We start from the raw sequence: 60,948 nt of genomic DNA on the forward strand, positions 1-60,948 counted from the left end.
AAAGTGCTGTCATACTTGAAAAATTAATTTAGTATTAATTTATATAAGTGAAGATTTCCAACACCTAGATCTTTGAAATTTTGTATTTATATTCGTTGATCCTCAAACTTACAGGAAAAATAAGTGCCATACTGTTACAAATCGTTTGACTTTCGCTATTTTCCGACGAGTTCGACTAACGCCCACGCGACTAAGACGCCGGTACCAGCGTTCACACCATCGTTTTTCTTTTTGTCATTGCGTACTAAGAACCCTGTAGAACCGCCATCCTGTTACAAATGACTCGAAATTTTGTGTCAGTATCTCCCGGTCTATCAGAATGTCAGTCAGTAAGAATGTTACAGGTAAATAATAAATAGAGAATAAGCGGGTTCTGTATAAAGATTGAATCAATCAATATATCTGTTGAAATTGTTTTTGTACAGATCGACATGTTTTTGTGGGTTGTGGTTCGTCTTTCATTGTATTTTCGTAATTTGATACAATTATCAGTAATATTAATTGAAATACGTATATTAAATACGTTGTATAATGTACATAATATTATAAACAATAAATATCATTAATTACGTACCCGTTTATTGCCAATCTTCCATGAATGAATTTTGGTCAAACTTAGCAGTGTTGTATCTTATGTATAGTACGATTCAAACTTAATGGCGGCTTGGAACATCGTACTATCCGATGTGCAGAAAACAATTTTAGGTAGGTATTAGCGGGACGTTAATGGACCTGTGCCACAGATTAGATACTAGCCTGTGCGCACCCGCACTCGCAACTGCACCTAACTTCCGAACCGCCATTAAGTTTGAATCGAACTATACCAATGTAACAGTTAAGCCAGTGGTTTTGTACACGTGAATTTTGTACCACAAAACACAGCTAGTATGTGAAATAAATATAGGAGGAATATAACATTTAGGCAATTAAAGAACAATAAAGTCGAAATACTCAAAAATATCTTATAATAAAAGCCATCATAAATGCACAAATAGTTACAAAACGTGTTGATCAAAACAAAAACGTACTGAAACACGTAAATAAATTAGGGATTAATGTACGCCAAATATATCGTCGTAATGAATTATTTTAAGATGTTTAGTCTATTTTATGATAAATATCTGATCAACCGAATTCAAGTCTACGATAATAACTAAAAATAAAACTTTTAAATCTCTGATGATGCTGCGTTTACACTAGTGCATAACACGAAATTGTTATAAAAATTTTTTTCAATAAAATAAAATATAATAATTGGATCCACATCTAGACTTGGACAACTTTTTTTGACTAATTTACTTCACGTATTAGTAATCATTGAAGAATATTTAATCGAATCCATATAACACTACAGACAATTTTCAAGATACCTAACTACTTAATATGCATTAGGTACTTCAAACTTCTTCCCTTGCATAATTAGTTAAAAGACTTGTACCTACTTAATAAAAAAAATGTTGTGTGGTTTTATGAAACCACGGTAAAAGTGAAACTTAGGCACAAAATTATCGTATTTGTACGATAATTATCGTACGGTTCTGAACACTGCTTTATACCTACTCGGCAGCCGACCGTCACGAGACATGCGCTACACAGACCAAAAAGTTTGAGACGATGTAATAAAAGTTTCACTTTAAAATGGATGCTAAATGTTTTGAGTTCATCTTTTACAAACATTAAAAAATATAAATTCATCTTGCTTATAATCAGGAAAAGCATCGAGCTCTATAGTATATCAGAATCCATTTTATCGTACACTTTACTGAGAAACTATGGTTCTTATATGTTTAAAATCGTTAAAATTTTAAATTTACGTTTAAACGTATTCTGATAAGGCACACATAACTTACAAATACAATCTATAAAACGCAGCAAATTGAGTATATGATGACTTAACACATTCGTGTTCGTTATTCGCCACATGACTGCACGAAACATTCATAAAATATGAGTGTTGACACTAGTATATTAAACTAACCACTGTTCACACATTCGCATTCCACTTGATTACGTCTGAAAAACCGCTCTTAACTCAAACACCTGGATCTCAAATCGAAAAGCGAATCTTATGTTACGAATGCCTATTCGTTATTCGCTTCGCTAATCGGCTCGCTGTTCGCACGAATGTGTAAGTGCACCATAACCTAAATACAACAACGAAGTACGACTTCCCGTGTTCTTAGTGCGATCAAAGCATGGATTGATCGATAGGTTTAATTTTAGCCGCGCAAACAAGCTGAGGAATGCTAGTTTCACTTCCTTCCTCTTCTATTTGGCGGTCATTCAAATGGATTGTGATTTAAATATTGTTTTTGTGTTATTCCACATTATAATTGTTTGTGAATCGATTAACAATTCAATAGATATGAGACAACTAGCTTACCACCCGCGGCTTCGCCTGCGTTTTCAAAGAAAAACCCGCATAGTTCCTGTTCCCGTGGATTTCCGGGATAAAACCTATCCTTTGTGGTAATCCCAGTTACCCTCTATATGTGTGTTAAATTTCATTGTAATCGGTTCAGCAGTATATTTACGTGAGAGAGTAACAAACAAACATACACACACACATCCATCCTCACAAACTTTCGCATTTATAATATTAGTTAGTAGGAATAAACTAATTAAAAGTTCACATACCTGCCTACTTACATAAAAAATACGTTTGGCACTCGAGGACTGCTGCGGTAAAGCTATTGCATAGCATCGCATCCTGTGATCGCATGCCGGTTGGAGTGGAGGATGTTAGATTTTTCGTTACAGAATTTTTACATTCGGTCGCCGCGCTCAAGGCCCGCGATAGAAGCTATGCAATAGCTGAAAAATACCTAACATGCTTCATCGATGCCATGTATACCTTCATGGGCCCTCTTCAAAATGGGCAGCGTTGCAGCAAATCTGCCTCCATTACGGTGATTATGAATAAATATCTACAATGACGGCCGATCATAGACATTTAGGAATTAGGCCGTCTACACTATCGTGATTTCCTCTACTCGCCCAATGCTGCAAGGAATTTTACATGCTGATCAGTGGTGTTCTAGCAACTAGTGAAACCGCTTAAATTGTCTCTTCCTTGGATTGCCTTTAAAGTATAAACACAATAAATAAATAATCGAATATGAAGATTAATTATTAGAAGTTAGAACCTTATTGCACGCCTCATAAGCGAAGCGTTGAGGTGGGTACTACTGTCACTTCGCGCAAAACATCTGATTTTTCAAACTTAAAATGTCTTTATGTATCATACATTGCAATTGTAAGATAATACATACACACACATATTAAGAAAAAACACTATTTTTAACGTTCATGATATTTTTGATGTCATTTTTGTTATTTAAACTAGTTAAAAAACAGTTTAAAAAAGTTCTGTCTTGGACGTCCGTGTGTCTGTATGTGCGGATCCTTTTTCTTGTTAACACGATAGCGACCGAAATACTTTACTAATCGAGTCTTTTTTTTTCTCTTACGCTTGAGTATGCTCAGGAATAGAACCCTTTCATTTTTCAGGGTCTGATTCGATGTGGTTTAATTGTTATTAAATAAACAAAAATAATAATTAATAAATATTTATTAAAAAAAAATTATGAGGCGTGCACTTTTGGATTTTCCAAATTATTTGTAACTAGCTGCGCTCCACGGTTTCACCTGCATTACTCCACTCCTGTTGGTCTTAGGATGATGATATTATATAGCATATAACCTTCCTCAATAAATGGGCTATCTAACACTAAAAGATTTTTTTTAAATCGGACCAGTAGTTCCTGAGATTAGCGCGTTCAAAAAAACGAACTCTTCAGCTTTATAATATTAGTATAGTTATAGTATATAGTACCTACCTTATACAAGTCAATAACTGCGTTAAAAACAACCGACTTCAAACTTGCACTTGCAACATTTACAAATACAGACAAAAATGCTCATAAAATAAAAACTACTGGGCCTATCCGAATAAAATTTTTATGGGACCAATTCGACACCATCCCGCATCGAACAAAAAAAGAATCACGTAAATCGGTTCAGAAACCACGGAGTAATCGGTGTACATACATAAAAAAAAAAAAAAAAAAACATACCGGCCGAATTGATAACCTCCTCCTTTTTTTGAAGTCGGTTAAAAAATCAGCATTGAAAATGTTGTTTTTGCAATTATAAAAACAAACCTTTTCATATAACCACAATCATTGGATTATTCGTTACATTTCGACCTCGTCGTTGATAAAATTAACCTCGCATAAAATTGAAAAACGAAATATTTTCACACGTATACAATTCCCGCCCAGTTTGACCCGCGTAAATTTGATTATTCATTTATTATGCAGATTTATGGTCAGCTAATAACTTCGTAGCACGCAATTGTGTTACCTTTCACCTTTGTTCATATAAAAGACCATGTAAGGAGTGAGGCCTAATCAAGCGTACTAAAAAAGTGTTCAGGCTTAATTTACAATAATAAGTATTCTACTTTTATGAAATAGCTCTGTATAATTGGCGCATGCTGTGTTAACTTTGCTCTAATTATTTGTTACTTTATCGCAAGAACTATATGTAATATTTAGATTTAAGAATCATTGTAAACAAATGTTGGTTGAACAAATAAATAACTAAAAAAATTAATTACTTATGGTTATCAACACAACATTCGATCTTCAGAACGGCACACTAACGCACACACGATTCGACGTCAATGTAATCATATTATGGCATGATCACAGAATACATAAAAGTAGTGGCATGATTATATCGTAAACGAAAAAGGTAAAACTGAAATGAAATATTATAAGACTTATTATCTTTTTGCGTAGATATAATATCATTGACTAATGACTAAGTACATAGTATAAAACAAAGTCGCTTATAACTGCTGTCTGTGGGATTTCTTCGCGTAACACTGATTTCACGTATCACGATGATATCTACTAATTAACGTTGTTTTCTTATCCCAATACAAATTTTTAAAATATTTTCTTCTACACAAAGCTAGAGATATAATTACTAGTTCTACAAATACGTAGAATCAACGTAGAATGTAAAAACTAAAAAGGATCATGGTCATTCGAATTTCGAACCTCTCTTCATTATTGTTTTTTTTTTCTTCGTGGCCAGTCCAAATAGATTTTATATCGAACACAATACTCTTATAAATAAAAGCATATTTTCCCGCGCGAACTGACTTATACCATAAAAGTATTTCATATTGTCACATTACCGCCTACGTATAGCAATGAATACTTCAGTCTATGATAAATGCCCTGAATCTTTTATACGGTTAAATTTAATAATCCATTATTTTCCTGGCAACTTTTAACAGATAAATATTGCACATTCTATTTGGCAATTTTAAAATAATACTATTAAGATTTGAAAATTTAAGTACCTACAATAATCTAGAAATGTATGTAGGTTCGCATCTACATGTCAAACATCTTTAGTGCATTATTTACCCAATCCATTTATTCCTTAATTACTCTGTCCCGTTCAAAACTTTGTTTGTTCTTTACTTGTTCCAGAAAGAGGTAACATAATTTACCGTCAACATTCGAATTTCGAATCGTCTTGAAATCTTGTATTTTATTCAGCCAATGACAATCTTTTACAGTTTATGTAATTTTTTTATTAAAAATTAAACAAATTAAATACAGATTGCATTTTAATACGAAATGTTATTTTATTTTATACCTACCAATGTTTTAAAACCACTATAAAATTATTCTGGAGATTTCTAGACTGAGAGATGACATTTGACAGCATTCGCAGAACGCAAGGGAATTTAAAAATATCATGCGACCTGGATTTTAAGTGAAAATCCTGCATAAAGCCCGTTTTCTGTCACCTACAATAAGCCTACAATATGATAATTTTGATATTTTCACTATATTTTCGCTTTATTTCATGAATCAAACTTCAACGTAGTACCTACATAGTACCTCAATGGCAAATTAAGATAAAAATATTTTATTCTTTTTTATCATACATATTATCACTTAAATATTTAACAATCAATGTGAAAATTGAATTTCGGAAACCATCTATACACTCACTGCAAGCAGAGACTAGCTGAGACACAAAACATAATCAGGTATATATCTTGTATCAACGGACGGATAAATGTCTCCTGTAACACAGGACATTTCCTAGCATAGGAGACATTGTTCAAATATTGCAATTAATTGTACCTACAGCTACGGTTTTATGTTTTACTTATATGTAAGTTATCCTATAATTGCATGTACATGTATATTTTTTGTTGTCAAATAAAGAAAGAAAGAATTTATAATATAGAGAAATGCCACATGCTATCGAACCTCTAGTTTTGGGCATGCCGAGTTTCTTACGGTTCCTTATTCGGAGCAGTGTTGATATAGGTACCTACATGGTGAAATTTATTGAAATATCCATATATTTGTAAAATTGTCGTCTAGTCTCAAACCTTTGAATTTTTTACTATAGACAAAGCACCGTTGAGCCACCAATGTACCAGAACTCTATAAGAAATTAATTTCTAAGTACCTATGTATGTACTAAAATTTGCTTTGAGAAATAAGGCCGCAGTACAGAGTACTATTCCTTCTACATGCTATTTTGTTTATTAGCTTATAATCTTTTAGTGTTTTAGTGTCTATATTTAAAACAGAATAAATAAACTGTTATATTATTTACTCTATGGTCACATAAAATTATTTAATCTGTGGAACATTGCATTCCACGAGGCACTGTCTCATTAAGGGCTTCGTGTGACAGCATTAGTTGTAACTTGCAACGTCTGCTCGCAGCTAACATATAAGTTAACTAGACTGGTTTTTTTTAGTAAAGTGTATGTTTTAAAGTAATTTTAACGCACTAGCACACACTTAGCACTTAATATTTTGTGTGCCATTTTTCGTAATGATATTTTTATAAATGAAAATAAAATGTGATTCTACTTGTTTTTTGATATATTCGTAGCGGCTTGGTTAATTTTAAATTAATTTCATAGCTACTTCGTTAAATACCAATTGATAAATCGAATAGGTAATTAATTATTAGGCTTATTATAAGAGAGATTGTACCAAAAGTACTCCCAAAAAAACAATTTCACTAGACATGGTAACATCATTAAGGCAATCAATCATATATATAACCTGAATATAAGCAATCCATTCATGGTATGAACTGACATTTGGCAGAATGTTTTAACATTTATACACTGGCAATAAAAGAAATTGTTACAGGTAATTTATGCTTATAACCCGTTTTATATTCTACCATTTCGGTAATAAAATTTCAGATTCGGAAGTGGCAACACTGATTTACTTTTTTAATAATTTATGTTGAAAAGAGAACTTGTTTGTTTGTAATCTTATTGATTAAGCTTATTGATATACACGGTATTGATATTTTGGATGTATGGCGCATATTTACATGTTCGTGCGAATGGCGAGGCGAATGACAAATGCACATAATATTCAAAATGCACTCGCTATAATTCTTGAATATTCGTGTGAGCGATTCTTCGAATCAAATTGAAGAAAGTACGAATGTTCGATGACACTCGTATACGCATGTTAACATTTTGAATGAATTAAACCACTGAGCCATACCACTATCTTCACAAATTTTCATTTTACTAAGTTCAAAATCTATTAAACTCACTTATTCAATGCATACCTAATTTTCATTTTAATACATGGCTTAGTATGTATTGTATGGATGAAGGGTGCATTTACAGTGTCTTAGTTGCTATCTTTCGATAGTAGAATAGGCCACATGTTAGACGGGCTAACCTTTTCCAAAATATCTCTTCTATAATAACTGCTACTAACATTATATAAACCCATTTTTGTAGATGATCTGAAAGAAGAATCTATATAAATTATAGTTCCATAATTACAAAACTTTTAAAACGTAATGTTAACTCTCGCCAGCTCTACAATACTTTATATTTATTACAAATATTAGTTGAACCAACTAGATGCGTATATAATATTATGTGAGACGGAAAAAAAAGCAAAAACAAAATTGACGAATGAGTATGAAATGTTTTTCATTCCTCGTTCTGTTCTGGTTTAGCACAAAATCACAGAATACTTAATAGTAGCTAACGCTAACAAAATCTAACTTTTTGCTAAACTTTCACGAAACCACGAACTACTTATAAATAAATAATTAAATCAAAGCCAGTGACTAAACTCATTATACCAACGTTTAAAGCCAGTGACTAACGTAATGCAAACGTTCCATAAGAGATAATCGATTAACTAATTCAACATCTTACGGGATTTCAGGAAATCCCTATGGATTTGATGAAATCCCCATTTCTCACGAGAAAATATACAATGAAAACTGAATTAGATAGATGGAAAACAGATATAAAAAGACTTTTATTGCTGTATGGAAATTTTAAGATTAACACGTTTTTATTTGGTTGAGCTGATTTATTTCTAATTCATTTAAACTGAGTGATTTTAGAACTGATGATATGAATCTAACATTTTTTTTTTACATAAGAGGTAAGTGATAAGGGACTGCCATAAATTAAAATATTGCATTGAATAAAGACATAATTCCGGCAACATCAACATAGTTTGAGTAATTACTATTTTATCATCGGAAATGAATGGCTTAGTAATTAATATAGGTTAGAAATGATGATGAATCATAAAGTTCCTTTAAAATAATGAATAAAGAGCTAACTGTATTAGATTGAAAGTGCAGATAAATAAAAACAAATTACCATATCATTCCATTGTTTCACTAGAACACTCGTTAAAAATGAAAATAGTTAACTACCGTACAAAACCGGAAAAGCTATTTAAAATTGTTGACATTTGCATCATAAAAAATACTCAAAACATTGGCTTTGTTGCACCATATTTTAGTTATAGTTAAGGTTAATCTGTCAAATTTAAAAATAACAGTAACGTGGTAACTTTTACGGTGATAGCGAAATGGTTTGTACCAGCGTATTTTTTATCAAATGTCTCAAATCAAATGTCATTTCATTTTGTATTTGACGCCTCTGACAGTTATTTAACGTTAACAATAGCTTTAACCGGTGAAACACGAGCGGATATAGTTAGTGTTAAAATTATGACGTTATTGTCAAATGGTCCAATTCATATTTTAACTAAACGTTACTTAAACATGTTTGTTATTGCTAAATCAACATGATGCAACCCAGCCTAAAACTGTCACATAAGCTACATTTAATTCAGAATATTCTATACACATTACTTTACGTACATACGCAAAAATAATGTTTATCCTACTATTATAAATGCGAAAGTTTGTGAGGATGTGTATGTGTGTGTTTGTGAACCGATTACAATAAAATTTTGCACAAATATAGAGGGTAGCTTGGATTAACACATAGGATAGGTGTTATCCCTCGGGAACGGGAACTATGCGGGTTTTTCAATGAAAACGCGGGCGAAGCCGAGGGCGGAAAGCTAGTTGTTTATATTTAATAATATCAATATCTGAAGTACAAAATCTAGGATTAGAATAAGCCATCTTGTTATAATAATATTATCTGTGGATTGTGACGATGTTATTGTCCTTGTTTAACCGACTGCTGTCAAAACTTTGGCTAACCAAGTTGCCATCGAATACAGGTATGGATTCATATTTTGTATAACAGGGCCAGGTGTGCGCTTAAATAACAATTTAAGCGTAGTCACAGGGATTTACAAAATCAATTGTAAAATACATTGAGATACATGTACTACATATTAACTCAATGGTACAATATGGCTATCAATCAGTTTCAATTAAGTACAAGATTGGGAATAACAATTAATTGGTAAAAAAATTGGTAACAAAAAGTTTATCCTTACATTAATCACACTAACAATTAACACACTGATAGTAAGTACGAAATTTTACTAAAACCTTTCTCATTTAAAAAATTTCTTCGTAACGAAATCTGATAACATTATTGAGTCTACTTCAATTTTTGTTTTCTTGTATCAGAATGAAACTTTAAAATTTGTGGCAGTTTATTTTTTTAATAATTCGGGGCCCTAAAATATTAATGATTCAATCCGCCTCGGGCTGTCTAAAGTTAACTGTGGTGTTAGTGGAAATTGCCTAACTTTAGACGCTGTTTTAATCAATACGGTAGACATTCATGGGTTTTGTTCATGTCTGTTTAAATAGTTAAGTATTTAATAATAAACAGTGGTTTTAATAATATGGCCTCTTTGGTAAAATAGTTGCGTTATTAATATTGAGAGAACTTAGTTTAAATAACTTGTGAAGATAGAATAACAAAGATATTTTGGCCTATCAGGACACGACAACTTTTTTTATTGTAAAGAAAATTTGAAATTCATCAGCCTCCCACTAAAAGAAAAATACTTATAAATAAGGTATTATCAATTATGTATAAAAAGTAGTTGGTATTTAAACATGGTCTTATAGTTTTTAAATAAATATAACCTTATATTTTTTTGGAAATATTTTAATACTAGAGGTCCGCCCCGGCTTCGCCCGTGGTACATATTTTGCAACAAAAGGTAGCCTATGTCCTTTCTCGGGTATCAAAATATCTCCATACCAAATTTCATGCAAATTGGTTCAGTAGTTTAGGCGTGATTGAGTAACAGACAGACAGACAGAGTTACTTTCGCATTTATAATATTAGTATGGATTAACGTATGTATGTAATTACAACATATTTGTTTACCTTGAAATATAGTCCAATATAAACAGATATAAGATAACATCATGCTATCAACTAATATAGAGAATTGGGATTTATTTATTTGTTCAATATAATCATTTCGAACACTTTACATTCGGTTTTATGAATTGTTCGTATCAATTGATAAGCGAATTAATGAATTTATTGCAAAATGCAATTTTATCTAAGTATCTACTATATTAGCAATAGTAATGAAAAGTATACTAAGTAAGTAAAATAAAGGCTTATAATAAATTACTGATATGGATCGATGATTATAATTTATAAATATAGAAATTAATATATTATGTAGGTATGTAGTTTCACTAACACTAGAATATGTACCTACTAATAACAAGCTACTTAAGGGAACTGTTGCCTGAAATAAATAAGTTATTATTATTTATTATTAATACAAATTGGTGGTAAAAATTAAATTTTTGAAGTGAAACTTCTATAACGGGGTTGGAAAAAAATTTAGTGTAACATTTTTTCGTTACGCGTGACATTTTTCCGTTACGCGCCATCTTTGATTTGACGTTTTTGTATAAAGTTGCATATAGTAAATAATTTTTTGAAAAATAAGGTCATAAAGAAGTTTCACTTCTTACGTGTGTACACTAGTACACGCACACATTTTTTTTTTATTATGGTGGTAAACAAAGCCTTTATAAATTCCTTTAAACTCACAAAATTACTAGAAAAATTTAATATTTTTAGTTTTTACCCAGTGTGATTGACAAGAACTTTTAGCGTGAATGTATTTTAAAACTAGTAAAAAAAAGTCCAACGTAATGTTTTATAGTGTCTGTCAATCATTTTTCTAATAAATTAATGATATTCAGTCTGTATGTTTATGTAACGATTTATTAATTACCTATTGCTTTTCTATTAGAAGAAAAAAATGTTTATTCAACACCACGAAAACGCAGACCAATAAGAGAAAACGAAAGTATAAAACTATAAACAGTTGAAACTAGAATAGAAACACACTTGTAGAGTACTAACGTAATAAAACCGTCTGTTTGAAGAAAAGAAGGAAGATATCGAAATATTATTATAAAGGTTTTATTTCAAAATGAAGCCTGAAGTCGAGGTTTTTAAAATTTTAAGAGAAATTGCACATGGAATACACAGCATACCTAATAGATAAGAATCTACTAACGTACCAAAACATCATCTATGAAAATCATTGGAAATCTATCAATGGAAAATTCAAAATGCGCGGAAAATCCATCTTACCGTCTCCCACGCATAGATGTCGCAAGAGTATTTCTGTTTATTTGAAAATGTCCGTACTCACCTTTGTGTGTTTGTATCATCCAATAAACAAATCAAGATTGTTTTAACTACTTATGCTTCCTCTTGGTTAGTTTTACTAATTTTTGAATCTTCTTGTGTTGTTAGGTTAGCCAAGGTTTTATAATGATTTCCAGGTAACTTATGAAGTATAATTCCTGTTCATCAATAACCTTTAAAAGTCTTCTTCTTCTCTTAATATCTCCATGCTAGATCCACCCGATTAGGAGGGACTCCGCCAATATCCAGTAGGTTATTAGGTAGGTAAATTTCAGTCTTAGAAAGTCTTCCTTCACATTAGAAGGTTGGCAACAGATTCAAATAACTCCTACGAATGCTTGTCGGCGTGAGTTTTTTTGGCTACTCTCGGTTGGCCGGTTCATTACGAAAAGAAAACTCACTCATAGTTAATTCTCAAACAAAAAATTACCGCTAATCAACCAGTTACCAAAATATTACGAACTTTTTAATTTTAATTAATCAATGCTAAGATAAATTACAACTTTAAAGCAATTATATTATTTCTCATACTAACAGTATGAAACACGTGGTATCTTATATGTAGCCTCTCTGTGTACCTAGCCTCTGTTGTAACATGGCAACATTGAATTAAAATGGCCGACTGTTGTGGTTTGTGTCACTGATTTCTCTAATTAAACTTTCAACCTGATAAAGGAATGCTTCGTTAATTATCAGGTTTATATATATCTTGAATTAAGTTTTACGTAAAAATAAATATTGTTTAAACCAAGATGTTCTGGGTTTTTATTCGTCAAGAAATATCGATCAGTGAAACAGATAAATAATGCATCTCTGTGCATCTCCCATTTTATCCGTTATTTCCTATGAATAGTTTTTTTTTATATAATACGTCATTTAACTATTTTTATATCTACTTAATATTTCCTATATTTTCTCAAATAAGTGGACATAATTTTTGTAATAAAATAAAGTTGTAATATGCTACAAAAGTTAAACCATTTCTCATTTCACGAGCACCCCATATTCGCGCGTACCTACATTCCATACGTCATGTTGTAAATCATTTTATACAATTGCGATAATCCATTTTCAGAATTCAATATTAAAATAATCGTGTAAATACAGCGAAAAATTTAATCTCATTAGGTACAGTCACGTCGAAAAATCGTTCATAAATTAAACTATCGTTTTGTACGTGATTGTACTTATCTTACTTCGTTTTCTCGCAGTAATGTATAATTTAATAAATTTAAAAAATTTGCATTTTAATAAATAATGTACATAAGTACTAGATTCTCGCGGCCTTTTTCTAGATTTTTATCACAAACGTTTAAATCTTCTATCTTTTTAGAATTTCTAGGATGTCTACAAAGTCAAATCTACATATATATTATAGTAGTATTTCATTAAAATTGGTTCATAGGATTCAATGGAAAATAAGAATACAGAAAAAAAAGATCAATTTTATTAAACTATTTGTCTATTAGACATAATTTTATATTAAGCGGTTCAATTCCCGGATGTGGCAAGCATGTGCCGCGCAATTTGCGAAAATCTTTGAATGCAGTTTTCTTTTGTTTTTTCAACAATTTGAGCTTTCCCTCCAGGAGGCCTTGGGGCCTTCAAGAAAAGAGCTTATTTGTCCATAAAAGGCCGGCAAAGCACTTGTAACACTAGTAGTGTTACAAGTGTTTATGGGCGGTGGTGACCACTTAACATCAGGTGGCCCACCTGCTCCTTTGCTTGCTCAGACATAAAAAAGGAGGCATTATAAAGTTCATCTCTATATTACTAAACATAAAACACACTAAATCATAATTATAACAAGTCCATATGAAATCCACATTCCACTCAGCCAAGTGATCTTGCAATCTTGTAATCGAATAAAACGGTCGACCGGCCACTATGAGCGTTAATGTGTCGAAATTAAACGCTTTCAGGATTTTACTGTGTGAATTGGGAAGCATATTAACTAAAAATTAAGCCAATTAGAGCTACTCTTGAGCTACTAGATAAGGCTTTTGTGCTTAGTGATGGACGTGTAAAGTGTCTTTGTAAATTTTAATCACGGGAGAGATCAGATATGATATTCTTAGTGATCATAAATCATTGATTAATTTTTAAAATACAAAGTTTTGCCTGGTTCAACCTGAGAACGAATAGAAATAAGCCTGTCAACGATTACCAATATTTTCAATGTAGGTAAGTCTTTAAACGAAAACAAAGTAAGTATTGTAGGTACGATTTGTGATACCTTCAGGTAAATTGCAGTGGATCATAAAATATAATAAACTAGCAGTCCGCCCCGGCTTCGCCCGTGGTACGTAGTATTTACGTTTTCTCTACGTAAGAACCATCCTCGTACTTCAAGGAATATAATAAAAAAAGAATTAACGAAATCGGTTCAGCCGTTCTCAAGTTATGCGCTTACCAACACATTTTGGGATTCATTTTTATATTATAGATAATTTATAAAAAACTGTAGGTAAGTATTTTATTTATTTTACTTAAATAAACCTAAACTACAAAATATATTGAAGCCTGAAGGTATTATTATGTAGGAGAAAGGTACAATTTATTAAATATATTATGTTACGTATGGTCGGTCTATCACAATATTGCCTACCCAAAGTAAAATAACAAGCAAAGTGGACAATTTAATATCCTTCAAGGTACCCTTTCGATAAACAGGTCCCTCAAATCGATCAACTTGTGGCCATATCATTAACATTTAAATTAAATAGGTACTAACTTTGGACCATACGGCAGAGACGTAATTACACAGTTGGAGCCCCTTACTGAATAGTACAATTAATAGTATTTTATATTTTGCACATAGTCTGTCTTTAAGTAAGGAAATTCGTTGATGTTTTTCAGCTATATGATTAAAGAATATAAGTAAATTCCATTGACTAGGTGCACATAATATTATTATCTCATGAATGTTTCTAAAAGGGGTTGGTGGGAGATTATGTACTCGATCGCTTCTTGAATAAGTCTCTTATATGTGAATTGTGAAGTAGGTACTATAATCCATACTAATATTATAAATGCGAAAGTAACTCTGTCTGTCTGTCTGTTACTCAATCACGCCTTAACTACTGAACCAATTTGCATGAAATTTGGTATAGAGATATTTTGATACCCGAGAAAGGACATGGGATAAGTTTTATCCCGGAAATCCTACGGGAACGGGTATTTCTTTGAAAACGCGGGCGAAGCCGCGGGCGGAAAGCTAGTAGCAAATAAGTTAATTATTAGGTATATTATTATAGGTATACATACGTCAAAATAGTGACTGAATTATTGATCTTAAAAATGGTTACAAATAATTCTTAGGCCCTGCAAGCTCCGGGCCCCAGGCTTTTTGGCAGTTTGTCAACTTAGTGTTACGTGACTGACCAAAGGGTCGAACATAAAGGGGATTCTTAACCTAATCGTATTGGGAACCAATTATGCTTTTGCGATACAGAATCGATCAATTGAAACGACGGTCTTGGGTATTGTAATTAAGTTAGGTACGTTAAGAAATTAGATGTTTACGTTTCCTATAAATATTCAGAATCGTACAAATAAACCGTATAAATAAGTTTGTACATTATGTGGTTCTTGAAAATATGAAAATATTTTCATAGACACACAGCAAAATCAAAACAATATTGTGTAAGTAGATTTTTGAAGTGAAACTTCTTTAGCCGCGTTGAAAATGAAAGAAGAAGTTTCACTTCTGACACTTATGCTTGGTACGGTAAACTCTAAGTGTGTGTTTGCAACGTGTACCCATTGCACAAAAAGATAAGATAATACAAGATGTAAGATACCTGCAACTGACCTTTTACGGTGTCACTTAAAATAAAAGTATACCTATATGCGATCGGAATAGCGGGCAAAAGCTAGCACATAAAACTATCATAACTAACATAACTTTATATCCGAGCCATATACCAAATAGGTTCAGCAAAGGTCACTGCGGGCCCCTAAACGCGAGTTATTAAACAAAACCCGATAAATCCCCCTCACCTACACTTACGGGCATCAAATATCGTCCGATCAAAGAACTTGTGAAAGCTTCCGCCCTTTCAGAAGTGATTTACAGGATATTGCTATATGCGGTGTTATTCTGATGCCTGTGAATAATTCCATAGAATGTTAGAAATACTTTGCTCTGGAAATCTTGATACTTTCTATCGTGTGAAAATAACCTAGTGGCTACGTATTTTATATCTTTTAACAGGAGATTGATATTTTAATATAAATAACAGCTGTAAATCAGTGATACAGTATTACAATATAAGGAAATATTATAATACTGCGCTAGTGATATTAGGTACTGTTATAGGTATTGTCTTAGGGTATTGACTCATATTTTTGACGTGACAACGTCTTATAATCCGATAGAGCAGGCTGCACGCACGAAAAAACATGACTCATGCGGCGTTACCTCGCTCTGAGGCGTTCCATGTGAGGCTTGAAGTGCAAGCGAGAGCGCGGAACGAGCGACAAAGAAGCACAATCGGACGTTGTCACGATCTACTATCGTCAGTAAACCGACTTTACAGACAACCAATTTTTTTTATTTACACAGGGTATGGTATCACCAATTTTAAATTATAATATTATAACATAAATCAATTGGTTGTAAGAGTTTTAGTTTAATGAAGGCCACTAAAATAATTTCAAATGTAATATTCCTAACAATCATCAGAATAAGGCGCCATAAATGTATTGTGCATCCATTAATCATCAACTTGATGCCGATCAAGCATGACTTGTTCTTTTACTAGGAACAAGGTTAATCAAGTAAAAATAGCGAAAGAAAATTAATTGGAGTTTTTCATTCGCTTTGCGGTTCAAATTTCATAATTTTATACACGTCAGCGCTTTTATATCAGCTCATAATAATATTTAACCTATTGAAATATTCTAATATAACCTACTGAAGTATTATTTGTATTGATCATGGCTATTATTAATTATAATGAAATATGCATGAAATAAAATTAATATGCGTGCATAGTACTGTTTGATACGGCCTTCATTTGGATGTACTAAGCATAAGGCCGCCTGTCCATCTGCAAGAAAACTTGCGCTAGAAATGTCCAACAGTCTGTCTGACAGCAGCTTGCAAGTCTACTTGCACTTTGCAGGTGGAAACGCGGAATTAGACTTGCAAGCTGCTGTCGGACAGACTGTCGGACATTTCTTGCGGAAGTTTTCTTGCAGGTGGAAATTGGAAACGCGGCCTTAAATTTGAATAATATTATCAGACTATCAGTAGGTACTGTTGTAAAAATCGTACCGTGATGCTAAAAATGCGAAATATGAATGTTGAAATTTTTAATAAATAGTAATTTTAAAATTAGTTATAGCCTAAGCTCAGAGCATTAAACTAAAAAGCATATAATATTCTCATATATTATTTATTAAGGACATATGTATATAAAAAACCACTAAAAAACGGATATCATTGCTACTCCCACAGAACATTAAGTGGCTACTCCACTACAACTTCCATCAAAGTCATTTTCTAATATCTTGATTCAAGTTTATTATTAAAAAAATTAAAAGAGTTCTCAGGTTCGAATAATTTCAACTCATCATTTTTTTATTAACTATTAACGTAATTTAATAGTAAACAATTTTAAACATAATAATATGGTATATTTTTTAAATTCAATTTCAAATAAACGAACTTAGTTTGTACTTTTATAACATAATGACATTATAAACTAACGTGAAATGGAATGGTGAATACATAATACTATATTACTCGGACATATTATCTATGGATTGTTCATGTCAAAATGTGACATTGCGTGAACATAACTATTTCTTCGCTCAAAGCTTTATTTACATGAATTTTCGGCATAAAGTAATAATTCAAATAGAAATAGCGAAACATTCATGATCTATCCAATATAATAAAATACATTCTGATTTCTAAGAATGGCTAGTCTTAATATTTGTCGGATATGCCTTAGAACTGATATGAAAATGTACAACTATGATCAATACCTGTTAAAATCACATTACGAGGAAGTAATGGATTTAAAAGTAAGTATTGTTGTATTTATTACATTCAAAAATAATATTCAATAGTTTTTTTAACTTAAACTGCAACTTTCCACCCAAAATTGAATATAATATACTTAGGTATATTCGATGTATTATTCCGAGACTAAATGGTAGGAACAAACATAATATACAATAGGATAAATACAAAACCACCAACGCAATATAAGATAATGAAACTGTCAAAATTAATACTCATGTTACAAGGCAGCAAATATGCTAAACAAGCTATATTATAAACATGAAAATTTTATGTATGTTTTTCTCTTTCACGGGAAAATCACTGAAGGGACTTTGATAATACTAAGCAGTTATATATCTTACACATAAGCTATAGAAATACTTGCATTTACTCCCTGATTAGTTTATGGGTGATACCACATAACACAGTTAGTTTAATTATAATTAACATTTTAGTTGGATAAAGAGGATGCGCTACCAAGGTGCTTCTGCTATGAATGTGCATCATTACTGCAAAAATTTCACAAATTCAAGGAGAAATGCTTCAACGGGAAAAAGGTTCTCGAGGATATTTTATGTAGAGGCAGTGTAAGTTTACAAACTAACAAAGAATACTAGCGGTCCGCCCCGGCTTCGCCCGTCGTACATATGAAAAATAGATGTTGGCCGATTCTCAGACTTACCCGATATGCACAGAAAATTTCATGAGTATCGGTCCACCCGTTTCGGAGGAGTATGCAGACTAACATTGTGACACGAGAATTTTATATATAAGATATATAAATCTATTAATAGCCACATTTTGGAAAAGCCCTCCACGAGCGCTAAAAAACTATCTACACATTTTTACACACTCTTTATGAGCTTCACCTGTATATTTGTATGTAACCAATTCTTTTAGACTCAATTTGACCCATGTTAAACAGACAGATTTAATTCAAACTTTGTACATTTATCAAGGATTGACAATACAATAATTTCATGACTTTGTTTGCATGTTTTTTAGTTTTTTCAATCTGTAATAATTATTACTTGTAATACTATGGTAAAAAGTGGACACAAATTTTATGTCACTACTAGCTGCGCTCCGCGGTTTCACCCCCGTGGCTCCGTTCTTGTCGATCTGAGCGTTATGATAAATAGCCTATAGCTTTCCTCAATAAATAGGCTATCCAACACCGAAATAATTTTTCATTTCAGACCAATAGTTCTTGAGATTAGCGCATACAAACAAACAAATAAATTCTGCAGCTTTATAGTATTTGTCTAGATTAAATAAATGAAATTTGAATTTGAATTTGAAATTTGAATTTGAATTAAAATTTAAAATTTCTTTGTATATTTATACAGTTTATTTCTCATTTCAGATAACTTATGAAGCAGTAGACGTATTGGACAGAGCACATTTTAAATTATCAGATTTGGGATATAGTCATGATAGATGGGGAACCATAAATAACATAGAGGACATAAAAATTATAGTCCCTAAACGTGAAGTTACTACAGACACTCAAGATTTAGACATCGATAATATTATACCAGTTAACAAAGTTGAAATCTTCACAGATTATGAAAATTTCACAGACAATGATGATGTATATCTCACAGATGAAGAATCGGATTATTTTGAGAAAATTAAAACAGATAATAAAAATTTTGCAGATAATAAAAAATCCACAGATTGTAAAAATATCACACATATTGAAATTGAGCAAATGAAAACAGATACCAAAAATATCAAAGGCTGTAAGAATACCACAGATAATAAATTGAATATTTCTCAGCGAATGGAAACAGATGATATAGATTCAGATATAGAAGATAATAAAGAGAGAGTAAAAATTAAACTTGTGAGAAAGAAAAAAAAGAAAATGGTAAACAAAAAGTGTGGCGCTACAAAGATTAGTTTCATATATGAAAGTGATAATTGGAGGATTATTACTTTGACAGAAGAGGAAGCTATGAAGGTAACAATATATTTTCCTTTCTTCTGTGTTTTGTTATTATTTTTAAGCTATTGCATAGCTTCTATCGCGGGCCTTGAGCGCGGGGACCGAATCCAGAAATTCCGTAACGAAAAAACCTCACGCTCCCCACTCCGACGGGCGCGGAGGTGTGGCTTGAAGGCATAGCATGCAATAGCTTTACCGCGGCAGTCCTCGAGTGCCACACATCTTTTTTGTCAGTTGATATATTATGTGTTATACTACTCACCTACATGCAGCAGAGTCAATATTCTAAGTGTCCCTTTAATTGGCTCCTTAATTGTGATGTGTATAATATTATATTCATTTAATTTTTTTTATTTAAGAATCACAAAAGGGTGGTTACATGTGTACTAAGGCTAAATACATTTTTTGAAGTGAAACTTCTTTATGGGGGTTAGAAAAATATTTAGTGTAACATTTTTTCGTTACGCGTGACATTTTTCCGTTACGCGCCATCTTTTTCTTAACCCTACCACGCGTGATTCGACGTATTTCTGTAAAGTTGCATATAGTAATTTTTTTTTGAAAAAATAAGGTCATAATGAAGTTTCACTTCTTACGTGTGTACACTAGTACACGCACACATTTTTATAAATATGTATATAAGTTGGCGTATGCATAACATGTTATATGTTGAAGTGATATGAAATAATTTGTTTCCACAGTTTACACTTTATTTATTTATCTAAATTCTATTACAGGAATTTAAATTGCGCGGTGAAGATCGAAAATATATAAATGCGCCATACAAATGCACTGATTGCTTGAAAGGCTTCCCGAGAAAGGACAATTATATACGACACGTGGAGTATGTACATAGAGAGGTATGTGTTTTCATCGACTTCAAAACAGGAGGTTTTCAGTTTTGTGATTTTCACAATTCCATCCTCACAAATTTTCGCATTTATAATATTAGTAGGATTTGGTAATTTGCTACATGTTACAATGCTACACAAGAAATAAATATTCTCAATTCGACCGTTTGTTTTTTCTAGTATATTTGAAATCAAAATAAATAAATTTTATCCAGTTCTGACCAGGTTTTTCTTAATAATTATTCTAGTAACAAAACTGATATTTCTATATAATTTATAGACAAAAGGCAAGCTGGTGTGCAATTTTTGCAAAGCGCGATTCAGAATCCCTTGCTACATGCGTTATCACCTGAAAGATCACTACACCAAGTATGAATGCGCCAGATGTCCTGTTGTTTGTATGACTGAGTGAGTATACACATGATAATATCACAGAATACATAATCACACCCCGGACACTCCATACAAAATTATCGTTTTGACAGTCACACTGTAGAGACTGCAAATGTGTGTGTTAACGCTTTATGGTTGGCACATTTTTGACTAGCGTAAAAAAAAATTCACGTTTTTCTGATGAAATACATCCGTAAACAGCACAATATCTAACCATTTTCTACGAAAAACGATAATTACAAATCCAAAATAATAAAATTACTTTAAGTCAATTTGATTAATGTTGTCAATCTTCGTTGCATATCGTCCTTACGGAAAAATGCCGGCCATTTATAGCGTGATCGTGCGGGGTGAGGTTAGTGTTTAATTTTGGCGGGAGGCGGAGAGTGTCCGTTCTGTAGAATTTAGCTACTATTATGTATTCTGTGGCTTATAGACTAGAGTAGATAATTTTTGAAACAAAAAAAAATCGCAGTCGGATGAAACCCATTAGAAAAGGAGGGGAATATGATGAAAATTAAAGGAAAAATAAATTACGGTCAATCCGAGTTCGGGAAAAGGGAGGGGGGAGCTTTTAAGAGAAAAAAATGGTTTCTCTTGATTTCCGACAAAACTACAAGTCCTACGGAAAAAAGTTCAATGGCAAAGTTGTAGGTAATAAAAAAATCTACAACTTTTGTATTGACAATTTTTTCACATAACCTCAAAATTTAGGTGAAAAATTCAAAAAACCAAGTTTTTGGTTTTTTATTTTTAACTACTTCAAAATTTATTTTTTTTCTATGACATTTGGTAGAAACTTGCTTTATTATGTCCCAAATACACTGTAATTTATTTGATTGAAAATATTTATTTTTTCGCCTTATTTTGAATTAATACTAAAAAAACAACCTAATTTTCAATCGAAAAGTCACCCGTCAAAATATCAGCTTTTTTCAAAAACTTGGGGAGCCTTTTATTCATTGAAATCTCTACTTTCATATGGTGTAAAAAAAAATAAACATTACCATAGTAAATGTTCTCAGAAAATGCATACAAACAGTGTGAAAATGAGCTTTTACTAAATCAGGCACACTTCTCAAACTACCTGAAATGTTTTTATCGACATCATTTTGCTTTAGAATATGCTGTAAAATATTATACTTAGAACAGATAATTTTTTTCTTTTGAAATATTACCGAAAAGCCGATACAAGAGAAGATATAGAGTTCGAGAAGTGTGCCTGATTTAGTAAAAGCTAATTATGAATTAAAATGATATTTCGTTGTAAAATAATAAATTGATTTCATTTAATCTATTTTATTTTTAGGCAATCAGCACTGCACCATGAAGACTCTCACAGCGGACAAGTTAAGAAATGCAAACATTGTAATGTGGAATTTAGGTAATTTATATGATAATATTATTATTTGTTTAAAATAAAATAGCCTATAGTATAAATAACTATAGGATTGAAGTGTTCCTCTGAAATTTTATACATTTGTTCTTATTCAAGTTCTACTTTATGCTTTATTTATCCATACTAATATTATAAATGCGAAAGTAACTCTGTATGTCTGGCTGTTACTCAATCACGCCTTAAATACTGAACCAATTTGCATGAAATTTGGTATAAAGATATTTTGATACCCGTGAAAGGACACAGGCTACTTATTACCCCGGGTCATAGGATAGGTTTTATTCCGGAAATCCCACGGGATCGGGAACTATTCTGGTTTTTATTTGACTGCGCGGGCGATGCCGCGGGTGGAAAGCTAGTACTTTATATATTTTATGATATAATTTATAACCTGTTGTTTTTTTTTTAAACTTACTTAAAAACCAACCAGGGTCCAACCGGAGCGAATAACTATGTAACCCTCGAAGGCAAATAATTTAATAAGAAAAAAATAGCGTATGTGCCGAGTACACGTGTCAGAAGTGAAACTTCTTTGGCAAGATTCAAAGATACCCTATGTATGCTTAAATCTTTAAAACTACGCAACGGATTTTGATGCGGTTTTTTTTAATAGATAGAGTGATTCAAGAGGAAGTTTTTAGTGTATAATTTATTAGGTTAAAGGCAAAGCGGGCGAAGCCGTGGGCGGAATTCTAGTAATAAATTAATGTTAGTATTTACTATTATTATTTATTTATAATTTTATCATTATCACGCGACAAGGCACCTTGCTTAAACCTGTCTCTTTGAATGGACAAGTGTACGCACAAATTGTCTCTTCGCAATCACATTCATAAGACCCGCACCTTGTCAAAGATATAAGCTTTCGTCTTTTTACTTATTAAGCCTGATTCATTTCGCGCCATCTATTGGAATTTTTTTTTTCAATTTTTTTTTTAATTTTGGAGACAAATAAATGCGCATCCTAATGGATCTCTTTCGATTTTTCTCCGTTAAAAAGCAGCTAATGTCACTCTTTAGCCTCTTAATTATATCCAGACACTTAAATTATACGAAAAATCGCAGTGTTGCGACATCAAAGAGGGACAAAAATTGTCGCATTTATATTATTACTACGCATTTATATATATACTAGCTTTCCACGCGTGGCATCGCCCGCGCAGTAGAAAGAAAAACCCGCATAGTTCCTGTTCCCGTGGGATTTCCGGGATATAACCGTATGTCCTTTCTCAGGTATCAAAATATCTCTACACCAAATTTCATGCAAATTGGTTCAGTAGTTAAGGCGTGATTGAGTAGCAGACAGACAGAGTTACTTTCGCATTTATAATACCAGCTTACCGCCCGTGGCTTCGCCCGCTTTCCCTAAAACGATTTGAGATTTAAACTATCCTATCTCTCAAGTTGGATCGAACTGCACATGGTGTGCGAATTTTATTATAATCGGTTAAGTGGTTTAGGAGTCCATTGAGGACAAACATTGCGACACGAGATTTATATATATATATATATATTAAGATTGAATATGGACATTAATAATAGTAACATCTTGCAGACACTCATCCACATTCTACACGCATTTACGAACGCACAGAAGTGACCACGTGTGCACGTCGTGCGGCGAGTCGTTCGTCAGCGAGATCGGCCTGAAGCAGCACCGCAGTGCCAAGCATCGGAGCAACACTGTAAGTATATACAGACACACGAACACACGAACACACACAAACACGCAAATCTTTTTATGTTACACACTCTACAAAAAAAATTGGTTGTCTGTAAAGTCGGTTTACTGACGATAGTTAAACGTGACAACGATTGTGCTTCTTTGTCGCTCGTTCCGTGCTCTCGCTTGCACTTCAAGCCTTACATGGAACGCCTCAGAGCGAGGTAACGCCGCATGAGTCATGTTTTTTCGTGCCGGCTTTATCGAATTATAAGACGTTGTCACGTCAAAAAATCTGGTCAAGCCATTGCTTGACCAGATTATCGTATCGTATCGTACGTTTACACCCAGTTATCCCATTGGATAACTGGGTGTAAACGTACGAAACATACATACATATACGCTTTGGAATTTCTATAAAATATAACGTTTAAAACAAGCACCTTTCTATAAGACTTAATAAATTTCAGAGCTCCATAATTATGGTAACCCCAATATTTTTTAGAACAATTTATTCCAATTTATTACAAAAAATGGGTAAAAATATTGCCGTGATACGAGACAATTAATAAATAAAAAGACATACAGATAATATTGCAATATACTAAATTATCTAAAAGTATATTTAATGAAGCTATAAATAACCAAACAAAAATTAAAAACTACCTAACATTAGAAACTCAAAACACCACACATTTACATTTTGCAGGACAATTTTGATGACGAGGATGAAAACACGTTTTGTATTCGTTGCGACAAAAACTTCGACACTAGGAAGGCGTATGAGGAACATTTCATACATTCTGTGCTACATGCCGATGAAGGAATGTGAGTAAAGCTTAAGTATGTTTGTTTGAACGCGCTAATCTCAGGAACTATTGGTCCGATTTGAAAAAAATTTTTCGGTGTTAGATAGCCCATAATTATCGAGGAAGGCTGTAGGCTATATATCACCACGCTACGACCAACCCGAGCGGAGCAGTAGTATATAGTAGTCAGGGATTACATATCCAATGTTGAAAGATTTTTTTTTAAAGTGTACAGTAGTTCCTGAGATTAGCGCGATTAAACAAAAAGACAAAGTATTTTGATAGTATAGACATTCTTTTTTTACTTATGTGTATATAATAATTATTGTGACTTGTGATATATACCGCATACTTGGCCAGCGTGGTTATTATAGCTTAAGGCCTATTCAAACTAGAGCGGTATCCCGATGGGCACGCGATTAAATCTCTTATTTATTTATTTATATACATTATACACTTTATTGTGCTGGCATACAAATAAATCCTTAAAATTAAAACTTTACTACTAAACTAGTCCAGCACAGAAGGAGGCCTTATCACTTAAGAGTGACCTCTTCCAGGCAACCTTCTGTGTGGGGTAATATTATGAAGGAGGAGGTGGGCAGGAAGTACAAAATAAATTATACATAGCTATATATGATTTATAATAAATATGTACATACATAACTCTTACGGAGTATATTATAGAGACTCGAATCGCGTACCGATCCAAGTACGTTAGCGAACAGCCAATGGGTACGCGATTAAAGCCTCTATAATATACTACGTAAGAGATTTAATCGCGTGCCTATTAGGCCATCCACACGTCTGCCGAACAACGTGACAAACAACGAACACATAGGGACGGCGCTATACAGTGAAGCGAGAAGGAAATAAGTACATCTCTTTTCTTCGTATAGTGCTGTCCCTATCTGTTCGTTGTTTGTGGATGGCCTATATCGGGACACCGCTACCCACGGCGGTAGCGAATACCACTCTAGTTTGAATTGGCCTTTACAGTGTCAAAGCTTTTTGATGGAATTTATAAATAGTGAAATTTTGTTTTAGCGACGATTCCCAGCCGAAAAATGTAATCAGAAAGCAAATACTGGAAAAGGTAAGGCAATTCCATTTATTTTTATATGGATAGCATATTATGGACAAAATTCATGCACTTTGTGAATATAATAAACCAGTAATTTTAATAAAAATAAATAAACTAAATCGGTTCAGCCGTTCTCGAGTTTTGCGCTTACCAACACATTTAGGGATTCATTTTTATCATACATAATATGTATAATTGTTTTGTGTAAGTATATATATATACATATAATGTCTTTATTTTAAAATAAATTTTAATTGATTCCAGGTTAAAGGTGCAATTAGTAATAGGTAAGTGGTTATCATGATAAGAATTAAAAAAAAATTGTTGAACGTGACAACGTCCGATTGTGCTTCTTTGTCGCTCGTTCCGCGCTCTCGCTTGCACTTCAAGCCTTACATGGAACGCCTCAGAGCGAGGTAACGCCGCATGAGTCATGTTTTTTCGTGCGTGCAGCCGGCTCTATCGAATTATAAGACGTTGTCACGTCAAAAATACAAAGATATTTTATTATTATTATTATTTTATTAACATAGTAGCAATTTCAGTGACACAGGTGCTGTTCGAAAACCAATTCGAAAACCGAACACAGGTGAAGCGAATCGAAAGTGGATGGGAATCGGGCGGAAGAGGATACCAAGGAAACCAACGACTTGTCACCAGGTGAAGAAATATAGTTTTTAATCTATACATATTGTTAGACGTAACTTTTAATTTAATATTTTTGTAGATGAATAGTAATCTACACTAATAATATTATAAAGAGCAAAACTTTGTTTGTTTGTTTGATTGTAATGAATAGGCTCATAAACTACTGGACCGATTTTAAAAATTCTTTCACCATTCGAAAGCTACATTATCCACGAGTAATATAGGATAGGTTTTATCCCGGAAATTCCACGGGAACGGGAACTATGCGAGTTTTTCTTTGAAACCGCGGGCGGAGCCGCCGGCGGAAAGCTAGTTGTCAATATAGTTGTCACTATTTCCTGTCCGAACATGCTTAGCTGTCGAATACTATAAAATGCCGCCTTCCTTTGAATCGTGGCGCAATCGTGCCTAGAGGCACAGACGATGTTTATACGACGTTTGACCCAACTACCCTCACTTTGTTAATAGTCGTTGACTAGCTGTGATTTGTTATCAACTGTCTACATCAATTAGGCAGTAGAATCGCAGTACATTCTTAATACATAAAATATATGGGAAAGAAGCTAGAAAGTAGAATAGTGTCTTTTTCGATTTTTCGTGAAAAATCGTTATTTTGTGAAAATATCGATTTTTTGTGAAAAGTTGCTTTTTTGTAGGTTCAATGGTCAGTAAATATATGGAAAAGTAGCTAGAAGGTAGTATAGTGTCTTTTTCGATTTTTCGTGAAAAATCGGTATTTTGTGAAAATATAGATTTTTTGTGAAAAATCGCTTTTTTGTAGGTTCAATAGTCAGTAAATATATTGGAAAGTAGCGAGGGTAGAAAAGTGTCTTTCGATTTTTCGTGAAAAATCGGTATTTTGTGAAAATATCGATTTTTTGTGAAAAGTTGCTTTTTTGTAGGTTCAATGATCAGTAAATATAACGACAAACTAATATTTAACCTAGATCCCGTGTAATTTCTAAAAATATTATAATAAAATCGTAGGAAAGTCAAAGTAAGTTTGAAGTTTGAAGCCATATAGTCCTAGATCCCACCGCAGGATTATTGCGTCCATAGTTTCAAACTCAAACTCAAACATTTATTTATTCAATTAGACTTCTTCTAGAAGCACTTTTGAAACGTCATTAGGTACATATTTTTAACATTTACCACAGATTCGGAAAGCAGTCTACGGAGAAGAACCGGCAAGAAACTCCATAGTTGCTCTTTTGAATCATGTCAGTTTGACAATTTAATTTTATAAATTACATATGTAACATCATATATTATAGTAATATGCCAAAGAACTGTCCTGTAGTTTTTACGCGACAACCCTCCATGGGTTTTTATCGTCCATATATTCCTTAATACAGGTAAATTAGCTTGGAGAAATTTTTGCGTTTGTAGTAGTGTATGGTCAGCAAATAAAATAAAACAACATTTTATTTTTAGTTTTTATTTTATACAGGGTTACTTGTAAAACACCAGCAACCTCGCAGGACAAGATAGCTAACATCATAAGTAACAACATTTGTTCTACGACTTTTGGCATAACGCAATAAATTATTTTTAAATGATTTTTTAAACTTTTATTGTACTCTCCTTACATTTGTAAGTCTATGTTCTATTAATTATCGGATGGACGACGCGACGCCCCCTTCCCCCTCTCGTTCGCTTTTTGTTTACGTAATTTTTGGGAGGCGTAGAGTTTATAATATTCAGACGGAAAATTAAATGAATATTTATTTTTGTATGAAAATAAAATCTAACGAATTATCAAAAGTCGTAGAACAAATGTTGTTACTTATGATGTTAGCTATCTTGTCCTGCGAGGTTGCCGGTGTTTTACAAGTAACCCTGTATATATAAGGGATTTTAAATTAAACTATATGTGTTTCTCCTCTGAAAAAGATGAGACTTTATTTTAATATTTGCACATTTAACATACATATAACTTTTACATTAACAATGTTACTAAAATGAAAAATTTACTAACCTGAAAAAGAAACGACATTTAAAGTTTAATTCTTTAGTTTGAGAAGTCAAAGGCTTGCCTCGACCATGTTTTAACACTGGAGCCATATTGAATTAACAATATAAAGTTACAACACTTACACACAAATTAAACACTAGTTATGGCCCTGCCTTCATACAAAACTGCTGAATACGCCGTTCGCACGGGAATAGAATGTGGATGCGATTTCCCTTAGTTAGCATCCAAGCTTACGTCTTTATAATTATTAAACTGTATAAATTCATTCTTTAACTCCGGTCTGCATCGTGCAGACATGGGTGTAAAAGTCTCATTTTAGCTATTAAATGTAGTTTTTAAGTACATCTGAGTTTTCATTTGGGGCCTCCGGCTGCGGGACATGTAATTCACTTCAACAAATATTATAACAATAATAACAAATAATAACAACAATCAACAAATACAAAATTTATCAATTAAACTACGTACATAATAATTATAATTTTTGAATGAAATGTGCTTTATGTTCTAACGTTACCAAACGACTGCACGTGGCACCTGCGGACAGCGTAAACTGGTTTATTCTGGTTTTGTGCGTGTTTCCACTTTCCACTATCAAGTGACGATTTATTTATTTGTTTTGTTTCGTAATTATTATGGTCAAATATTAATTATGAAACAAATTATTATGGACACGATATTTTATTGTTTCACGGTAGTCGCCTTGTCGTTTGCTCAAGGACGTAAAATTGAATGATATATTTTTTTTTATAAAGTCAAAACCATTTTCTTTCAAATAAAAACTTGTTTTTATTGAAAACAAAAGTGTTGCTAGGAATAAGTATAAAATTAAATAGTAATGTTAGGATATCGAAACATTTTTGTATAGGCCAGAACGATATAGTGGAAACGCGCTCTAAGATCTGAGTAATATACACACCACTACATATGCAAAAATTTCTCCAAGCTAATTTACCTGTACTGTTTTTTTGATGAAACCAAAATTTTACGTATATTTATAGTGAGGAGAATATATATCGACTAGGTTGCTAGTCAAAATATTTATCGAGGAAAGCTATAGGCTATAAGACCAACAGGAGCGGGGCACTGCGGGTAAAACCGCGGGGCACAGCTAGTGCTTTATAAATGTGTTTCTAACTAATTATTATTATTTTTTCGCAGTGCGGCAAATTTTTCAAAACGCAAAATGAGTGTATGAAGCATCATTACAAAGAACACCCGCGTACTTCTTTCTTCCCGCCGAGTGAAAGACACATTTGTGAGATTTGTGGCGCTTCTTTGGCGGTAAGTCTTTTGACGTGACAACGTCTTATAATTCGATAGAGCCGGCTGCACGTACGAAAAAACATGACTCATGCGGCGTTACCTCGCTCTGAGGCGTTCCATGTAAGGCTTGAAGTGCAAGCGAGAGCGCGGAACGAGCGACAAAGAAGCACAATCGGCCTTAAGACGTTGTCACGTTCAACTATCGTCAGTAAATCGACTTTACAGACAACCAATTTTTTTGTAATTTTTTTTCTCAAATTTAAATTATTTTTATTTGCTAGAATGTTAATTGTTAGTTTAATTAGTTTCTAATATAATAAGTTGTAATACCAACAATATTATGTGGCCAGTTGAATTTATTATTTGACCCGCATTTGTTCCCGTTCCCGTGGAATGTACGGCATAAAAACTATCCCACATGTTAATCCAAGTTACCCTCTATATGGAGGAAGGATTTGAAGCTTTTTTTGGAATAAAAGACGATCTTTTTTTAGCTTTTTAGGAAAAAAGACGATTATTTTTTTTTATTTCTAGACATATTTTTGGAAAAATATGATATTTTTTAATTATATTTTTTATCGATTTCACAGCCGGGAAGTATAAAGGCCCATCACAACAGCCACACGAAGCAAATATTGCACACTTGTAACATTTGCGGCCGGCAGTTCGCCGCTAGCGTTTCTTATAAACGACACCTTTTGGTATGATTATTTATTTATTTAAACTTATAGAAATTAACGACATAATATAAACATTTATTTATTCAATTAGACTTCTGCCTTCTGACTGACCGGTTGGCTTGGTTGGTAGTGGCCCTGCCTTCGAAGCCAGAGGTCGTGGGTTCGATTCCCACCCAGGGCAAATATTTGTGTGATGAACATAGATGTTTGCTCTGTGTCTGGGTGTTAATTATTATCTATATAAGTATTTATTTAAAATTATATATGCATGTTTATCAGCCATTTGGTTTCCATAACACAAGCGAAAGCTTAGTATGGGATCAGATCGTGCCGTGTGTGAAAATTGTCCTGAAATATTTATTTATTTATTTACTTAATAACTACAACTATTTAGTAATAACCACTAACTAGTGATTGCTTCCTTGGTACAGTGGTTGACGCGTGAGCGTAACACCAAGGGGTTCTGGGTTCGAGTCCCGGTGGAGACGAAGGAAAAAAATATGTCTCGGTCTGGCAGGACACAGAAGGCTGATCACCTACTTGTCCCTAAAGAAAATCGATCAATGAAACAGATGTATGCATAATGCATCTGCCCCTTACCCCACTAGGGGACACGGGACATCACTTAATTACTAAGTCCTAAGAACTAACTAAAACTAGATTGAACTACTAAATAAATACTACTAACTAAGATATAATATAGTCTATCTACTTACTACAGATCACTTATAAATTATTTTATTACGTTTTTTATAGTTGTAATGTTTTTACACAAAAACTACTGGATCAATTTCCAACATTCTTTCACTACTAGAGAACTTACAGACTTATAGAATTTTTAACGAATAACGCAGGTTTTTTTTATATTTTCAGTTTTATAATGAACAATATGTTCTTTTTGATGATTTTTTTTATGTTTTTTTAGACGCACACAGGAGAAAAGCCATTCCCATGCACGCAATGTGGGAAACGGTTCACGCAAAGCAACAGTTTGAAGCTCCATCATAATACTGTTCATCTCAAACAACCGCATCCGAAAAGGTACAGCCGTTTTTCATATGTATAAAATTTTAAATAGTTACTTACATTCAGTTTTATTTTTGCAAAAAAAAAAGTTCAATTTTGTTTATTTACTAATAAATAATGTATCTTTTTGTTTTGTTGGATTTTTTTAATAAAAAAATACTCTTTCAGAAATAGGAGAAAGAAAAAGGAAGAGTTGGAAATTACATTCGAAGATACTCCAGAAAAAATTAAGAAGCCGGGAATAGAAGTACTGAATTCATTATGGTAAAATTGGCTAGAGTACAAATCTATAGGAATATAATAAAGCTGAAGTGTTTGTTTGTTTGAACGCGCTTATCTCAGGAACAAGGGAAAAATTATTTCAGTGTTAGATAGCACATTTATGGAGGAAGGCTATAGGCTATATATCATCACGCTAAGACCAACAGGAGCGGAGCAATGCGGGTGAAACCGCGGGATACAGCTAGCGTGATGATACTAAATATAAATTTGAAATAAGACTATATAGTTTCATAATTAATAAGAACATGAATTAGAAAGTTTTAGCTTTTAGGTAATTCTGGAATAAAGCGCGTCACACACGGTGAAGATACTATATTTTATCTTAAGATACTGTAATATAGAATATGACAGTATCTTAAGATAAAATATTATAGTATCTTCACCGTGTGTGACGCGCTTAAGAATTTGTAAATATTTTTTAAGAGTAAGGAATTTTATGTTTAAAATAGAAATAAGGAAAGCGCCATCTAGACTTAAGAAGGAAAGTACGGATTTTTTGTAGAAAAATGAACAATGCAAAAAAAATTTCACGTATTTTTATGTGATTATCTATAATTTTAAACTAATATTTTATTATTTGTATGCATCTAGTTATAGTATATATTATTTTTTATTTAGTTAATATTAATATGTCTTATTAAATTGTAAAACATTACAAAGTGTTCATTTAACAGTTTTATATGATGTTTATCATGTTCTTTCAACTAGAAGGCTGGACTGATTTTCGTGAAATTTACAAGTAACAATAGATCATAATTTGAATAAATGGTGGTTTGTGTTGAAAAATAATAGTTTTTGAACTATAAAGTGTAACAATTAGTATTTATTCTTGTAGAATTATGCGTGGCATGTGATTTTTATATTGTAGTAAGTAAATACATTCTCAAATAAAGTTGTTTTATTTCTTACCCAAACGATAAATTATTTCCTTAAACATTATATACATAAATGATGAACGGAGAATTTCATTCAAAAACAAAATCGTTTATAAAGCAAGTAGGTACTAAATTTCCGCCCGCGTTTTCAAAGAAAATTCCGCATAGTTCCCGTTCCTGTGGGATTTACGGAATAAAAAGTAGCCTGTCTTATTTTGGGTCTACAGTTGCCTACATATCTAAATTTCATTGAGTAACAAACAAAGAGTAACAATCATACACACCTACACATATACATACATCCATCCTCACAAAAACGCTTTCTCCGTCATGTGTGTTAAGCACCCATCTTGATAACTACGCAACGGATTTTGATGCGTGTTTTTTTTAAATATAATACATATAGTGATTCAAGAAGTCTTAGTTTTATAATTTATTAGGCAGAATAATTATTTAAGACAGAGCGAGAAAGGATTATAACAGTCTACCTTCGCCATCGAAGCCTTGGCCCTTGTTAATGTTCACAACCGTGATTGATCTCTAATCGAGATTTCTTTTAAATAAATATTATGATACCCTGTCACAACTACAAGTGAATTCGAATATCATGCTTCATTTTGCACGAAGAAGATGGGTTAGAATTTAGATACTGGGATTTTCTCTCTTACCAACGTATTCGAGAACGCAGTGTTAGCGACGCCACATCCAATAATTTGATTAAAAAAAATATAGGTTGGTGATTTGTGGTTTGTAAAACCTGGTATATTGGAGTATATGGTTTTGTCTATGATTAATTATTATTGTAATCTGTCCGTTTTTAATTATCCGTAAAAATACGTCATAGACTGAGCGCACATACGGTGTAAGAATTTTTGTTATTTTTCTAACTTCCAAATCTGCAATCAAGCCACCATTTTTCTATCTACAAGCGACTGGCCTACTTATTTCTATAATCATCATCTACAATCAGGCTCCTTTAATAATTTTAGGATCATTATCTATCTATTTACGAATATAAAGATGACGAGTATGTTTATTTGAACGAGCTCATCTCAGGAACTACTAGGACCCATTTAATAATGTTAACATGTCTTTATGTTATAGGGCATAGGCTATATATTATTATATATGGTACATAAAAATGGGGGTTCAAAACGAAGTCGTGAAAATAAATCATCTTAAAACTAAAACATGTGTATTTCATATTATATTTATTGCGGGAATCAAAATATATTACAAATACATAGATAATTCTAATAAACTTAATACTAATAATGTTTAACTCTTAGAATCTTCCTTTCTCTTGTCGCTCGACTCCGGTTTCCGTCCAAGCAAATCTCTTTTGCCGCAGCATTTGTCGTTCTGAAATCGAAATATAAAGAAATAAAATATTATCTATAGGTACTAATATTATTATAAAGCTGAAGAGTTTGTTTGTTTGTTTGAACGCGCTAATCTAAAGAATTACTGGTCCGATTTCAAAAATTCTTTCGGTGTTAGATAGTCCATTTATCGAGGAAGGCTATAGGCTATATATCATCACGCTAAGACCAACAAGAGCGGAGCAATGCGGGTGAAACCGCGGGGCACAATTAGTATATTTATAAATACGAATTCAATCTATACCAATAATCAAATTGGGAGTATCTGTTTATAATTTTGAAACAATCGATTTTTACTAAATGCATATAAATAAATAAATATTATAGGACATTATTACACAAATCGACCTAGTCCCACAGTAAGCTCAATTAAGGCTTGTGTTGTGGGTACTAGGCGATACCGATATAGATACGATATAGGCGATGGATGTGTATTGTATACACTGTACATAATATTATATAACAAAATAGTAATTTTTACGTCTTGTTGCGGTTTGAAGTCCTGTGTTCTATGGAACTGTTTGTAAAGTTGTATTTAGACATAGATTATTTTTAACCGGTAGCACGCAATTGAAGCCACATTACATATTTTACAAGTAATTTTTTGTACTAAATTTTCAATAACAGGATATATTTGAAGGCCTCTCAGATTGAAGGCGGGTTCGAATCCCGCCACGTTATCAATTTTTTTATCCTTTAAAAATATTTATACAACATTTGAATGCCATAAAACCAAAATATCAAATTCAGGCTTATAAGCGATAAACCGCCTATATAACACTATGTTTTAATACTTTTATTCCTTTCGTTTTTCGTCTAAAACCTAATAAATTATATACTAAAACCTTCCTCTTGAATCACTCTATCTATTACAAAAAACCGCATCAAAATCCGTTGCGTAGTTTTAAAGATTTAGGGTGACAAATCAACATCGAGCTATGCTGCGCTGTACTGTGCTGTGTTTCTTAAGCTACGTTTTTTAACAATCTAGCTCAGTAAAGTAATCAGCAGCTCGTGTAGTCGTTTATCTCGTCAAATATGACCCTATTTTAAAAAAAAACGAAAACATTACGACATAGTTGAATCCGATGAAGATGAAAGTGAAGAAGAAGCGGATATGGATATTTTATGTGTCATTTTGTCGTTAAAAGGGTCCAGTCACGGTAGCTTGTTACCTCAAACCATACGTGAAAAATACGGAGAATTTTAATGAATTTAATGCGGCGATGGAGGGGCACCTAGCATAGCTCGACACAGCGCACATGGCAGAGCTCCATAAAAACATAGCACAGTTCGGCACAGCGCGGCTCAGCACGGTGGGTAGCGCGCCTCGCTCGAGACTGCTGCGTTTTTAAACAGAGCATAGCCTCACACAGCGCAGCACAGCATGGTTTGTTTGTATCCTCATTAAAATATTAGACGAGCGAGTTGACCAAACACAACACAGCGCAGTACAGCGCAGCATAGCTCGATGTTGATTTGTCACCCTTAAGCATACATAGGGACAGAAAAAGCGACTTTGTTGTATACTATGTAGTGATTACATAGTATAAAACAAAGTCGCTTTCTCTGACCTTTACCCCTTTAAGCCTATACCCCTGTATATGCTTAAATCTTTAAAACTAGGTATGCAACGTATTTTGATGTCGTTTTTTTTAATAAGATAGTGTTTTTTTAATGAGATTCAAGAGGAAGGTAGCATATAATTTATTAGGTTTTAGACACAGCGATCCGCAGAAATCTGGTAAAATATAGAACAAATACCTCATCATTATCAGAAGAATCATCGCTGTCTGTAGTGCTATCAGAGTAGTGTCCGAGCCCGGGCAACACTCCGACACATCGCATAGCACCCAGTGTTTCCACGTCTTCTATTTTTGGTGCACTGAAAGTCAAACCAAATACAATTATTAAGCTATTGCATAGCTTCTATCGCGGGCCTTGAGCGCGGGGACCGAATCTAGAAATTCCGTAACGAAAAAACCTCACGCTCCCCACGGGGACGGGCGCGGAGGTGTGGCTTGAAGGCATAGCATGCAATAGCTTTACCGCGGCAGTCCCCGAGTGACACACGTCTTTTTTTATCTTATATATTTATTTCTTTGGTGTGTATGTATGTTTGTCACTGAATGTTCGACAAGGTTCGACTGATTTAAATGATATTTTCTATGTCTTGAGGTGTTTAGTGAATTTTTACTAATACTATAAAGCTAAAAAGTTTGTTTGTTTGTTTGAACGCGCTAACTACTGGCCCAATTTGAAAAATTCTTTCGGTGTTAGAAAGCCCATTTATCGAGGAATCAACAGGATCCTAGCCATGCAGGCGAAACCGCGAAGCGCAGCTAGTCTATAATATAAAAACGAATCGAAAAATGTATTGGTAAGCGAATAACTCAAGTACGGCTGAAACGAATTGGTGAATTTTTTTTTTTTATATTATTCCTTGAAGTACGAGGATAGTTCTTATGGAGAGAAAATGTTAACATGTACCACGGGCGAAGCCACGGCGGACCGCGAGTTTAGAATAAAATACATTTGCTTTGCATCCATTTACACTTGGATGCAAAGCAATCATGGGAAACTGTCTAAATCTATACTAACATTATAAAGCTGAAGAGTACGCGCTAATCTCGGGAACTACTGGTCCGATTTGGAAAATACTTCCAGTGTTAGATAGCCCATTTATCGAGGAATATATATATATATATCATCTTGCTGAGACCAACAGGAGCTGAGCAACGCGGGTGAAACCGCGAAGCGCAGCTAGTAAGTGATAAAATATAACTATAATTAAAATATTATACCTCTCACTGACAAGTCCATTTTTAGGCGGTGTGGGTCCTTTTTCCTGTTTCTGTTCTCCTTCCATTTCACTGGCCTTCCGCTTTCTTACCACTACCTGTTAAAAATTAAAAATGTAGTTTTAAAAAAAGATGATTATGTTATGACTAGTAGTTAGTACACAAAAACTATTTTTGTTACTATATCAAATTACGATCAGTCGATATTTTTCACCTACTACAGTTGTTTCAGATTTCAATAGTAACAACAAATGAACAAACAAAGAAAATATGAAATTTTATATTATAGTATTTTATAACATTAAAAAAATAGCTTATCTACACTAATATTATAAAGAGCAAAACTTTGTTTGTTTGTTTGTTTGTAATGAATAGGCTCATAAACTACTGGACCGATTTTGATGAAATTTGGCACAGATAATCTTTAGAAGGGTCTAAAGATAGATCAGAAAGAACATAGGCTACCTTTTATTGCGAAATATGTACCACGGGCGAAGCCGGGGCGGACCGCTAGTTAACTATATGGAGATTTATTATTTCCAAACTTTTTGACGTGACAACGTCTTATAATTCGATAGAGCCGGCTGCACGCACGAAAAAACATGAGTCATGCGGCGTTACCTCGCTCTGAGGCGTTCCATGTGACTTGAAGTGCAAGCGAGAGCGCGGAACGAGCGACAAAGAAGCGCAATCGGACGTTGTCACGTACAACTATCGACAGTAAACCGACTTTACAGACAACCAATTTTTATTTGGATTTTTAATGAATTGTGCAATATTATCATCACTATTAATTTCTAATAGGCTATTTGACAAGGTTTTGAAAACTGTCTCAAATTATTAAGATACATTTATAGAGCACACAAAACACATGTTTCTTATTTTTTTGTAGTTATTAATTGAGAAAATGGAAAATAAAAACATGATATTCAAATATGCCGCCAAAACACAATTTTGAAGAATATGGCGTCTCACGACCATGGTGACGTCACAGCGGCGTAAACATCAACTTGCTCCTAGTACTTATTGTTTTAATTATAGTATAATTAAGATAATCTGTTTAAAAACCAGAAAATGAGTTCTTATAGATAGTGTGTAATTCCTGGATGAAGAAATACAACTATTAAAACCCCTGACAAACTATTTATATGTGCTCCAAAAGATATAAAAATGCGTAGAAAGTGGTTGCAGTTAGCTCGCAGAAATCCAAGTGATATTAGATATATCAATTAAAACAGTTATATTTTTTTGTGATGACCACTTCGATGTAAGTATGGTGTTGAATACCTAGTAGGCAGTTTATTTTATTTGCAATACATAGTATAAATCGTCTCATTACTTACCTGCTTGAGGTTAGATAATGATATATTACATATATAAATTGATGATGACGTGTTTGTATTGATATTGAAAATAATCAATACAAACACGTCAATCCTATAAACTGGAGGGCTGAAATGAAAAACAAAGGGCATAACCTAAAAAATGTATACTTCATAATTATTGTGCTATTGTGATTCATGTTTGTAAGTAGGTAAATTTAACTAAAAAGGTAATGAATGACGACTGAAATATTAACTTACGTAGCTGTTTTCACATTTCTCAATTCAGGAGCGAAAAAATCTGGGTTGTTTTTAAAGAACATGCCAACCATTATAGCGTCCACATTAGGTAGATTTCTACTGTCTGCTTTTTCTAAATTTGGTTCCATGACAAACAAAAATAACACATAAAGAACAAAACTGATTACAGACACCTTGAATCACAAGAAATAAGTTATACAAGAAACAAAACCAAAAGCGAAATTCAGCAACAACGTGAGTAAACGTTGGGATCACTTGTTATTTACGCCGCTGTGACGTCATGGCAGATGCAGCCAATCATGGATGTTTTCGGTCACGTGGTAATTTAAAAAAATATGATGTTTTTTCTCGACGATTTATAAATAAATAAGTTATTATTTATATCATTTATTAATTTAAATCGCTTCAAAAACCTTATATATATATGGATTACACAAAAAAGTAATTTATTTTTTATACTGTCAAATAGCCTATTCTCACCCCTTGAAGTTTATTCTTTTGTGTGTTTGTCTGTGTGGACCTCGTGGGCGCCAGCTGGGCTCTCAGCCGAGTTATTTCTTCACTTTCAGCCAAATTCGACACTCGTTCTCTGTAAATAATATTATTTTATTAATTAAAGATTAATTACTTCTTCATAGAAGACATGTAATATGTAATCTATACATAATATACTAAATCTGTAGAAGGGTCAATTCTGTACATTGAAAATATTGAAAAAATAAATAGTAGGGGGTGTTACTGGATCGATAACAAACCCAAATATGTGATAAAAAAAATTTTTGTCTGTCTGTCTGTATGTGAAGGCATCACGTGAAAACTAATGGTTCGATTTCGATGAAACTTGGTATAATTATACCTTATTATCCTGGGCATAAAATAGGATACTTTTTATCCCGGAAAAATACGTAGAAAAAAAAATCTTAATTTTTCCGCGCGGACGGAGTCGCGGGCGGAAGCTAGTCTATAATAAAAAAAATCGCATAGTGTTGGTAAGCACTAAGCGCATGACTCGAGAACGGCTGAACCAATTTCGTTAATACTTTTTTTATAATATTCCTTGAAGTACAAGGCTGGTTCATAAGAAGAGAAAACATAAACATGTACGACGGGCAAAGCCGTCGCGGACAGCTAGTTAATAATAAAAATACATCTTACTGAGCATATTTTGTCTTAAAAAATAATGAATCACTGAAAATTTAAATATTAATATAAAAAAAAGTCATGAAATTGTGCAAGATTCTTTATTGTATACTTTCATAGTCTGCATGATAAAACTCTTCACCTGACATCGAAGAAGGCAGAAAATTAAACATTGATTCTTATTAATATTGCATAGCTTCTATCGCGGGCCTTGGCCTCACGCTCCCCACTCCGACGGGCGCGGAGGTGTGGCTTGAAGGCAATGCAATAGCTTTACCGCGGCAGTCCCCGAGTGCCACACGTCTTTTTAGGGTTCCGTACCTCAAAAGGAAAAAACGGAACCCTTATAGGATCACTTTGTTGTCCGTCTGTCCGTCCGTCCGTCCGTCCGTCTGTCAAGACCCTTTTTCTCATGAACGCGTGGAGGTATGAAGCTGAAATTTATATCAATTACTGTCCCTTGAAGCTGTGAAAAAATCAAACTTCTAAGCCAACGCAATCAAAAGATACAGCCGTTTATGCCGCAAATTTTCGACACTTGCAAGGGAATCAAAACCTACAGGGTGCTTCCCGTGAACTTAGAATCTTGAAATTTGGTACAAAGCAACGTCTTATAGCATAGATAAAGGAAAAATTACGAAAACCATAAATTGTACTTTGTAAACCTTGCAGGTTTGTACGGAACCCTCGGTGCGCGAGTCCGACTCGCACTTGGCCGGTTTTTTTTCTTACAAAATTAAACAAAATGCCAATTACCTGAACTCCTGCATTTCCTTATGCTCCTCAATGCTGATCTGCTGGGCTACCTCCGCCTTTGTCCTTTCTACCAGGTCGAGGAAACCGACTTCATCATCATCGAGACCTCTGATCATGTTCTCTGGAAATTAATAAAACATATATAAAATACAACCAAAACATTCTTAAGATCACACTTTAGTGATAAGGCCGCCCTTTGTGCTAGTTTAGCTATAAGTTTTAGTTTTAAGTCATTTGTATAACTAGCATAGTAAAGTGTTATAAATAAATAAATAAATAAACATTTTATCCTTAGTGAAATGGTTAATAAATAAATAAATGCATAAACATTGAACTGTGAAATACTAGGTTCAATCTTTAGGGTAAAAATATTTCCATCCTTTTTAATTCTATGTTTCCTAGAAACTTAAATAAAAAACATGTGTAATTAAGAGGGGTTAGGGGTCAGCGAAAATTCAGCTATTCGCGCCTTAGGTGAGGGGTGAGGGGGTCCGTGTTAAGTATGAAATCAACGTGCTCGAAACTAAAAATCGTAAGCGCCATTCACATTTTTATCAAAAAGTGAATGAAAATATTTAGTATTTTCTAAATAAAAGTAAAAAGTTACATAATATAAATTGGCAGCTTTTTGTTATTAATGCTAAATTATATAATCACTATCAACAATGATTAAAACCTAATAGACAACAAGAATAAAATAAATACGCACTTAGCTTATGTGCCTCTTCATATTCAGCCTCTTTCTTCATGCGTTGTTCTTCCAAACGCTGATACAGTGGCCTCGTATCGTACGGCTCCTCTGGGGCCTCTGTAATAAAAATTCAAGTGTCATTACGAAAATTGTGTGTTTGTATACTGAAATCTACGTCGTAAGTAAAATGGTCTAAAAATATTTTGGAATTAAATATTGTAAAACTGTACATTAAAAGACGTCGAATTACGTACATCTACAATATACATGAATTTTTGTTTCAAGGGAACATGAATTTATAAAAAAAAAATACAAAATTGATGACAGATAAATTTTCACCAAGTCCCAAATTCAGATTATCGAAAATTGTAATACATATCGATTATGGATTTGTTTTACTAACTTTGTTATCAAATAAAGAGGCTAGACTAATTTTCTTTTTAAAAAATTTAAAAATATCAATGCTGAGATACCTACATCAATATTTCTAAACAAAACAAATCTATCGAAGTACACTTCGGCGATAATTCAAGCAATGAATTCGTCGTTTATGTTTAATATTGTTATATTAATGCAAATCGTAATGATACGATATGAAACGTAACCTTATTTGATTGAAAAACACTGATACCTTGAGGCTGATCTTCGGTACGGACTTTTTCCCATTCCTCTTGACGCCGTCGTCTGGCTTCCAAAATTTCCGATTCAGATATAAATCCGGAACTCATTTTATTATACTTTAGTCGCTTAGAGATAGTAAACACTTCAACACAATTATAAATAAACACCTTTTAGCTTAAATTTAAGTTTTAAATCTCGAAGTAATTTTTATTTTATTTCATTTCAAGAATTAAATCATAATCCTATACGTTATGTTGACACTGACAGCAACTATGACATCGAAATTCCAATGTCAATGTCAAAATCATTTTTTTTTATAAAAATACCGGCAAAAATTGAAAACTGTCCGTGTTTTGCAATTACAGCACTAGAGCGCATTATGCGGCATAAGAGCTAGCGCGCACGAGCAACTTTGTCTCCGCAACTATTTTGTCTCTCCCATCAATTTGTATGGGGAGTTGCGTCGCTACGTGCGCGCACTTTCATACTAGCCCATAGGTGGGAGAGACAAAATAGTTGCGGAGACAAAATAGTTGCGGAGACAAAGTTGCTCTTGCGCGCACTGTCTAATGCCACGTTGAATGTTCCAACTACAGCAACGCTTCGCACAATCGAGCACTCATAAAAGTAATGCGCGTGAATTGATGCGTGCAATCGATTTATCGTTATTAATTATTAATTGTTGGAAAAAATTTTAAAGCTTACGTTTCATTGTAGTTTTTTCGAAATAATCAAAGTTAATTCAAATTGTGTAAACATTGAAAAAAATGTTAATGAAATAATCAAAATCCAAATCTTATATATAAAAATGAATCGCAAAATGTGTTGGTAAGCGCATAACTCGAGAACGGCTGAATCGATTTCGATAATTCTTTTTTTATTATATTCCTTGAAGGACGAGGATGGTTTTTATGTAGAGAAAACGTAAACATGTACCACGGGCGAAGCCGGGGCGGACCGCTAGTTACAAATATTTTTCAACCAATTATTTAAGCATCAGCATAATTCGGCATTGTGCGCCACTGAGTCGCATTATGCTCTGTAATTGGAAAACAGCCTGTTACTGCATACTTAGGTGATACTCACTCATTCGTACGAATAGCAAGGTAAATAACTAAATAAATTATACATCTGATCTCACTAAGGCCTCACTAATATTGGCGCGAAGATGTTATGGTAAGTAAAAACTAACAATATGTTATCAAAAAAATGTTGTGTGGTTTTATGAAACCACGGTAAAAGTGAAACTGTTTGAACCTCAGAGCAATAAACCGTTTGAACGGTTCCGAACACTGCTTTAAACCTACTCGGCAGCCGACCGTCACGCGACATGCGCTACACAGACCAAAAAGTTTGAGACGATGTAATAAAAGTTTCACTTTAAATAAAATAAAAAATAAAAGGGAAAGACCGTCGAATAATAGTACATACCTACAGCATAATATATAAATTTATATTGCTATAGGCACAGACTAATAATAATATACTACGTATACAACTATAGGCATCATTTAAACTTTGGAGTAGTTTTAAATTTCTCTAAACCAACAATACATTTAAACTGTTCGGTGTTCTATGTTTTAACGAAATTGTAAATATTTTTGAAGTGAAAACTTCTTTAGCGGCGTTGAGCACTTTTTCTGTAATGGGTATAAAACTTGTATAAAATCATAAACTCGCGTCAGGACACGTGACCTGATCGAAAAAGCGTAAGACGGATAGTACCATTCCAAAATATCAAACATGCTCAACGTTAATAGTCAAGTTTTCACTTCTGCCGGCACTCCCGGAGTGCAACTCGTCTTTTTTTTAAATTTAAAGATAGTTAGATATTATGCTTCATTTATTATTTATTAAGAATTCTTCTTCATTTATTAAGAACGTAGTCCATGAATTTATAATTTCAATCACTTTTTCTGTGCACTTTACAATCACATCTTATTATACCTACCTAGTTTTTAAATTTTTAAACAAGCTTGCGGTTACGCTGTGGGTTACGCACCCACTTTCCTTTTTCTATTAGAAAAATAAAAAAAAAGTGAAATTGACAAATGACAACTGACAAGTGACATTTGACAATTTGTTAGGCTCACAGGTTAGGCCTCAGGGTTAGGCTATGTTTGAAGTTCTATGGTGAAAATAACCAAATATTTTTATTGTTTTTACTTTTTCGTAAATATTTACAGCTACATTAGTCAATTATGTCTAAATCGGATGCTATCGATAATAAAGAAGCCCAAAACGAATTGGTGGAAGATGGCACTAACAAATTGTTAGTAAGATGCAAATTTTGCGGTTCAAAGATTTTAGACCGGAAATCGGGAAAATATATGAAACAAGAGGTATTTTATTCTTTCCATTTCACTACCTTGCACTTAATTAGATAATAAGCTAATATTTATTACTAAATTTACGCTTTGAAGTTAATTTAAAGCGTAAATTTAGTAATCAATATTAGCCGCCGTATACCGCTATGCCCTGGTTAAGCCGGGAACGGCGCTATTTTCCAACATTTTCATATTTCACTTATAGGCTCTTTAATCTGGCTTCATCTGAACTGTTTATACATAATACTCCGTATAAAAAACGATACTTCAATTATTAAGTATCTAAATCTTGTATACTTCCGCTTTCTAATCTCAGTATGAAAGACTATAAATACTTTAATCAAAATACTTAACAAATAATAAATATAATAATTAACATTCATTATGATGTTTGCAGAAGGACCTCCCTCTAATGGAGCAGGATAAGAACTCAGATGGACAGGTCCAAAGTGAAAAAATCAATGAATTTTACTTTGTCGAAAACATGTACACTTTTGAGAACATTGGTTTTACGCACACAGTAGATAACTATAAGTATTTAAGTTGTGCGGATTGTGACGCAGGCCCTGTCGGCTTCTATGATATGAACACTAAGCATAGTTATATCGCTCTGTCTAGAGTTAAACATGAATAAGTTTAAGTATAGTTAAGTTAACGCTTTTGCAAGTCTGAACTCTGAATATATAATAACATTATGTGAAATTGTGAATTTTAATATTTGTCAGTCAATAGCGTAAGGGAACTTTGGTTTTCAAATGTTAAATTTATGATTAAAGTAAATAATATGGAATATATTCCGTCAGACCCCAAAATAAGAAATATTATTATTCTTTAGCTGTTTGCCATGACTCTGGAATTTGCATAAAATAAAAAAAAAATAGTTTATGTCACTGGCAACATTCAAAATTTTTTAAAGATACCTCCTTTTTAGTTTACTAGATTATGTAAACATTTTTGTATTATTTTTTTATAATGTGGTCAGTGATTACTTTGAACAGCTACACTTGATTACTTAGTAAAGGATATTCATTATTTAGAGTATTTTTTTTCTTATACCTATATAAAAGGTTATCTTATGCCGTAAAGTTATTCTAAATTGCATTTACTATTTTATGTTTTATGCACTCATAAATAATAACACTAACTAAATTTAAAAAGAGATGAAATTTAATTGCAATAAAAATTTATGAATATAGAAAAAAGTTTTAATATCTAACTATTTATTATTTTTATATTTTATATAAAATTATATTTAAGAGCATGGGGTAACTATGGTATGTATATATAATATCTAAATTAATATGTTTATTATATAAAATTAAAAAATTCTGAATATACTACTTATAGTATTTAAGAAGAAATCAGATTAAAAAAAGCAATATTCCTTTATGAAATTGATACTTGCAAGAAAAAAAAATAAACTTGTGTCACACCCCGGACACTCCATACAAAATGATCGTTTTGACAGTCACACTGTAGAGACTGCAAATGTGTGTGTTAACGCTTTATGGTTGGCACATTTGTGACTAGCGTAAAAAAAAATTCGCGTTTTTCTGATGAAATACATCCGTAAACAGCACAATATCTAACCATTTTCTACGAAAAACGATAATCACAAATCCAAAATAATAAAATTACTTTAAGTCAATTTGATTAATGTTGTCAATCTTCGTTGCGTATCGTCCTTGCAGAAAAATATGGCCCATTTTATGTCTGATCGCGCGGGGGTGAGGTAAGTTTAATTTTGGCGGGAGGCGGAGAGTGTCCGTTCTGTAGCGTTTAGCTACTATTATGTATTCTGTGCTTGTGTTTATAAATTATAATATAGCATTTTATCTCTATGCTCATTATATTATCATTCCAAAGCTTATCAAATGAAATTCAGGTGAAAAACCTTATTATTTTTTACAATCTGTAAATAAATGTGTTATCACTGCTTTTATTGACTTTTATTTTGTACCTTTAAATAAAAAAAAATGTATTTTAGTATCTACATAACTACTCACTAGTTAATTTGATGTAAAATGCAACTCACTGAAGTACTTATACATACATAGGTACCTACATTTGTATACTTCAGTGGTTGTATACATAAGTTTAAGTAAACTTCAAGCAGTGTATTTGATTTTCTAGAAATGTACCAACTAATAAATTAACAACAGTATATTCGTAGTTTGTTATAGACGTTGTTCTGAACTATTGCCCCCTTTTCATATTTTCGCTCCATAAGAACTTTTCTTGTGTCTTAACACTCTTAAAAAAAATAGCCAAATTGTTCGACCCGTACTCGAGAGCATCTTAATCTGTATAATTTTCTAATCTGTGGAAAAATAAATGATACATATATATTATAATGTGGTCTTTGTAAATGTACGGTAATTTCGATCCACGAGTATCGGTTTCCGTGGTGTAGCGGTTATCACATCTGCCTAACACGCAGAAGGCCCCCGGTTCGATCCCGGGCGGAAACATACTTTTGTATTTTCCTATTACTTTTATTCATGTACTTACAAGTTATTTTTTAATACTCGTGGTTTGATTGAATTGAAATCATTAAAAATTGCACTAATTTTATTAAGTATATACATAACAATAATTAATTATTAGATTCCTATTTCCTAATGCTATGAAAAACTTCTTCTAAGTTCTAAGGACTGCGTAGGTAGGTACTGAAGAATTTAATTAATAAAACTAACATGCAAATATGCCTAATTATACAAATAATGCTAATAAGAAATAAGCAATAGGTACCTACGCAAATACTTAGCTGTTGGTATGTAATGGTCGCTCTCACGGTTCAAAAGTCAGCATACATAACACATGTAGGTACATCGCGGCTATTAAAAGCGCTTTTCTATTTTGGCGCGAAATTTGAAATTGGAACAACACCGCAAACAATTAAAAAAAAATTACTTCAAGATTTTTAATGCGAAGTTAGCACAGGAAAAAAGTTAAACAAAGTTTGTGTTAGTTTTCATAATTTTTTGAGCGCTTTTTAAATTTCTTATAACCGTCGCATTTTCTATGCAAGTTTTTTTTATCCCGAAAATCGCAAATCATATTATTGTAAGTGGAAAGTGCAGATAGGTTAGTGTTCCGGGAGCAGCACTTTGAATTTATCTTTTTCGCTCACGTCGAGTCACGTTAGAATAATTATGCACAGAATCATGCCATTTTCTTTGACGTCTGCGTGTTTGCGTTAGTGTGCCGTTTTTGAAGATGGAATGTTGTGTTAGTAACGCATGTACATACACCTTTTACTCAAGCTTTTACTTATAATATTATTGTTGACCATAATATACAATATTCCAAAACTTATAGAATAATCAAGAGTCTCGTGTTTATTTAGAAAAAACTTAGCTCGTTTCATGGCCACATAGAAAGCTAGCAAGTACCTCGTTACTGCACAATGCGATTATTTCGATTTATGCATCTCCGGACACACTACCGGATCGTGAATAATTTACGTGGTTTTGTACTGAATGATTTGAAGGTAGATTAATTGGCAGTACATAGGTAGGTACATGTATTTATGGTCCAACGTGTGTAAATAAATTTAAACTTAACGTCTTAGATTCTTTGTTTTGGCCCTATCACACATTATTAAAACGAAAGTTGTCTATTTTCCATGTTGTTCGTTATCATAAATTAAGAAATCTCAATAACTATGTAAAAAGTTCTTAGGCTATCTTATCACTTTTATTACATAAGTAGGTACCTATTCAAAATATCAATCGAAATAAAACAGTGTTTATCTCAAAAATATTTCATTCCTGCCTTGATGAATAAAAAATATGTGCGTGTACCTTTAACAATAGATTTTCTATTGTGTCTATGGTTCCGGGGCCTGAGTTACTACAAAGTAGAAAACATTTCTTAATCGTGTACACACGTAAGAAGTGAAACTTCTTTATGACCTTATTTTTCAAAAAATAATTTACTATATGTAACTTTACAGAAATACGACGAATCACGCGTGGTAGGGATAAGAAAAAGATGGCGCGTAACGAAAAAATGTCACGCGTAACAAAAAAATGTTACACTAATTTTTTTTCCAACCCCGTTAAAGGAGTTTCACTTCAATTAAAAATAACGATGTAACTTTTAAAAACTTACTTACAGGATCATGAGAAATTTCAAGGAATAAAATAGGTGGTAAACCGTAAAAGGTAAAACTATGTCATGTCGATTCAAAAGTGCTTCTCGAAGTACCTAGTATAATCTTCTCTTATATATAAAAATGAATCACAAAATGTGTTGGTAAGCGCATAACTCGAGAACGGCTGAACCGATTTCGATAATTCTTTTTTTATTATATTCCTTGAAGTATGAGGATGGTTTTTATGTAGAGAAAACGTAAATATGTACCACGGGCGAAGCCGGGGCGGACCGCTAGTCTATAATATTAAAATGAATCGCAAAATGTGTTGGTAAGCGCATAACTCGAGAACGGCTGAACCGATTTCGATAATTCTTTTTTTTTATTATATTCCTTTAAGTACGAGGATGGTTCTTATGTAGAGAAAACGTAAACATGTAAGTACCACGGGCGAAGCCGGGGCGGACCGCTAGTTGAACAAATAAATGTTTAAGTTTGAGAATAAATACTACGTATACGCACTTTTACTCGTAAGCAAGTCTAGATAGTTGTGCCTAGTGACATAAAGCCCATGCTGGGTCAGTGACCTGTAGGCTGTATAGGTAGTATTTGGCCGGAAATTGAATCCGAACCACGCAGCTTTTAGTTTCAGTCCTAGGTTATAGTGTGTATCCGTAATATGTAGTCTATTATAGGGCTGCAACCTACGTGTAAAATAATATTATTACGAATTTTCCTTCACACTATGATTATAAGTAGGGATGTAACGATACATGATTTTGCCGATACGATACCGATACCGATATTTGTAGTAATGTATCGGCGATACCGATACCGATACCGATATCGATGGCTTGGTAGAAAAATAAATAGTGAATTATGCATAAAAAGTTACCAACATTTAACAGAGACAACTGTTAATCGTATTCTTTTAAATAAAAATGCCAAATCAAAAAACAACAAAACCATTTATTTTAGTATTATTATTTTACGAAGTCAGTTAAACTTTAAGTAATACACATACAATCAGTACCTAATAAAAGTTTACTATTCTGCCGTCCTTTAACTAGAAAGCCGTTAAGCCCACGAAGTGAGTTTCGAGTAAATGGCAAAAAACACGGAAATCGTTATTTCTTAAAAATTATGACACTTACAATAATTATTGTGAGATACATCGATCGACATTTAATTATATATAAATATTAGTTTTTACCCAGAAACTGTTATAATTTATTTTTAAATTCACTTTTTCTCGTTTAGTTCAGCATAATAATCTGAAAATTTTAACTATTTACTGGACAAGACGGCCGTTTACATACCATAGCGACTTTTTAGCTAAGTAATTTAGTATTTTTATTTTCATTTTGTGATTTTTTTTTATTTAGTAATAAAATGCTTACCTAAAACGTCGTTAAGCTACTATAACTACTTTTAAGCTATGACTTTCGTTTTAATTTAAATTTCAAAAACTTTATAATCAGCGTTTAAGGGTTTTTGGATGCTTTTGTACTATGATTCTATATAGTTGTACTAAATTTTAATCTTACTAATGTTAATAATTTGCTGCTGTCTGAGGCTTTGCTCTCGGGAATTACATCCTCTAGGTCAACCATCAACCAATGGAAAGGAAAAGGATCAAAAGCTTTTAGGTTTAAGTATTAAGGATTTAAACACTATCTAAATTAATGGTTTTAGCGTCTTATTGTGAGTAACAAGTATTTTAAACTCTTTTACTAAATGACTCTTTTAAGTTTTCGATAAAATTAACCTTTATTTCTCGTCATGTTCACGTTTATTTCATTACAGTGGCTCATTAAGGGGTTAAGCTTGAGATAAATCTTCTCGCTTTTCTTTTTTGGAACCGTATATTCATTTAGAATTGCAATTTTAACGTTATTTTATAAATATTCTTCTGCGAAGTTAGTCTGCGAAGGGGTTAAGATTGAGATAAATCTTCTCGCTTTTCTTTTTTGGAACCGTATATTCATTTAGAATTGCAATTTTAACGTTATTTTATAAATATTCTTCTGCGAGTCACGGATATGTGAGTACAATATATAGAACCACAAACATATAAACATAAATCGTTTCCTGAAAAAAAAATTAAGACTTGTGCACAAGGTTTTTGAAAAAATAAAACCCTGGTTTCAATAGGGCTTCAAGCTCTTACATGTGGGATGCTCTTAATAAATAATGTAGAACCGCTTATCAAATGATTAGAAGACTCTTTCATCCACATTCAGAAAATATAATATACCAGAATATGTGGAAAATAGCAGGAGGTAGAAAACTTTTTATTTGCTACTATGTAAAAAATACAAATCTTAATAATCTAATACATATAAAGATAAGAAAAAATAGCAATAGTTGCAAAATGGACTCCCCGTCAGCGGGTCAAAGGTAGTGTACTTCTAACAATTTTTGTATCACCATCTCTAGTACATTGCTTGACAGTCGATTACTAATTCCTCCCAAGGGGTAAATTACATAATTAATAAATAGTTTTAAAAATTAAATAGTTAGTACAGACTGTCTTTCTTCTCTTTCTCGGTTACAGAGACAAATCAGAGTCTAAACAGAGAAGTACGATTGAAAGTTCGCACTGTCGTAACCATTACCTACCAAATTTTCGTAACTTTGACTTGTTATATTTTCCGTAATTTAGCTGCTAGATTGTTTAAAACTTAGTAAACCTGATCAGAAACAATACGTCTTGTAAAAGAAAATCAAAAACAATCGGTACTCTGCTTGGGAGCGACATTATTTCATCATCACTCTCATCTAAAACTGATGCATCACCAGAATCGGATAACTGCCTTTTAGCTTAAAAATGAGGGTTAGCTGCTTTGTAGCTAAGCAAAAAAGTGTTATTAGAATTTTTCCTAAATAAAATTACTTAACTAAAAAAGCGTTAAGGGCGAGTAACTGCAAATAAGGTAAGGATTTCCATTGGAATCGTTATATGAAAGCATATCATAAAGCAGTTATAGTCCTTTTGCGTCCCTATAGTTAAGTATAATCTGATAACGTATTTTTAGTCAAGTAAAAAGCTAAAAAATAATTATTAAATCTGGCGGTTAAGGTACTTTTAAGGAAATTTAGCGAAGTAGTGTTGGTTAGACGCTTTCAAGTTATGGAATCGCTGAAAATTGTGTTACTTAACGGCTTACAATATTTTCATATATTTATAACTATTAATGCTAGAGAAATGTTTCTTAGACAGAAAGATAGAGAATTCTGAACTCTATCACCCTACATTTAAAACTGAAAATTGACCATTTGAGGGTTAACGGCTTTTAGAAGGACGGCAGTATTGGTAGAGTTTTTTTAGAAAACAAAGTGCGCACGCGCGGGCGGCCTCCCGCATCGTTCATTGGGCGCGGATTTTTGAATTATTTGATATCAAAAAAATTGGATGTTTGTAAAGTAGGTTTACGATCGAGATGTTTACGTGATAACATAATGCAGTGGCAGCGCTCGAGATGAAACGGGAGATCGGTCCGTCTCTCTCTCGTTATACCTGCGATCGCGCTCGTGAGGTTTTGGTGTGACACAAGTTTATGAACATGTCACCCGACTAAAACGATTTTAAAAACGTTATCACGTTAAAAATTTAAAAAATTCAAAATTATTTATTTCTTTCCTTTACATAAACAAATTTGTGATTGGAACACTCCTAGTAAGCAAATAAAATGCTTGTGTCAGGAGGTTCCGCTCTTCCTTAACACTATTACAGAAACAGAAATAAAACAATATGAATAAATACAATGCAAAAACATAAAAGAAAAGAAATAATTTAATAAAAAAATATCGGTATCGGTTGATTTATTATCGGCGATACCGATATATCGGCTTGCCGATATATCGGCCGATATATCGGTATCTGTATCGGTATCGTTACATCCCTAATTATAAGTATATAAGTTGATATGATATAAGTTTTTATGGATTTTGAATACATAGTTTTTAGAGGTGCGGTAGGAAGTGTTTGTGATACTTAAGTACTAATAAATAAAAAATATATTTTAAAACATATTTTTTTTCTAATTTGAGTCTTAAGGGGGCGCATAAAGCAAAATAACCAATCTTCTATTAGATGATACGTGTAATATGCAAGACCAAATCTAAAAAATAAAATATATATCAAACTAGATGATATGTTCAACGATTATGTTTAATCAAAAACATAAAATATTAAAATTTACTCGATAAAAAAAAATCACCAAGTTAGCTCTAATTTTCACACTTTTACGTTTTCTACTTGACATGGTAATACTTATTATGATTTTTTTTTCATAAACAATTATATTAAAACATTTGCAAGATATTTGTCAGAGCATTTTGTGTAATTACTTTTAGTTTTGGTTTTATCTGCGATAAACCACTTTTGGCGCTCTTTTTTTCTCGAGATAAACGTTTGATTTTGTCACGATAAAAGTGGTTTATCGCAGATAAAACCTAAACTAAAAGTAATTACACAAAATGCTCTGACAATATCTTGCAAATGTTTTAATATAATTGTTTATGAAAAAAAAATCATAATAAGTATTACCATGTCAAGTAGAAAACGTAAAAGTGTGAAAATTAGAGCTAACTTGGTGATTTTTTTTTATCGAGTAAATTTTAATATTTTATGTTTTTGATTAAACAGAATCGTTGAACATATCATCTAGTTTGATATATATTTTATTTTTTAGATTTGGTCTTGCATATTACACGTATCATCATTCATCTAATAGAAGATTGGTTATTTTGCTTTATGCGCCCCCTTAAGAGATACATGGTTGTTTTTTGTTGTCACACCTACATCGGTTTCCGTGGTGTAGCGGTTATCACATCTGCCTAACACGCAGAAGGTCCCCGGTTCGATCCCGGGCGGAAACATACTTTTGCTACTTTTATTGAAAGCCATTTCCATTGGCTTCTTATATTATATTATACTCTTTCATATTCTTCTTCGTAATTTAAAAATTTCTAAAATTGGTCCATATTTTAGTACTATAGCTTCACAAAAAAAGAGCTGTAAATACGTTTCTTCTGTACTTTGTTTAATACAAGATTATGTAAGGGATAACCCTAATTAATTTCTATATAATAATCGATAGAGTTGATCGAATTTTCGCCCCATAAAAGGAACGATACGTGGATATGCTGTGACATTCGTATTGAGTCGGCAGAAATATTTTCTCAAAGTAAATAAGCTGCTATTGGACGCATGCATTTTTAATAAAGCTTTAGCCTTATTTTAGTTAAATAATACTGGCTTAAAATCTGCTTTTACTAAAGGTAAATATGAAGTAAGTATGAGAAATAATAACTAAGTAGTTAGACTAACGACGTAGTGAAGTGAGTTTTACCACGTAGTATATTATTATTAGTCTGTGGTTTTACCCAGTTTAACCTAACTTACCCATCTTTTACTACTAATATTATGAAGTTGAGTATGTTTCTTTGTTTGAGCGAGCTAATCTCAGGAAGTACTGGTCAGATTTGAAAATTTTTTTCGGTGTTAGATATCGAGGAAGGCTTATAGGCTATCTTTAATGTATTATCACGCTAAGATTAACAGGCAATGCGGGTAAAACCGCGGGGCACATCTAGGAAATAATATGATGAAGCTCTGATTATAAAACAAACCATTTGTTTGAAGAAGGTAAACTTCATTCGTTTCTAATTGCCTACGAAACAATTTAAAAAACACAGCAGTAGAAAAATGTATGCGATAGTTAGTAAGGATGATTGTTACAGTTTTACGTAAAATCTAGATTTCAAGCTAGAACCTAAGGCTAGTTCAGAATACTATTAGAGGGCCATATGTAATACTATGTAATATGTATTATGTCATTGTTACTGAGGTTTTCACTTCTCTGAAACGAAAGTTTCGTGCTTACCATACCAATTCTATTCATTTAAACATAGTCCTTATGTTTTACAATACTTACACAATACAAAACTTATATTATTATTTAACAGTTAGTGATAATATAAGTACATAGTTACTATGTAATGTTCCGGAACTTCGGGGTACTCAGATACCAGTATAAAATTACGAGGGAACAAAATATAATTGATAGAAAACTCCCCTTTTTAAAGAAATAAATTTTCTTCAACTCTTAGACTATTTGTTACTTAAGTACCATATTTGTTTTGACTGACCGGTTGGCTTGGTTGGTAGTGGCCCTGCCTTCCAAGTTCCAAGCCAGAGGTCGTGGGTTCGATTCCCACCCGGGGCAAATATTTGTGTGATGAATGATGATTGATGATTTATGTTTGCTCTGTGTCTGGGTATTAATTATCTATATAAATATTTATTTAATAAAAATTATATAATATATGTATGAATGTTTATCAGTCATCTGGTTTCCATAACACAAGCGAAAGCTTAGTAGGTATGGGATCAGATCGTGCCGTATGTATTTATTTATTTACCTAGGTACTTGTCTAGTATTACCAACATTCACACGCATCTTACCAAAAATTACATTTGTAAGCAAGATAATATCTTCAGTTATCAAGTAGGATTGTTATCTTTATTTATTGGTACATACGGTGTTGTGTAGATCTTATCAACTGGTCACGATCTCGGATTATATTGGAGTAAAGCTTTATAGTGAGAGTTGTTACTGTGTGAATGAATCACTTACTTGACTAGCTTTCCGCACACGTCTTCGCCCGCTTTGTCTAAAACCTAATCTAAGTATACTATATTAATAAAAGCTGACGAATTTGGCATATGTTTGGCATATCTTGGCTTTTCAACTCTTTATTCTATTCTAAACTAATTTCTGAACATACAAATCTATTCTATACTAGCGGTCCGCCCCGGCTTCGCCCGTGGTACATATTTACGTTTTCTCTACATAAAAACCATCCTCGTACTTCAAGGAATATAATAAAAAAAGAATTATCGAAATCGGTTCAGCCGTTCTCGAGTTATGCGCTTACCAACACATTTTGCGATTCATTTTTATATATAAGATATATAAGATTTAAGCCGTGATAGTGTAAGAGAGGGACAGTTTTTCGCATTTGTATTTCGCATATTAAAGTATTACTGTATATTATTATGTGATCAAAAAACTCTCTTTTATCATATAGTTTATGCAAATTAACGTGATTGGTCCCAATTAGTGCTTCATTAAAAATATACTGCTAAGTTCTAGCACAGACTAATAATAATATACCTACTATAGGTTCTAGCATTGAGAAGAATCTCTAACAATAAAATGCAAACCTTTGATCTTTGCGTTACAATTGAGATGCTTAGCTGTTATAAGCAAATTTGCGATAAATATATTATATTATGTATTGAAATAGTACATTTGTAATACTTTTGTCTAACCAAGAGTCGTGTTATTTTCTCGTTTTATGACTTTCACATATTATAGCCAAAGTTTATGTAAGTAATAGTTGCGAAAAGTTTAATGTCATACAGATTACAGATTATATAATTTACAATGAATTCTACAAATAATATATAATACCTATGTATTTATATATTTGAGTATTGTATTTGACTAGATATTTTTCGTTGTTTTGTAGCGTCAAATTAACTATATTATGTAATTAACTAGTGGCTACCTGATCATAAATTATTCTTCAAATAAAATATGTTTTTTAATTACGAGTGTGTACTTATCAATGGGAAATTATAGTAGGTAGTAACAATTTAGTAATCTGTCGTATAGGCAAAAGTTTATTGACTTGCTGGCCATAAAACAAACTTCCGATACTAATTAGTAATTACATAATTTACAACAGCTACGTTGCTTACATATTTTTGGTGCCTATTATTATAGGTTTTATCTTTTACATAACCCTATTTCCTTTTATTAAAACAAATACATAATAATATATTCATTTAGGTTGTCATAGCAACGTTTTTATTCAGCTTGTTATATAATAACATTCATGCTAAACACGAGAAAGAAATGTGATGTAAGTACATCAAAACGTAAACAATTAGCATATTGCATAAGTCTCTAATTGTTATTATTGAATGAACAAAACCACAACTTTGCATGAAAATTGCGTAGGTATTTTAATCTGTGATTCGCATAATATTTAGATTATCATGCTAAATGCAAAAAAGTCATAAAACGTTATTTATTAATAATTTACTAATTATTGTGTATAAGTAATATGAATCTTGTCACGAATGTGTGTATTTTCCATTTTACTGATTCAGAAAACAGTTGTACTGATTTTGATTTAAGCTTTGGTGTAGTATATTATTATGTACTAGCTTTCCACCCGCGGCATCGCCCGCGCAGTCAAAGAAAAACCCACATAGTTCCCGTTCCCGTGGGATTTCCGGGATAAAACCTATCCTATGTCCTTTCTCGGGTATCAAAATATCTCTATACCAAATTTCATGCAAATTGGTTCAGTAGTTAAGGCGGGTTAAGGAGAATTTTACACAATATGGTGTTTATGCGCGAAAATATAGAATTTTTCGCGAGCCCTTGCCATCTACATTTGAAAAAAATCGAATCATGTTTATTTTAGTTTGTTAGAACTTAGAAGTAATAAACAAATATTATGTTTATCTTTGTATTCGTTTTAGATGCAGAAAAATCATTTACACACTGACAAGGGACTAGGGAGAGAGGCATTTTTAATGATAACGTTGAGGAAATTTTCTGAAAAAATATATACATTAGAATCCTATTTCTTTTTCTAAACTCGTATATATGTCGTCGTCGTTAGGTTGAATCTGCTATTTGATTGAATGACTAGCGTCTTCATTGAATGACGATTGAATGAGTTCTCTCATAAAGACGGACATACAAAAATCATAAATATAAGTCTAGTTGGTGCCCTTTGTATGTAGGTAATCTTAGTTTATGAAATCGTTACGTTTGTGTTAACAGCCGTTTTAATTACATGAATAATAAGTTTATCTTCTTATTTTACATCATGGTGTAATGAATATGCCATTTCGTTATATGCTAATATTTGGATTTTATAATCCGAAGTCAGTAATAGGGTTCCCGAACTTTTTGCTAACTACGGAATCCTAAAAATTTTTTACTTTTTGGATTTTAGACATTAAATCATGGTAACTACATAAATATATAACGTTATGTTTATCTATCCTGACTTCTAAAAACGAGCAGACATCGATATATATAAGCGAGGGATTTATAAGTACATATACACTTGAAGGTGTGTGTGTATTTAATTTTAAAGCATTAAAATGCTTTATAAATAAGAATTTTTCTTAGGAATAGAAATAGTTGAGACGGGATTCGAACCCACGTCTTTTGCCTTCTACTTATACACATTTAGTTCAAAAATAATAATCTTCAACCCCATTACGACGTAATTTACTGTTAAAAGATAAAAATCAACGTCAAATATATATTTAATTTTTTATAACACAATGAGTTCTTTGACCTTAGTTCGTTGTAACTTGTAATTGTATAATCATTCAGTTTTAGCTGACAAGTTGAAAAATACCTATTTGACTAAATTTTTATTAATTGCATAATATTTTGTGTCATGGTCAATACTGGGTTTGAAAGAAATTTGTAAGCTCGGATGTTACAATGCGGATAATCGTGTTCAAAATACCAATAAATAAAAATTATTTCAGTAACAATTTTATGGTTCTTCTAGTTATGTTGAAAATATTTTTGTATTAAAATAGCTAATATTTTAGCTCCACGAACGAATTAACCTAACCCACTCCCTTATCCAAATCAACGACTACTCTAAATAACGTTCAGTCAAGACGTTGAATGTTCTTGAATCTAGTCAATCAGTCAAATAGCAGATTCAACCTGATGACTGCGACAAATAGACGTATGCATATTGTTTTAAATATTTATCTGTCTGTCTTCGATACGCGTATCGAAAAGACGCGTGTAAATAAATCTTATATGAATTACATACCCCTCTAGGCTCTAATATGTGAAGATTTAAACTTAAACTATGTACTTATATCCGTGTAGTTTTCAACAACATAATGTTTGGCTTCGCTTCGCTTAGTTAAACAACAAATAGACGTTACGAATGAATAATATAATATACGATTTTTTCAAACCCTTAAAAATATCAATAAATAAAATTAACAACACTTTTCTTCACAACTGTACAGCAAAGTTGTCCACAGTCATTAGATCGACGTAAAGCCATGCGTTTTGTGTTTTACTCATTTATTTCATTGAAAAAGGTCATCTTTAGTTTTTATTGCAACATATTAATAGTTGAAGACGACAATTGTTTTTGTAAACTTTCGGAGCCTTGTATTTGACCTTAACTTAAGGAATGGTATCTATAAAAGTAACTGTTTATTGGAAATTAACATGAATTACAAAACATAACATTAGTTTTAAAAACTTTATGGGACCTTTATTTTTTATTTGAACAATAACCTTCTAACAGATTTAACTATCAAAAAGCACTCTGAAATATAAAAGAATACAAAAACATTCTGAGCGTCTTATTTTTTACTTGTACCTAGTTACCGACAAAAATATTCGAGCTTTTCAACTGTTTTAGAAGTATATTGAAAGCTTGTAATTTTTAAACTGCATATAGCTAAAGTTATAGGAAATCTTAAAGTTCGAAAATAGCTAACATTATGTGGATTACGTTACGGCCCGAAACCATTGAGAAAATTCCCGAAACCCTCTCGAAAGCTTGTTTTGTTCCCACGAACAAATATTACCAAACTGATCAAGAATTACGATGAATATTTGCTATACTTTATTACTTACTGAATTAATGTTTTATTAGAAGTTTATGTGGAGTTTCAGGTGGTTTTAGGTAAATAAATAAATAAATAATTATCTTTACCTTAGATACTGACATTCATGATCTTTGTGTCTGGTATTTACGAGACAAGAGTAACATCCATACTAATATGTATTATAAATGCGAAAGTAACTCTGTCTGTCTGTCTGTTACTTAATCACGCCTTAACTACTGAACCAATAGGATAGGTTCCGGGATAAATCCCGGAAATCCCACGGGAACGGGAATTATGCGGGTTTTTCTTTGACTGCGCGGGCGAAGCTGCGGGTGGAAAGCTAGTATACTATAATTTCTTACGCGGTTTAACATCTCATTTCCGTGGGAATTTTCTTTGACCGCGAAAAACCGCTGGCAAAAGATAGTATAGTTGCGAAAACTTTTCGTGGGTGATCATGTAAGACAATCACTTGTTAACAGTCACATAATACTATCTAATGTAAATATAATTTAAATACAATGGCGCAAAAGTGTGTTCATTAGAATGACATTTAGTGGAGATATGTTTCAATGTTTTTTTTTTTGATTTAGGGGCGTGATGACCAAGGCTTAACCTTTAGGGTTGATATAATATTGTGTATTGCTATGTATTACATACATTACGTAATGTAGGTTAGGTAGGTTAAGTAGGTAGGTAGGTTATGTAGGTTATAAGGTAGAATAATAGCACGTTATTTTACAGGAAGATTTTTATGGTTTTTAGGTGATTAGTTCTGTATCCAGACGGATTTTTAATTCTAATGATGCAGGTGTGAATCATTAAATAACTAGATAGTATATCTACTATTTATTGTAAGGAAATTGAGCACGTTTTGTATAAACCTATTATTGTGCAGTAAATTTGCTCTATAATACTTTGTCTTTTTTTTTTCTTTTTCGAATTTGTTTTTTTTTGTTATAAAGCTGAAGAGTTTCTTTGTTTGCTTCAACGCAGAAATCACAGGAACTACGGTCTACGGAACCTGTTTGTAAAATGCACTGTTAGATAGCCCATTTATCGAGGAAGGCTATGCTAGATATCATCACGCTTAGACTAACAGGAGCAGAGAAATGCGGGTAAACCCGTGGCGCACGGCTAGTAGTGAATAAATTTTATAACATTACGTTACAGTGGATTGAACAAAAATTGCAAGTACAAAGTTATAAGGTACCAAGGATTTTAAACGGAAATTAAACCGGTTTAAAGTTTAACCGGTATCCGTGAAAGTTCTAATTTAATAATTACGAGAAATGATAATAATATTATATTGATAAGCGGTATCGATTCATATGATTATAGTATTAATTGCAATTTGCACTACTTTGATATATTATTACTTACCTATTTGCTTAAAAAAATACAAAACAGTGAAACAGATAAAAAGTGGTTTTTATCACTGCTCGACAATCGTATACAGAGCTATGCATAAAGTAGGTTATAACTTATATTAGTTTTTTTTTTAATTTCTTTATACCTATACATTTCTTAAAATTTAATATTTAATTTAATTCAGCAACGAAACAAAGTAGGCATAAAAGCACATAAACAATATACATATTATGTCTATCTATACATACATAAAAACATGCTGAAGGAATGTCCATTTCAAAAATGTAAAATTAACCTCAGTATGAAATTTAAAATCTCTAATTGTTTAAATTCTTCAGTTCCTAGCAATTCGTTCCGGCGTCGGATACAGACGATTCATAAAAATACTAATTATATCACATTAAAATTATAATTCCTTACATAACGTAATAGTAATTAATATGTAATAAGAACATTATGGCTGCAACTTGCATTATTTTTACAATTTACATAGAGTAATGAAGATTGCTATGTTAAATAGTTTTACGACCTTTATCAATGGTTAATTAAAATCTTTAATATTATAATTTATAAAGTGCGAAAGTGTGTTTGTTTGGCTTTC

The 60,948-nt window shown here is 32.5% G+C and overlaps 3 protein-coding genes and 2 non-coding genes across 5 annotated transcripts; 4 read left to right on the forward strand and 1 right to left on the reverse strand.

Annotated features, from left to right (window-relative positions):
- The first annotated feature begins 17,765 nt into the window (after positions 1-17,765).
- LOC149897461 (uncharacterized) lies at positions 17,766-32,867 on the forward strand. Its single transcript, XM_090116329.1, has 15 exons — positions 17,766-17,998; positions 18,434-18,565; positions 19,345-19,944; positions 20,667-20,789; positions 21,061-21,188; positions 22,483-22,557; positions 24,128-24,257; positions 24,945-25,063; positions 26,092-26,140; positions 26,393-26,415; positions 26,674-26,788; positions 29,913-30,035; positions 30,608-30,718; positions 31,623-31,738; positions 31,892-32,867. The coding sequence occupies exons 1-15, from the start codon at positions 17,891-17,893 to the stop codon at positions 31,989-31,991; spliced, it is 2,052 nt and encodes a 683-aa protein (XP_089972455.1). The 5' UTR covers positions 17,766-17,890; the 3' UTR covers positions 31,992-32,867.
- A 1,191-nt stretch (positions 32,868-34,058) lies between these two features.
- Positions 34,059-42,118, reverse strand: LOC149897462 (PSME3-interacting protein). Its single transcript, XM_090116418.1, has 7 exons — positions 41,865-42,118; positions 41,252-41,350; positions 40,543-40,663; positions 39,127-39,235; positions 37,067-37,161; positions 36,027-36,147; positions 34,059-34,242 (listed from the first exon to the last, which is right to left on the reverse strand). Exons 1-7 carry the CDS (start codon positions 41,959-41,961, stop codon positions 34,159-34,161), a joined length of 726 nt encoding a protein of 241 aa, XP_089972544.1. The 5' UTR covers positions 41,962-42,118; the 3' UTR covers positions 34,059-34,158.
- A 1,850-nt stretch (positions 42,119-43,968) lies between these two features.
- Positions 43,969-44,857, forward strand: strat (RAB interacting factor STRAT). The gene is made up of 2 exons (XM_090116268.1): positions 43,969-44,196; positions 44,579-44,857. The coding sequence occupies exons 1-2, from the start codon at positions 44,056-44,058 to the stop codon at positions 44,813-44,815; spliced, it is 378 nt and encodes a 125-aa protein (XP_089972394.1). The 5' UTR covers positions 43,969-44,055; the 3' UTR covers positions 44,816-44,857.
- A 1,722-nt stretch (positions 44,858-46,579) lies between these two features.
- On the forward strand, positions 46,580-46,652 carry TRNAV-AAC (transfer RNA valine (anticodon AAC)). Its single transcript has one exon. It is a non-coding gene; the product is annotated as a tRNA-Val (tRNA).
- Positions 46,653-53,091: 6,439 nt separating this feature from the next.
- TRNAV-AAC (transfer RNA valine (anticodon AAC)) lies at positions 53,092-53,164 on the forward strand. Its single transcript has one exon. It is a non-coding gene; the product is annotated as a tRNA-Val (tRNA).
- Positions 53,165-60,948: the final 7,784 nt, after the last annotated feature.

Source organism: Colias eurytheme, chromosome 25 (genome assembly GCF_061535395.1).
Source record: "Colias eurytheme isolate Ceu_HAF_F1 chromosome 25, ilColEury1 Martin Lab GWU primary, whole genome shotgun sequence".
Classification (NCBI taxonomy): domain Eukaryota; kingdom Metazoa; phylum Arthropoda; class Insecta; order Lepidoptera; family Pieridae; genus Colias; species Colias eurytheme.

Coding starts and splice junctions, on each gene's coding strand:
- LOC149897462 (XM_090116418.1), bottom strand. CDS start 41,961: ATGAGTTCCGGATTTATATCTGAATCGGAAATTTTGGAAGCCAGACGA. Junction 41,351..41,864: donor TACCGAAGATCAGCCTCAAG/GTATCAGTGTTT, acceptor TTTTTATTACAG/AGGCCCCAGAGGAGCCGTAC. Junction 36,148..37,066: donor AATGGACTTGTCAGTGAGAG/GTATAATATTTT, acceptor TTTGACTTTCAG/TGCACCAAAAATAGAAGACG.
- strat (XM_090116268.1), top strand. CDS start 44,056: ATGTCTAAATCGGATGCTATCGATAATAAAGAAGCCCAAAACGAATTG. Junction 44,197..44,578: donor GAAAATATATGAAACAAGAG/GTATTTTATTCT, acceptor TGATGTTTGCAG/AAGGACCTCCCTCTAATGGA.
- LOC149897461 (XM_090116329.1), top strand. CDS start 17,891: ATGGCTAGTCTTAATATTTGTCGGATATGCCTTAGAACTGATATGAAA. Junction 19,945..20,666: donor CAGAAGAGGAAGCTATGAAG/GTAACAATATAT, acceptor ATTCTATTACAG/GAATTTAAATTGCGCGGTGA. Junction 26,789..29,912: donor AACCAACGACTTGTCACCAG/GTGAAGAAATAT, acceptor ATTTTTTCGCAG/TGCGGCAAATTTTTCAAAAC.